We start from the raw sequence: 71,373 nt of genomic DNA, 5'->3' as shown, positions 1-71,373 counted from the left end.
CTAAGTCCCCGTTCGTGTCGCTCCGGAACCGAATGTCGACGGAACGAAATGACAACGGTAGATCCTTATTCCTGGTGCTCGTGGCTCTCTAAAACCATACACTTGTTCTCCTCTGTCTCTTACCTGTGTCGAGATAATCGAGAATCATGGAGCGTTCGTGTCGCTCCGGAACCGAAAGTCGTCGGTTCGAAACGAGAACGTTAGATCCATATTCCTGATCGTTGAGGCACTCTAAAACTATTAGGCTGTTTTGCTCTCTGATGCCCGTGGACCGAGAGAACGTAGAATAACGGAGCGATCGTGTCGCTCCGGAGCCCGAGCGAAAAAATTCTAAGTCCCCGTTCGTGTCGCTCCGGAGCCCGAGCGAAAAAATTCTAAGTCCCCGTTCGTGTCGCTCCGGAACCGAATGTCGACGGAACGAAATGACAACGGTAGATCCTTATTCCTGGTGCTCGTGGCTCTCTAAAACCATACACTTGTTCTCCTCTGTCTCTTACCTGTGTCGAGATAATCGAGAATCATGGAGCGTTCGTGTCGCTCCGGAACCGAAAGTCGTCGGTTCGAAACGAGAACGTTAGATCCATATTCCTGATCGTTGAGGCACTCTAAAACTATTAGGCTGTTTTGCTCTCTGATGCCCGTGGACCGAGAGAACGTAGAATAACGGAGCGATCGTGTCGCTCCGGAGCCCGAGCGAAAAAATTCTAAGTCCCCGTTCGTGTCGCTCCGGAGCCCGAGCGAAAAAATTCTAAGTCCCCGTTCGTGTCGCTCCGGAACCGAATGTCGACGGAACGAAATGACAACGGTAGATCCTTATTCCTGGTGCTCGTGGCTCTCTAAAACCATACACTTGTTCTCCTCTGTCTCTTACCTGTGTCGAGATAATCGAGAATCATGGAGCGTTCGTGTCGCTCCGGAACCGAAAGTCGTCGGTTCGAAACGAGAACGTTAGATCCATATTCCTGATCGTTGAGGCACTCTAAAACTATTAGGCTGTTTTGCTCTCTGATGCCCGTGGACCGAGAGAACGTAGAATAACGGAGCGATCGTGTCGCTCCGGAGCCCGAGCGAAAAAATTCTAAGTCCCCGTTCGTGTCGCTCCGGAGCCCGAGCGAAAAAATTCTAAGTCCCCGTTCGTGTCGCTCCGGAACCGAATGTCGACGGAACGAAATGACAACGGTAGATCCTTATTCCTGGTGCTCGTGGCTCTCTAAAACCATACACTTGTTCTCCTCTGTCTCTTACCTGTGTCGAGATAATCGAGAATCATGGAGCGTTCGTGTCGCTCCGGAACCGAAAGTCGTCGGTTCGAAACGAGAACGTTAGATCCATATTCCTGATCGTTGAGGCACTCTAAAACTATTAGGCTGTTTTGCTCTCTGATGCCCGTGGACCGAGAGAACGTAGAATAACGGAGCGATCGTGTCGCTCCGGAGCCCGAGCGAAAAAATTCTAAGTCCCCGTTCGTGTCGCTCCGGAGCCCGAGCGAAAAAATTCTAAGTCCCCGTTCGTGTCGCTCCGGAACCGAATGTCGACGGAACGAAATGACAACGGTAGATCCTTATTCCTGGTGCTCGTGGCTCTCTAAAACCATACACTTGTTCTCCTCTGTCTCTTACCTGTGTCGAGATAATCGAGAATCATGGAGCGTTCGTGTCGCTCCGGAACCGAAAGTCGTCGGTTCGAAACGAGAACGTTAGATCCATATTCCTGATCGTTGAGGCACTCTAAAACTATTAGGCTGTTTTGCTCTCTGATGCCCGTGGACCGAGAGAACGTAGAATAACGGAGCGATCGTGTCGCTCCGGAGCCCGAGCGAAAAAATTCTAAGTCCCCGTTCGTGTCGCTCCGGAGCCCGAGCGAAAAAATTCTAAGTCCCCGTTCGTGTCGCTCCGGAACCGAATGTCGACGGAACGAAATGACAACGGTAGATCCTTATTCCTGGTGCTCGTGGCTCTCTAAAACCATACACTTGTTCTCCTCTGTCTCTTACCTGTGTCGAGATAATCGAGAATCATGGAGCGTTCGTGTCGCTCCGGAACCGAAAGTCGTCGGTTCGAAACGAGAACGTTAGATCCATATTCCTGATCGTTGAGGCACTCTAAAACTATTAGGCTGTTTTGCTCTCTGATGCCCGTGGACCGAGAGAACGTAGAATAACGGAGCGATCGTGTCGCTCCGGAGCCCGAGCGAAAAAATTCTAAGTCCCCGTTCGTGTCGCTCCGGAGCCCGAGCGAAAAAATTCTAAGTCCCCGTTCGTGTCGCTCCGGAACCGAATGTCGACGGAACGAAATGACAACGGTAGATCCTTATTCCTGGTGCTCGTGGCTCTCTAAAACCATACACTTGTTCTCCTCTGTCTCTTACCTGTGTCGAGATAATCGAGAATCATGGAGCGTTCGTGTCGCTCCGGAACCGAAAGTCGTCGGTTCGAAACGAGAACGTTAGATCCATATTCCTGATCGTTGAGGCACTCTAAAACTATTAGGCTGTTTTGCTCTCTGATGCCCGTGGACCGAGAGAACGTAGAATAACGGAGCGATCGTGTCGCTCCGGAGCCCGAGCGAAAAAATTCTAAGTCCCCGTTCGTGTCGCTCCGGAGCCCGAGCGAAAAAATTCTAAGTCCCCGTTCGTGTCGCTCCGGAACCGAATGTCGACGGAACGAAATGACAACGGTAGATCCTTATTCCTGGTGCTCGTGGCTCTCTAAAACCATACACTTGTTCTCCTCTGTCTCTTACCTGTGTCGAGATAATCGAGAATCATGGAGCGTTCGTGTCGCTCCGGAACCGAAAGTCGTCGGTTCGAAACGAGAACGTTAGATCCATATTCCTGATCGTTGAGGCACTCTAAAACTATTAGGCTGTTTTGCTCTCTGATGCCCGTGGACCGAGAGAACGTAGAATAACGGAGCGATCGTGTCGCTCCGGAGCCCGAGCGAAAAAATTCTAAGTCCCCGTTCGTGTCGCTCCGGAGCCCGAGCGAAAAAATTCTAAGTCCCCGTTCGTGTCGCTCCGGAACCGAATGTCGACGGAACGAAATGACAACGGTAGATCCTTATTCCTGGTGCTCGTGGCTCTCTAAAACCATACACTTGTTCTCCTCTGTCTCTTACCTGTGTCGAGATAATCGAGAATCATGGAGCGTTCGTGTCGCTCCGGAACCGAAAGTCGTCGGTTCGAAACGAGAACGTTAGATCCATATTCCTGATCGTTGAGGCACTCTAAAACTATTAGGCTGTTTTGCTCTCTGATGCCCGTGGACCGAGAGAACGTAGAATAACGGAGCGATCGTGTCGCTCCGGAGCCCGAGCGAAAAAATTCTAAGTCCCCGTTCGTGTCGCTCCGGAGCCCGAGCGAAAAAATTCTAAGTCCCCGTTCGTGTCGCTCCGGAACCGAATGTCGACGGAACGAAATGACAACGGTAGATCCTTATTCCTGGTGCTCGTGGCTCTCTAAAACCATACACTTGTTCTCCTCTGTCTCTTACCTGTGTCGAGATAATCGAGAATCATGGAGCGTTCGTGTCGCTCCGGAACCGAAAGTCGTCGGTTCGAAACGAGAACGTTAGATCCATATTCCTGATCGTTGAGGCACTCTAAAACTATTAGGCTGTTTTGCTCTCTGATGCCCGTGGACCGAGAGAACGTAGAATAACGGAGCGATCGTGTCGCTCCGGAGCCCGAGCGAAAAAATTCTAAGTCCCCGTTCGTGTCGCTCCGGAGCCCGAGCGAAAAAATTCTAAGTCCCCGTTCGTGTCGCTCCGGAACCGAATGTCGACGGAACGAAATGACAACGGTAGATCCTTATTCCTGGTGCTCGTGGCTCTCTAAAACCATACACTTGTTCTCCTCTGTCTCTTACCTGTGTCGAGATAATCGAGAATCATGGAGCGTTCGTGTCGCTCCGGAACCGAAAGTCGTCGGTTCGAAACGAGAACGTTAGATCCATATTCCTGATCGTTGAGGCACTCTAAAACTATTAGGCTGTTTTGCTCTCTGATGCCCGTGGACCGAGAGAACGTAGAATAACGGAGCGATCGTGTCGCTCCGGAGCCCGAGCGAAAAAATTCTAAGTCCCCGTTCGTGTCGCTCCGGAGCCCGAGCGAAAAAATTCTAAGTCCCCGTTCGTGTCGCTCCGGAACCGAATGTCGACGGAACGAAATGACAACGGTAGATCCTTATTCCTGGTGCTCGTGGCTCTCTAAAACCATACACTTGTTCTCCTCTGTCTCTTACCTGTGTCGAGATAATCGAGAATCATGGAGCGTTCGTGTCGCTCCGGAACCGAAAGTCGTCGGTTCGAAACGAGAACGTTAGATCCATATTCCTGATCGTTGAGGCACTCTAAAACTATTAGGCTGTTTTGCTCTCTGATGCCCGTGGACCGAGAGAACGTAGAATAACGGAGCGATCGTGTCGCTCCGGAGCCCGAGCGAAAAAATTCTAAGTCCCCGTTCGTGTCGCTCCGGAGCCCGAGCGAAAAAATTCTAAGTCCCCGTTCGTGTCGCTCCGGAACCGAATGTCGACGGAACGAAATGACAACGGTAGATCCTTATTCCTGGTGCTCGTGGCTCTCTAAAACCATACACTTGTTCTCCTCTGTCTCTTACCTGTGTCGAGATAATCGAGAATCATGGAGCGTTCGTGTCGCTCCGGAACCGAAAGTCGTCGGTTCGAAACGAGAACGTTAGATCCATATTCCTGATCGTTGAGGCACTCTAAAACTATTAGGCTGTTTTGCTCTCTGATGCCCGTGGACCGAGAGAACGTAGAATAACGGAGCGATCGTGTCGCTCCGGAGCCCGAGCGAAAAAATTCTAAGTCCCCGTTCGTGTCGCTCCGGAGCCCGAGCGAAAAAATTCTAAGTCCCCGTTCGTGTCGCTCCGGAACCGAATGTCGACGGAACGAAATGACAACGGTAGATCCTTATTCCTGGTGCTCGTGGCTCTCTAAAACCATACACTTGTTCTCCTCTGTCTCTTACCTGTGTCGAGATAATCGAGAATCATGGAGCGTTCGTGTCGCTCCGGAACCGAAAGTCGTCGGTTCGAAACGAGAACGTTAGATCCATATTCCTGATCGTTGAGGCACTCTAAAACTATTAGGCTGTTTTGCTCTCTGATGCCCGTGGACCGAGAGAACGTAGAATAACGGAGCGATCGTGTCGCTCCGGAGCCCGAGCGAAAAAATTCTAAGTCCCCGTTCGTGTCGCTCCGGAGCCCGAGCGAAAAAATTCTAAGTCCCCGTTCGTGTCGCTCCGGAACCGAATGTCGACGGAACGAAATGACAACGGTAGATCCTTATTCCTGGTGCTCGTGGCTCTCTAAAACCATACACTTGTTCTCCTCTGTCTCTTACCTGTGTCGAGATAATCGAGAATCATGGAGCGTTCGTGTCGCTCCGGAACCGAAAGTCGTCGGTTCGAAACGAGAACGTTAGATCCATATTCCTGATCGTTGAGGCACTCTAAAACTATTAGGCTGTTTTGCTCTCTGATGCCCGTGGACCGAGAGAACGTAGAATAACGGAGCGATCGTGTCGCTCCGGAGCCCGAGCGAAAAAATTCTAAGTCCCCGTTCGTGTCGCTCCGGAGCCCGAGCGAAAAAATTCTAAGTCCCCGTTCGTGTCGCTCCGGAACCGAATGTCGACGGAACGAAATGACAACGGTAGATCCTTATTCCTGGTGCTCGTGGCTCTCTAAAACCATACACTTGTTCTCCTCTGTCTCTTACCTGTGTCGAGATAATCGAGAATCATGGAGCGTTCGTGTCGCTCCGGAACCGAAAGTCGTCGGTTCGAAACGAGAACGTTAGATCCATATTCCTGATCGTTGAGGCACTCTAAAACTATTAGGCTGTTTTGCTCTCTGATGCCCGTGGACCGAGAGAACGTAGAATAACGGAGCGATCGTGTCGCTCCGGAGCCCGAGCGAAAAAATTCTAAGTCCCCGTTCGTGTCGCTCCGGAGCCCGAGCGAAAAAATTCTAAGTCCCCGTTCGTGTCGCTCCGGAACCGAATGTCGACGGAACGAAATGACAACGGTAGATCCTTATTCCTGGTGCTCGTGGCTCTCTAAAACCATACACTTGTTCTCCTCTGTCTCTTACCTGTGTCGAGATAATCGAGAATCATGGAGCGTTCGTGTCGCTCCGGAACCGAAAGTCGTCGGTTCGAAACGAGAACGTTAGATCCATATTCCTGATCGTTGAGGCACTCTAAAACTATTAGGCTGTTTTGCTCTCTGATGCCCGTGGACCGAGAGAACGTAGAATAACGGAGCGATCGTGTCGCTCCGGAGCCCGAGCGAAAAAATTCTAAGTCCCCGTTCGGTGTCGCTCCGGAGCCCGAGCGAAAAAATTCTAAGTCCCCGTTCGTGTCGCTCCGGAACCGAATGTCGACGGAACGAAATGACAACGGTAGATCCTTATTCCTGGTGCTCGTGGCTCTCTAAAACCATACACTTGTTCTCCTCTGTCTCTTACCTGTGTCGAGATAATCGAGAATCATGGAGCGTTCGTGTCGCTCCGGAACCGAAAGTCGTCGGTTCGAAACGAGAACGTTAGATCCATATTCCTGATCGTTGAGGCACTCTAAAACTATTAGGCTGTTTTGCTCTCTGATGCCCGTGGACCGAGAGAACGTAGAATAACGGAGCGATCGTGTCGCTCCGGAGCCCGAGCGAAAAAATTCTAAGTCCCCGTTCGTGTCGCTCCGGAGCCCGAGCGAAAAAATTCTAAGTCCCCGTTCGTGTCGCTCCGGAACCGAATGTCGACGGAACGAAATGACAACGGTAGATCCTTATTCCTGGTGCTCGTGGCTCTCTAAAACCATACACTTGTTCTCCTCTGTCTCTTACCTGTGTCGAGATAATCGAGAATCATGGAGCGTTCGTGTCGCTCCGGAACCGAAAGTCGTCGGTTCGAAACGAGAACGTTAGATCCATATTCCTGATCGTTGAGGCACTCTAAAACTATTAGGCTGTTTTGCTCTCTGATGCCCGTGGACCGAGAGAACGTAGAATAACGGAGCGATCGTGTCGCTCCGGAGCCCGAGCGAAAAAATTCTAAGTCCCCGTTCGTGTCGCTCCGGAGCCCGAGCGAAAAAATTCTAAGTCCCCGTTCGTGTCGCTCCGGAACCGAATGTCGACGGAACGAAATGACAACGGTAGATCCTTATTCCTGGTGCTCGTGGCTCTCTAAAACCATACACTTGTTCTCCTCTGTCTCTTACCTGTGTCGAGATAATCGAGAATCATGGAGCGTTCGTGTCGCTCCGGAACCGAAAGTCGTCGGTTCGAAACGAGAACGTTAGATCCATATTCCTGATCGTTGAGGCACTCTAAAACTATTAGGCTGTTTTGCTCTCTGATGCCCGTGGACCGAGAGAACGTAGAATAACGGAGCGATCGTGTCGCTCCGGAGCCCGAGCGAAAAAATTCTAAGTCCCCGTTCGTGTCGCTCCGGAGCCCGAGCGAAAAAATTCTAAGTCCCCGTTCGTGTCGCTCCGGAACCGAATGTCGACGGAACGAAATGACAACGGTAGATCCTTATTCCTGGTGCTCGTGGCTCTCTAAAACCATACACTTGTTCTCCTCTGTCTCTTACCTGTGTCGAGATAATCGAGAATCATGGAGCGTTCGTGTCGCTCCGGAACCGAAAGTCGTCGGTTCGAAACGAGAACGTTAGATCCATATTCCTGATCGTTGAGGCACTCTAAAACTATTAGGCTGTTTTGCTCTCTGATGCCCGTGGACCGAGAGAACGTAGAATAACGGAGCGATCGTGTCGCTCCGGAGCCCGAGCGAAAAAATTCTAAGTCCCCGTTCGTGTCGCTCCGGAGCCCGAGCGAAAAAATTCTAAGTCCCCGTTCGTGTCGCTCCGGAACCGAATGTCGACGGAACGAAATGACAACGGTAGATCCTTATTCCTGGTGCTCGTGGCTCTCTAAAACCATACACTTGTTCTCCTCTGTCTCTTACCTGTGTCGAGATAATCGAGAATCATGGAGCGTTCGTGTCGCTCCGGAACCGAAAGTCGTCGGTTCGAAACGAGAACGTTAGATCCATATTCCTGATCGTTGAGGCACTCTAAAACTATTAGGCTGTTTTGCTCTCTGATGCCCGTGGACCGAGAGAACGTAGAATAACGGAGCGATCGTGTCGCTCCGGAGCCCGAGCGAAAAAATTCTAAGTCCCCGTTCGTGTCGCTCCGGAGCCCGAGCGAAAAAATTCTAAGTCCCCGTTCGTGTCGCTCCGGAACCGAATGTCGACGGAACGAAATGGCAACGGTAGATCCTTATTCCTGGTGCTCGTGGCTCTCTAAAACCATACACTTGTTCTCCTCTGTCTCTTACCTGTGTCGAGATAATCGAGAATCATGGAGCGTTCGTGTCGCTCCGGAACCGAAAGTCGTCGGTTCGAAACGAGAACGTTAGATCCATATTCCTGATCGTTGAGGCACTCTAAAACTATTAGGCTGTTTTGCTCTCTGATGCCCGTGGACCGAGAGAACGTAGAATAACGGAGCGATCGTGTCGCTCCGGAGCCCGAGCGAAAAAATTCTAAGTCCCCGTTCGTGTCGCTCCGGAGCCCGAGCGAAAAAATTCTAAGTCCCCGTTCGTGTCGCTCCGGAACCGAATGTCGACGGAACGAAATGACAACGGTAGATCCTTATTCCTGGTGCTCGTGGCTCTCTAAAACCATACACTTGTTCTCCTCTGTCTCTTACCTGTGTCGAGATAATCGAGAATCATGGAGCGTTCGTGTCGCTCCGGAACCGAAAGTCGTCGGTTCGAAACGAGAACGTTAGATCCATATTCCTGATCGTTGAGGCACTCTAAAACTATTAGGCTGTTTTGCTCTCTGATGCCCGTGGACCGAGAGAACGTAGAATAACGGAGCGATCGTGTCGCTCCGGAGCCCGAGCGAAAAAATTCTAAGTCCCCGTTCGTGTCGCTCCGGAGCCCGAGCGAAAAAATTCTAAGTCCCCGTTCGTGTCGCTCCGGAACCGAATGTCGACGGAACGAAATGACAACGGTAGATCCTTATTCCTGGTGCTCGTGGCTCTCTAAAACCATACACTTGTTCTCCTCTGTCTCTTACCTGTGTCGAGATAATCGAGAATCATGGAGCGTTCGTGTCGCTCCGGAACCGAAAGTCGTCGGTTCGAAACGAGAACGTTAGATCCATATTCCTGATCGTTGAGGCACTCTAAAACTATTAGGCTGTTTTGCTCTCTGATGCCCGTGGACCGAGAGAACGTAGAATAACGGAGCGATCGTGTCGCTCCGGAGCCCGAGCGAAAAAATTCTAAGTCCCCGTTCGTGTCGCTCCGGAGCCCGAGCGAAAAAATTCTAAGTCCCCGTTCGTGTCGCTCCGGAACCGAATGTCGACGGAACGAAATGACAACGGTAGATCCTTATTCCTGGTGCTCGTGGCTCTCTAAAACCATACACTTGTTCTCCTCTGTCTCTTACCTGTGTCGAGATAATCGAGAATCATGGAGCGTTCGTGTCGCTCCGGAACCGAAAGTCGTCGGTTCGAAACGAGAACGTTAGATCCATATTCCTGATCGTTGAGGCACTCTAAAACTATTAGGCTGTTTTGCTCTCTGATGCCCGTGGACCGAGAGAACGTAGAATAACGGAGCGATCGTGTCGCTCCGGAGCCCGAGCGAAAAAATTCTAAGTCCCCGTTCGTGTCGCTCCGGAGCCCGAGCGAAAAAATTCTAAGTCCCCGTTCGTGTCGCTCCGGAACCGAATGTCGACGGAACGAAATGACAACGGTAGATCCTTATTCCTGGTGCTCGTGGCTCTCTAAAACCATACACTTGTTCTCCTCTGTCTCTTACCTGTGTCGAGATAATCGAGAATCATGGAGCGTTCGTGTCGCTCCGGAACCGAAAGTCGTCGGTTCGAAACGAGAACGTTAGATCCATATTCCTGATCGTTGAGGCACTCTAAAACTATTAGGCTGTTTTGCTCTCTGATGCCCGTGGACCGAGAGAACGTAGAATAACGGAGCGATCGTGTCGCTCCGGAGCCCGAGCGAAAAAATTCTAAGTCCCCGTTCGTGTCGCTCCGGAGCCCGAGCGAAAAAATTCTAAGTCCCCGTTCGTGTCGCTCCGGAACCGAATGTCGACGGAACGAAATGACAACGGTAGATCCTTATTCCTGGTGCTCGTGGCTCTCTAAAACCATACACTTGTTCTCCTCTGTCTCTTACCTGTGTCGAGATAATCGAGAATCATGGAGCGTTCGTGTCGCTCCGGAACCGAAAGTCGTCGGTTCGAAACGAGAACGTTAGATCCATATTCCTGATCGTTGAGGCACTCTAAAACTATTAGGCTGTTTTGCTCTCTGATGCCCGTGGACCGAGAGAACGTAGAATAACGGAGCGATCGTGTCGCTCCGGAGCCCGAGCGAAAAAATTCTAAGTCCCCGTTCGTGTCGCTCCGGAGCCCGAGCGAAAAAATTCTAAGTCCCCGTTCGTGTCGCTCCGGAACCGAATGTCGACGGAACGAAATGGCAACGGTAGATCCTTATTCCTGGTGCTCGTGGCTCTCTAAAACCATACACTTGTTCTCCTCTGTCTCTTACCTGTGTCGAGATAATCGAGAATCATGGAGCGTTCGTGTCGCTCCGGAACCGAAAGTCGTCGGTTCGAAACGAGAACGTTAGATCCATATTCCTGATCGTTGAGGCACTCTAAAACTATTAGGCTGTTTTGCTCTCTGATGCCCGTGGACCGAGAGAACGTAGAATAACGGAGCGATCGTGTCGCTCCGGAGCCCGAGCGAAAAAATTCTAAGTCCCCGTTCGTGTCGCTCCGGAGCCCGAGCGAAAAAATTCTAAGTCCCCGTTCGTGTCGCTCCGGAACCGAATGTCGACGGAACGAAATGACAACGGTAGATCCTTATTCCTGGTGCTCGTGGCTCTCTAAAACCATACACTTGTTCTCCTCTGTCTCTTACCTGTGTCGAGATAATCGAGAATCATGGAGCGTTCGTGTCGCTCCGGAACCGAAAGTCGTCGGTTCGAAACGAGAACGTTAGATCCATATTCCTGATCGTTGAGGCACTCTAAAACTATTAGGCTGTTTTGCTCTCTGATGCCCGTGGACCGAGAGAACGTAGAATAACGGAGCGATCGTGTCGCTCCGGAGCCCGAGCGAAAAAATTCTAAGTCCCCGTTCGTGTCGCTCCGGAGCCCGAGCGAAAAAATTCTAAGTCCCCGTTCGTGTCGCTCCGGAACCGAATGTCGACGGAACGAAATGACAACGGTAGATCCTTATTCCTGGTGCTCGTGGCTCTCTAAAACCATACACTTGTTCTCCTCTGTCTCTTACCTGTGTCGAGATAATCGAGAATCATGGAGCGTTCGTGTCGCTCCGGAACCGAAAGTCGTCGGTTCGAAACGAGAACGTTAGATCCATATTCCTGATCGTTGAGGCACTCTAAAACTATTAGGCTGTTTTGCTCTCTGATGCCCGTGGACCGAGAGAACGTAGAATAACGGAGCGATCGTGTCGCTCCGGAGCCCGAGCGAAAAAATTCTAAGTCCCCGTTCGTGTCGCTCCGGAGCCCGAGCGAAAAAATTCTAAGTCCCCGTTCGTGTCGCTCCGGGACCGAATGTCGACGGAACGAAATGACAACGGTAGATCCTTATTCCTGGTGCTCGTGGCTCTCTAAAACCATACACTTGTTCTCCTCTGTCTCTTACCTGTGTCGAGATAATCGAGAATCATGGAGCGTTCGTGTCGCTCCGGAACCGAAAGTCGTCGGTTCGAAACGAGAACGTTAGATCCATATTCCTGATCGTTGAGGCACTCTAAAACTATTAGGCTGTTTTGCTCTCTGATGCCCGTGGACCGAGAGAACGTAGAATAACGGAGCGATCGTGTCGCTCCGGAGCCCGAGCGAAAAAATTCTAAGTCCCCGTTCGTGTCGCTCCGGAGCCCGAGCGAAAAAATTCTAAGTCCCCGTTCGTGTCGCTCCGGAACCGAATGTCGACGGAACGAAATGACAACGGTAGATCCTTATTCCTGGTGCTCGTGGCTCTCTAAAACCATACACTTGTTCTCCTCTGTCTCTTACCTGTGTCGAGATAATCGAGAATCATGGAGCGTTCGTGTCGCTCCGGAACCGAAAGTCGTCGGTTCGAAACGAGAACGTTAGATCCATATTCCTGATCGTTGAGGCACTCTAAAACTATTAGGCTGTTTTGCTCTCTGATGCCCGTGGACCGAGAGAACGTAGAATAACGGAGCGATCGTGTCGCTCCGGAGCCCGAGCGAAAAAATTCTAAGTCCCCGTTCGTGTCGCTCCGGAGCCCGAGCGAAAAAATTCTAAGTCCCCGTTCGTGTCGCTCCGGAACCGAATGTCGACGGAACGAAATGACAACGGTAGATCCTTATTCCTGGTGCTCGTGGCTCTCTAAAACCATACACTTGTTCTCCTCTGTCTCTTACCTGTGTCGAGATAATCGAGAATCATGGAGCGTTCGTGTCGCTCCGGAACCGAAAGTCGTCGGTTCGAAACGAGAACGTTAGATCCATATTCCTGATCGTTGAGGCACTCTAAAACTATTAGGCTGTTTTGCTCTCTGATGCCCGTGGACCGAGAGAACGTAGAATAACGGAGCGATCGTGTCGCTCCGGAGCCCGAGCGAAAAAATTCTAAGTCCCCGTTCGTGTCGCTCCGGAGCCCGAGCGAAAAAATTCTAAGTCCCCGTTCGTGTCGCTCCGGAACCGAATGTCGACGGAACGAAATGACAACGGTAGATCCTTATTCCTGGTGCTCGTGGCTCTCTAAAACCATACACTTGTTCTCCTCTGTCTCTTACCTGTGTCGAGATAATCGAGAATCATGGAGCGTTCGTGTCGCTCCGGAACCGAAAGTCGTCGGTTCGAAACGAGAACGTTAGATCCATATTCCTGATCGTTGAGGCACTCTAAAACTATTAGGCTGTTTTGCTCTCTGATGCCCGTGGACCGAGAGAACGTAGAATAACGGAGCGATCGTGTCGCTCCGGAACCCGAGCGAAAAAATTCTAAGTCCCCGTTCGTGTCGCTCCGGAGCCCGAGCGAAAAAATTCTAAGTCCCCGTTCGTGTCGCTCCGGAACCGAATGTTGACGGAACGAAAGGACAACGGTAGATCCTTATTCCTGGTGTTCGTGGCTCTCTAAAACCATACACTTGTTCTCCTCTGTCTCTTACCTGTGTCGAGATGATCGAGAATCATGGAGCGTTCGTGTCGCTCCGGAACCGAAAGTCGTCGGTTCGAAACGAGAACGTTAGATCCATATTCCTGATCGTTGAGGCACTCTAAAACTATTAGGCTGTTTTGCTCTCTGATGCCCGTGGACCGAGAGAACGTAGAATAACGGAGCGATCGTGTCGCTCCGGAGCCCGAGCGAAAAAATTCTAAGTCCCCGTTCGTGTCGCTCCGGAGCCCGAGCGAAAAAATTCTAAGTCCCCGTTCGTGTCGCTCCGGAACCGAATGTCGACGGAACGAAATGACAACGGTAGATCCTTATTCCTGGTGCTCGTGGCTCTCTAAAACCATACACTTGTTCTCCTCTGTCTCTTACCTGTGTCGAGATAATCGAGAATCATGGAGCGTTCGTGTCGCTCCGGAACCGAAAGTCGTCGGTTCGAAACGAGAACGTTAGATCCATATTCCTGATCGTTGAGGCACTCTAAAACTATTAGGCTGTTTTGCACTCTGATGCCCGTGGACCGAGAGAACGTAGAATAACGGAGCGATCGTGTCGCTCCGGAGCCCGAGCGAAAAAATTCTAAGTCCCCGTTCGTGTCGCTCCGGAGCCCGAGCGAAAAAATTCTAAGTCCCCGTTCGTGTCGCTCCGGAACCGAATGTTGACGGAACGAAAGGACAACGGTAGATCCTTATTCCTGGTGCTCGTGGCTCTCTAAAACCATACACTTGTTCTCCTCTGTCTCTTACCTGTGTCGAGATAATCGAGAATCATGGAGCGTTCGTGTCGCTCCGGAACCGAAAGTCGTCGGTTCGAAACGAGAACGTTAGATCCATATTCCTGATCGTTGAGGCACTCTAAAACTATTAGGCTGTTTTGCTCTCTGATGCCCGTGGACCGAGAGAACGTAGAATAACGGAGCGATCGTGTCGCTCCGGAGCCCGAGCGAAAAAATTCTAAGTCCCCGTTCGTGTCGCTCCGGAGCCCGAGCGAAAAAATTCTAAGTCCCCGTTCGTGTCGCTCCGGAACCGAATGTCGACGGAACGAAATGACAACGGTAGATCCTTATTCCTGGTGCTCGTGGCTCTCTAAAACCATACACTTGTTCTCCTCTGTCTCTTACCTGTGTCGAGATAATCGAGAATCATGGAGCGTTCGTGTCGCTCCGGAACCGAAAGTCGTCGGTTCGAAACGAGAACGTTAGATCCATATTCCTGATCGTTGAGGCACTCTAAAACTATTAGGCTGTTTTGCTCTCTGATGCCCGTGGACCGAGAGAACGTAGAATAACGGAGCGATCGTGTCGCTCCGGAGCCCGAGCGAAAAAATTCTAAGTCCCCGTTCGTGTCGCTCCGGAGCCCGAGCGAAAAAATTCTAAGTCCCCGTTCGTGTCGCTCCGGAACCGAATGTCGACGGAACGAAATGACAACGGTAGATCCTTATTCCTGGTGCTCGTGGCTCTCTAAAACCATACACTTGTTCTCCTCTGTCTCTTACCTGTGTCGAGATAATCGAGAATCATGGAGCGTTCGTGTCGCTCCGGAACCGAAAGTCGTCGGTTCGAAACGAGAACGTTAGATCCATATTCCTGATCGTTGAGGCACTCTAAAACTATTAGGCTGTTTTGCTCTCTGATGCCCGTGGACCGAGAGAACGTAGAATAACGGAGCGATCGTGTCGCTCCGGAGCCCGAGCGAAAAAATTCTAAGTCCCCGTTCGTGTCGCTCCGGAGCCCGAGCGAAAAAATTCTAAGTCCCCGTTCGTGTCGCTCCGGAACCGAATGTCGACGGAACGAAATGGCAACGGTAGATCCTTATTCCTGGTGCTCGTGGCTCTCTAAAACCATACACTTGTTCTCCTCTGTCTCTTACCTGTGTCGAGATAATCGAGAATCATGGAGCGTTCGTGTCGCTCCGGAACCGAAAGTCGTCGGTTCGAAACGAGAACGTTAGATCCATATTCCTGATCGTTGAGGCACTCTAAAACTATTAGGCTGTTTTGCTCTCTGATGCCCGTGGACCGAGAGAACGTAGAATAACGGAGCGATCGTGTCGCTCCGGAGCCCGAGCGAAAAAATTCTAAGTCCCCGTTCGTGTCGCTCCGGAACCGAATGTCGACGGAACGAAATGACAACGGTAGATCCTTATTCCTGGTGCTCGTGGCTCTCTAAAACCATACACTTGTTCTCCTCTGTCTCTTACCTGTGTCGAGATAATCGAGAATCATGGAGCGTTCGTGTCGCTCCGGAACCGAAAGTCGTCGGTTCGAAACGAGAACGTTAGATCCATATTCCTGATCGTTGAGGCACTCTAAAACTATTAGGCTGTTTTGCTCTCTGATGCCCGTGGACCGAGAGAACGTAGAATAACGGAGCGATCGTGTCGCTCCGGAGCCCGAGCGAAAAAATTCTAAGTCCCCGTTCGTGTCGCTCCGGAGCCCGAGCGAAAAAATTCTAAGTCCCCGTTCGTGTCGCTCCGGAACCGAATGTCGACGGAACGAAATGACAACGGTAGATCCTTATTCCTGGTGCTCGTGGCTCTCTAAAACCATACACTTGTTCTCCTCTGTCTCTTACCTGTGTCGAGATAATCGAGAATCATGGAGCGTTCGTGTCGCTCCGGAACCGAAAGTCGTCGGTTCGAAACGAGAACGTTAGATCCATATTCCTGATCGTTGAGGCACTCTAAAACTATTAGGCTGTTTTGCTCTCTGATGCCCGTGGACCGAGAGAACGTAGAATAACGAAGCGATCGTGTCGCTCCGGAGCCCGAGCGAAAAAATTCTAAGTCCCCGTTCGTGTCGCTCCGGAGCTCGAGCGAAAAAATTCTAAATCCCCGTTCGTGTCGCTCCGGAGCCCGAGCGAAAAAATTCTAAGTCCCCGTTCGTGTCGCTCCGGAGCCCGAGCGAAAAAATTCTAAATCCCCGTTCGTGTCGCTCCGGAACCGAATGTCGACGGAACGAAATGACAACGGTAGATCCTTATTCCTGGTGCTCGTGGCTCTCTAAAACCATACACTTGTTCTCCTCTGTCTCTTACCTGTGTCGAGATAATCGAGAATCATGGAGCGTTCGTGTCGCTCCGGAACCGAAAGTCGTCGGTTCGCAACGAGAACGTTAGATCCATATTCCTGATCGTTGAGACACTCTAAAACTATTAGGCTGTTTTGCTCTCTGATGCCCGTGGACAGAGAGAACGTAGAATAACGGAGCGATCGTGTCGCTCCGGAGCCCGAGCGAAAAAATTCTAAGTCCCCGTTCGTGTCGCTCCGGAGCCCGAGCGAAAAAATTCTAAGTCCCCGTTCGTGTCGCTCCGGAACCGAATGTCGACGGAACGAAATGACAACGGTAGATCCTTATTCCTGGTGCTCGTGGCTCTCTAAAACCATACACTTGTTCTCCTCTGTCTCTTACCTGTGTCGAGATAATCGAGAATCATGGAGCGTTCGTGTCGCTCCGGAACCGAAAGTCGTCGGTTCGAAACGAGAACGTTAGATCCATATTCCTGATCGTTGAGGCACTCTAAAACTATTAGGCTGTTTTGCTCTCTGATGCCCGTGGACCGAGAGAACGTAGAATAACGGAGCGATCGTGTCGCTCCGGAGCCCGAGCGAAAAAATTCTAAGTCCCCATTCGTGTCGCTCCGGAGCCCGAGCGAAAAAATTCTAAGTCCCCGTTCGTGTCGCTCCGGAACCGAATGTCGACGGAACGAAATGACAACGGTAGATCCTTATTCCTGGTGCTCGTGGCTCTCTAAAACCATACACTTGTTCTCCTCTGTCTCTTACCTGTGTCGAGATAATCGAGAATCATGGAGCGTTCGTGTCGCTCCGGAACCGAAAGTCGTCGGTTCGAAACGAGAACGTTAGATCCATATTCCTGATCGTTGAGGCACTCTAAAACTATTAGGCTGTTTTGCTCTCTGATGCCCGTGGACCGAGAGAACGTAGAATAACGGAGCGATCGTGTCGCTCCGGAGCCCGAGCGAAAAAATTCTAAGTCCCCGTTCGTGTCGCTCCGGAGCCCGAGCGAAAAAATTCTAAGTCCCCGTTCGTGTCGCTCCGGAACCGAATGTCGACGGAACGAAATGACAACGGTAGATCCTTATTCCTGGTGCTCGTGGCTCTCTAAAACCATACACTTGTTCTCCTCTGTCTCTTACCTGTGTCGAGATAATCGAGAATCATGGAGCGTTCGTGTCGCTCCGGAACCGAAAGTCGTCGGTTCGAAACGAGAACGTTAGATTCATATTCCTGATCGTTGAGGCACTCTAAAACTATTAGGCTGTTTTGCTCTCTGATGCCCGTGGACCGAGAGAACGTAGAATAACGGAGCGATCGTGTCGCTCCGGAGCCCGAGCGAAAAAATTCTAAGTCCCCGTTCGTGTCGCTCCGGAGCCCGAGCGAAAAAATTCTAAGTCCCCGTTCGTGTCGCTCCGGAACCGAATGTCGACGGAACGAAATGACAACGGTAGATCTTTATTCCTGGTGCTCGTGGCTCTCTAAAACCATACACTTGTTCTCCTCTGTCTCTTACCTGTGTCGAGATAATCGAGAATCATGGAGCGTTCGTGTCGCTCCGGAACCGAAAGTCGTCGGTTCGAAACGAGAACGTTAGATTCATATTCCTGATCGTTGAGGCACTCTAAAACTATTAGGCTGTTTTGCTCTCTGATGCCCGTGGACCGAGAGAACGTAGAATAACGGAGCGATCGTGTCGCTCCGGAGCCCGAGCGAAAAAATTCTAAGTCCCCGTTCGTGTCGCTCCGGAGCCCGAGCGAAAAAATTCTAAGTCCCCGTTCGTGTCGCTCCGGAACCGAATGTCGACGGAACGAAATGACAACGGTAGATCTTTATTCCTGGTGCTCGTGGCTCTCTAAAACCATACACTTGTTCTCCTCTGTCTCTTACCTGTGTCGAGATAATCGAGAATCATGGAGCGTTCGTGTCGCTCCGGAACCGAAAGTCGTCGGTTCGAAACGAGAACGTTAGATCCATATTCCTGATCGTTGAGGCACTCTAAAACTATTAGGCTGTTTTGCACTCTGATGCCCGTGGACAGAGAGAACGTAGAATAACGGAGCGATCGTGTCGCTCCGGAGCCCGAGCGAAAAAATTCTAAGTCCCCGTTCGTGTCGCTCCGGAGCCCGAGCGAAAAAATTCTAAGTCCCCGTTCGTGTCGCTCCGGAACCGAATGTCGACGGAACGTAATGACAACGGTAGATCCTTATTCCTGGTGCTCGTGGCTCTCTAAAACCATACACTTGTTCTCCTCTGTCTCTTACCTGTGTCGAGATAATCGAGAATCATGGAGCGTTCGTGTCGCTCCGGAACCGAAAGTCGTCGGTTCGAAACGAGAACGTTAGATTCATATTCCTGATCGTTGAGGCACTCTAAAACTATTAGGCTGTTTTGCTCTCTGATGCCCGTGGACCGAGAGAACGTAGAATAACGGAGCGATCGTGTCGCTCCGGAGCCCGAGCGAAAAAATTCTAAGTCCCCGTTCGTGTCGCTCCGGAGCCCGAGCGAAAAAATTCTAAGTCCCCGTTCGTGTCGCTCCGGAGCCCGAGCGAAAAAATTCTAAGTCCCCGTTCGTGTCGCTCCGGAACCGAATGTCGACGGAACGAAATGACAACGGTAGATCCTTATTCCTGGTGCTCGTGGCTCTCTAAAACCATACACTTGTTCTCCTCTGTCTCTTACCTGTGTCGAGATAATCGAGAATCATGGAGCGTTCGTGTCGCTCCGGAACCGAAAGTCGTCGGTTCGAAACGAGAACGTTAGATCCATATTCCTGATCGTTGAGGCACTCTAAAACTATTAGGCTGTTTTGCTCTCTGATGCCCGTGAACCGAGAGAACGTAGAATAACGGAGCGATCGTGTCGCTCCGGAGCCCGAGCGAAAAAATTCTAAGTCCCCGTTCGTGTCGCTCCGGAGCCCGAGCGAAAAAATTCTAAGTCCCCGTTCGTGTCGCTCCGGAACCGAATGTCGACGGAACGAAATGACAACGGTAGATCCTTATTCCTGGTGCTCGTGGCTCTCTAAAACCATACACTTGTTCTCCTCTGTCTCTTACCTGTGTCGAGATAATCGAGAATCATGGAGCGTTCGTGTCGCTCCGGAACCGAAAGTCGTCGGTTCGAAACGAGAACGTTAGATCCATATTCCTGATCGTTGAGGCACTCTAAAACTATTAGGCTGTTTTGCTCTCTGATGCCCGTGGACCGAGAGAACGTAGAATAACGGAGCGATCGTGTCGCTCCGGAGCCCGAGCGAAAAAATTCTAAGTCCCCGTTCGTGTCGCTCCGGAGCCCGAGCGAAAAAAATTCTAAGTCCCCGTTCGTGTCGCTCCGGAACCGAATGTTGACGGAACGAAAGGACAACGGTAGATCCTTATTCCTGGTGCTCGTGGCTCTCTAAAACCATACACTTGTTCTCCTCTGTCTCTTACCTGTGTCGAGATAATCGAGAATCATGGAGCGTTCGTGTCGCTCCGGAACCGAAAGTCGTCGGTTCGAAACGAGAACGTTAGATCCATATTCCTGATCGTTGAGGCACTCTAAAACTATTAGGCTGTTTTGCTCTCTGATGCCCGTGGACCGAGAGAACGTAGAATAACGGAGCGATCGTGTCGCTCCGGAGCCCGAGCGAAAAAATTCTAAGTCCCCGTTCGTGTCGCTCCGGAGCCCGAGCGAAAAAATTCTAAGTCCCCGTTCGTGTCGCTCCGGAACCGAATGTCGACGGAACGAAATGACAACGGTAGATCCTTATTCCTGGTGCTCGTGGCTCTCTAAAACCATACACTTGTTCTCCTCTGTCTCTTACCTGTGTCGAGATAATCGAGAATCATGGAGCGTTCGTGTCGCTCCGGAACCGAAAGTCGTCGGTTCGAAACGAGAACGTTAGATCCATATTCCTGATCGTTGAGGCACTCTAAAACTATTAGGCTGTTTTGCACTCTGATGCCCGTGGACCGAGAGAACGTAGAATAACGGAGCGATCGTGTCGCTCCGGAGCCCGAGCGAAAAAATTCTAAGTCCCCGTTCGTGTCGCTCCGGAGCCCGAGCGAAAAAATTCCAAGTCCCCGTTCGTGTCGCTCCGGAACCGAATGTTGACGGAACGAAAGGACAACGGTAGATCCTTATTCCTGGTGCTCGTGGCTCTCTAAAACCATACACTTGTTCTCCTCTGTCTCTTACCTGTGTCGAGATAATCGAGAATCATGGAGCGTTCGTGTCGCTCCGGAACCGAAAGTCGTCGGTTCGCAACGAGAACGTTAGATCCATATTCCTGATCGTTGAGACACTCTAAAACTATTAGGCTGTTTTGCTCTCTGATGCCCGTGGACAGAGAGAACGTAGAATAACGGTTCGATCGTGTCGCTCCGGAGCCCGAGCGAAAAAATTCTAAGTCCCCGTTCGTGTCGCTCCGGAGCCCGAGCGAAAAAATTCTAAGTCCCCGTTCGTGTCGCTCCGGAACCGAATGTCGACGGAACGAAATGACAACGGTAGATCCTTATTCCTGGTGCTCGTGGCTCTCTAAAACCATACACTTGTTCTCCTCTGTCTCTTACCTGTGTCGAGATAATCGAGAATCATGGAGCGTTCGTGTCGCTCCGGAACCGAAAGTCGTCGGTTCGAAACGAGAACGTTAGATCCATATTCCTGATCGTTGAGGCACTCTAAAACTATTAGGCTGTTTTGCTCTCTGATGCCCGTGGACCGAGAGAACGTAGAATAACGGAGCGATCGTGTCGCTCCGGAGCCCGAGCGAAAAAATTCTAAGTCCCCGTTCGTGTCGCTCCGGAGCCCGAGCGAAAAAATTCTAAGTCCCCGTTCGTGTCGCTCCGGAACCGAATGTCGACGGAACGAAATGACAACGGTAGATCCTTATTCCTGGTGCTCGTGGCTCTCTAAAACCATACACTTGTTCTCCTCTGTCTCTTACCTGTGTCGAGATAATCGAGAATCATGGAGCGTTCGTGTCGCTCCGGAACCGAAAGTCGTCGGTTCGAAACGAGAACGTTAGATCCATATTCCTGATCGTTGAGGCACTCTAAAACTATTAGGCTGTTTTGCTCTCTGATGCCCGTGGACCGAGAGAACGTAGAATAACGGAGCGATCGTGTCGCTCCGGAGCCCGAGCGAAAAAATTCTAAGTCCCCGTTCGTGTCGCTCCGGAGCCCGAGCGAAAAAATTCTAAGTCCCCGTTCGTGTCGCTCGGGAACCGAATGTCGACGGAACGAAATGACAACGGTAGATCCTTATTCCTGGTGCTCGTGGCTCTCTAAAACCATACACTTGTTCTCCTCTGTCTCTTACCTGTGTCGAGATAATCGAGAATCATGGAGCGTTCGTGTCGCTCCGGAACCGAAAGTCGTCGGTTCGAAACGAGAACGTTAGATCCATATTCCTGATCGTTGAGGCACTCTAAAACTATTAGGCTGTTTTGCACTCTGATGCCCGTGGACCGAGAGAACGTAGAATAACGGAGCGATCGTGTCGCTCCGGAGCCCGAGCGAAAAAATTCTAAGTCCCCGTTCGTGTCGCTCCGGAGCCCGAGCGAAAAAATTCTAAGTCCCCGTTCGTGTCGCTCCGGAACCGAATGTTGACGGAACGAAAGGACAACGGTAGATCCTTATTCCTGGTGCTCGTGGCTCTCTAAAACCATACACTTGTTCTCCTCTGTCTCTTACCTGTGTCGAGATAATCGAGAATCATGGAGCGTTCGTGTCGCTCCGGAACCGAAAGTCGTCGGTTCGCAACGAGAACGTTAGATCCATATTCCTGATCGTTGAGACACTCTAAAACTATTAGGCTGTTTTGCTCTCTGATGCCCGTGGACAGAGAGAACGTAGAATAACGGTTCGATCGTGTCGCTCCGGAGCCCGAGCGAAAAAATTCTAAGTCCCCGTTCGTGTCGCTCCGGAGCCCGAGCGAAAAAATTCTAAGTCCCCGTTCGTGTCGCTCCGGAACCGAATGTCGACGGAACGAAATGACAACGGTAGATCCTTATTCCTGGTGCTCGTGGCTCTCTAAAACCATACACTTGTTCTCCTCTGTCTCTTACCTGTGTCGAGATAATCGAGAATCATGGAGCGTTCGTGTCGCTCCGGAACCGAAAGTCGTCGGTTCGAAACGAGAACGTTAGATCCATATTCCTGATCGTTGAGGCACTCTAAAACTATTAGGCTGTTTTGCTCTCTGATGCCCGTGGACCGAGAGAACGTAGAATAACGGAGCGATCGTGTCGCTCCGGAGCCCGAGCGAAAAAATTCTAAGTCCCCGTTCGTGTCGCTCCGGAACCGAATGTCGACGGAACGAAATGACAACGGTAGATCCTTATTCCTGGTACTCGTGGCTCTCTAAAACCATACACTTGTTCTCCTCTGTCTCTTACCTGTGTCGAGATAATCGAGAATCATGGAGCGTTCGTGTCGCTCCGGAACCGAAAGTCGTCGGTTCGAAACGAGAACGTTAGATCCATATTCCTGATCGTTAAGGCACTCTAAAACTATTAGGCTGTTTTGCTCTCTGATGCCCGTGGACCGAGAGAACGTAGAATAACGGAGCGATCGTGTCGCTCCGGAGCCCGAGCGAAAAAATTCTAAGTCCCCGTTCGTGTCGCTCCGGAGCCCGAGCGAAAAAATTCTAAGTCCCCGTTCGTGTCGCTCCGGAGCCCGAGCGAAAAAATTCTAAGTCCCCGTTCGTGTCGCTCCGGAACCGAATGTCGACGGAACGAAATGACAACGGTAGATCCTTATTCCTGGTGCTCGTGGCTCTCTAAAACCATACACTTGTTCTCCTCTGTTTCTTACCTGTGTCGAGATAATCGAGAATCATGGAGCGTTCGTGTCGCTCCGGAACCGAAAGTCGTCGGTTCGAAACGAGAACGTTAGATCCATATTCCTGATCGTTGAGGCACTCTAAAACTATTAGGCTGTTTTGCTCTCTGATGCCCGTGGACCGAGAGAACGTAGAATAACGGAGCGATCGTGTCGCTCCGGAGCCCGAGCGAAAAAATTCTAAGTCCCCGTTCGTGTCGCTCCGGAGCCCGAGCGAAAAAATTCTAAGTCCCCGTTCGTGTCGCTCCGGAACCGAATGTCGACGGAACGAAATGACAACGGTAGATCCTTATTCCTGGTGCTCGTGGCTCTCTAAAACCATACAGTTGTTCTCCTCTGTCTCTTACCTGTGTCGAGATAATCGAGAATCATGGAGCGTTCGTGTCGCTCCGGAACCGAAAGTCGTCGGTTCGAAACGAGAACGTTAGATCCATATTCCTGATCGTTGAGGCACTCTAAAACTATTAGGCTGTTTTGCTCTCTGATGCCCGTGGACCGAGAGAACGTAGAATAACGGAGCGATCGTGTCGCTCCGGAGCCCGAGCGAAAAAATTCTAAGTCCCCGTTCGTGTCGCTCCGGAGCCCGAGCGAAAAAATTCTAAGTCCCCGTTCGTGTCGCTCCGGAACCGAATGTCGACGGAACGAAATGACAACGGTAGATCCTTATTCCTGGTGCTCGTGGCTCTCTAAAACCATACAGTTGTTCTCCTCTGTCTCTTACCTGTGTCGAGATAATCGAGAATCATGGAGCGTTCGTGTCGCTCCGGAACCGAAAGTCGTCGGTTCGAAACGAGAACGTTAGATCCATATTCCTGATCGTTGAGGCACTCTAAAACTATTAGGCTGTTTTGCTCTCTGATGCCCGTGGACCGAGAGAACGTAGAATAACGGAGCGATCGTGTCGCTCCGGAGCCCGAGCGAAAAAATTCTAAGTCACCGTTCGTGTCGCTCCGGAACCGAATGTCGACGGAACGAAATGACAACGGTAGATCCTTATTCCTGGTGCTCGTGGCTCTCTAAAACCATACACTTGTTCTCCTCTGTCTCTTACCTGTGTCGAGATAATCGAGAATCATGGAGCGTTCGTGTCGCTCCGGAACCGAAAGTCGTCGGTTCGAAACGAGAACGTTAGATCCATATTCCTGATCGTTGAGGCACTCTAAAACTATTAGGCTGTTTTGCTCTCTGATGCCCGTGGACCGAGAGAACGTAGAATAACGGAGCGATCGTGTCGCTCCGGAACCCGAGCGAAAAAATTCTAAGTCCCCGTTCGTGTCGCTCCGGAGCCCGAGCGAAAAAATTCTAAGTCCCCGTTCGTGTCGCTCCGGAACCGAATGTTGACGGAACGAAAGGACAACGGTAGATCCTTATTCCTGGTGTTCGTGGCTCTCTAAAACCATACACTTGTTCTCCTCTGTCTCTTACCTGTGTCGAGATAATCGAGAATCATGGAGCGTTCGTGTCGCTCCGGAACCGAAAGTCGTCGGTTCGCAACGAGAACGTTAGATCCATATTCCTGATCGTTGAGACACTCTAAAACTATTAGGCTGTTTTGCTCTCTGATGCCCGTGGACAGAGAGAACGTAGAATAACGGTTCGATCGTGTCGCTCCGGAGCCCGAGCGAAAAAATTCTAAGTCCCCGTTCGTGTCGCTCCGGAGCCCGAGCGAAAAAATTCTAAGTCCCCGTTCGTGTCGCTCCGGAACCGAATGTCGACGGAACGAAATGACAACGGTAGATCCTTATTCCTGGTGCTCGTGGCTCTCTAAAACCATACACTTGTTCTCCTCTGTCTCTTACCTGTGTCGAGATAATCGAGAATCATGGAGCGTTCGTGTCGCTCCGGAACCGAAAGTCGTCGGTTCGAAACGAGAACGTTAGATCCATATTCCTGATCGTTGAGGCACTCTAAAACTATTAGGCTGTTTTGCTCTCTGATGCCCGTGGACCGAGAGAACGTAGAATAACGGAGCGATCGTGTCGCTCCGGAGCCCGAGCGAAAAAATTCTAAGTCACCGTTCGTGTCGCTCCGGAACCGAATGTCGACGGAACGAAATGACAACGGTAGATCCTTATTCCTGGTGCTCGTGGCTCTCTAAAACCATACACTTGTTCTCCTCTGTCTCTTACCTGTGTCGAGATAATCGAGAATCATGGAGCGTTCGTGTCGCTCCGGAACCGAAAGTCGTCGGTTCGAAACGAGAACGTTAGATCCATATTCCTGATCGTTAAGGCACTCTAAAACTATTAGGCTGTTTTGCTCTCTGATGCCCGTGGACCGAGAGAACGTAGAATAACGGAGCGATCGTGTCGCTCCGGAGCCCGAGCGAAAAAATTCCAAGTCCCCGTTCGTGTCGCTCCGGAGCCCGAGCGAAAAAATTCTAAGTCCCCGTTCGTGTCGCTCCGGAACCGAATGTCGACGGAACGAAATGACAACGGTAGATCCTTATTCCTGGTGCTCGTGGCTCTCTAAAACCATACACTTGTTCTCCTCTGTCTCTTACCTGTGTCGAGATAATCGAGAATCATGGAGCGTTCGTGTCGCTCCGGAACCGAAAGTCGTCGGTTCGAAACGAGAACGTTAGATCCATATTCCTGATCGTTGAGGCACTCTAAAACTATTAGGCTGTTTTGCTCTCTGATGCCCGTGGACCGAGAGAACGTAGAATAACGGAGCGATCGTGTCGCTCCGGAGCCCGAGCGAAAAAATTCTAAGTCCCCGTTCGTGTCGCTCCGGAGCCCGAGCGAAAAAATTCTAAGTCCCCGTTCGTGTCGCTCCGGAACCGAATGTCGACGGAACGAAATGACAACGGTAGATCCTTATTCTTGGTGCTCGTGGCTCTCTAAAACCATACACTTGTTCTCCTCTGTCTCTTACCTGTGTCGAGATAATCGAGAATCATGGAGCGTTCGTGTCGCTCCGGAACCGAAAGTCGTCGGTTCGAAACGAGAACGTTAGATCCATATTCCTGATCGTTGAGGCACTCTAAAACTATTAGGCTGTTTTGCTCTCTGATGCCCGTGGACAGAGAGAACGTAGAATAACGGTTCGATCGTGTCGCTCCGGAGCCCGAGCGAAAAAATTCTAAGTCCCCGTTCGTGTCGCTCCGGAGCCCGAGCGAAAAAATTCTAAGTCCCCGTTCGTGTCGCTCCGGAACCGAATGTCGACGGAACGAAATGACAACGGTAGATCCTTATTCCTGGTGCTCGTGGCTCTCTAAAACCATACACTTGTTCTCCTCTGTCTCTTACCTGTGTCGAGATAATCGAGAATCATGGAGCGTTCGTGTCGCTCCGGAACCGAAAGTCGTCGGTTCGAAACGAGAACGTTAGATCCATATTCCTGATCGTTGAGGCACTCTAAAACTATTAGGCTGTTTTGCTCTCTGATGCCCGTGGACCGAGAGAACGTAGAATAACGGAGCGATCGTGTCGCTCCGGAGCCCGAGCGAAAAAATTCTAAGTCCCCGTTCGTGTCGCTCCGGAACCGAATGTCGACGGAACGAAATGACAACGGTAGATCCTTATTCCTGGTACTCGTGGCTCTCTAAAACCATACACTTGTTCTCCTCTGTCTCTTACCTGTGTCGAGATAATCGAGAATCATGGAGCGTTCGTGTCGCTCCGGAACCGAAAGTCGTCGGTTCGAAACGAGAACGTTAGATCCATATTCCTGATCGTTAAGGCACTCTAAAACTATTAGGCTGTTTTGCTCTCTGATGCCCGTGGACCGAGAGAACGTAGAATAACGGAGCGATCGTGTCGCTCCGGAGCCCGAGCGAAAAAATTCTAAGTCCCCGTTCGTGTCGCTCCGGAGCCCGAGCGAAAAAATTCTAAGTCCCCGTTCGTGTCGCTCCGGAGCCCGAGCGAAAAAATTCTAAGTCCCCGTTCGTGTCGCTCCGGAACCGAATGTCGACGGAACGAAATGACAACGGTAGATCCTTATTCCTGGTGCTCGTGGCTCTCTAAAACCATACACTTGTTCTCCTCTGTTTCTTACCTGTGTCGAGATAATCGAGAATCATGGAGCGTTCGTGTCGCTCCGGAACCGAAAGTCGTCGGTTCGAAACGAGAACGTTAGATCCATATTCCTGATCGTTGAGGCACTCTAAAACTATTAGGCTGTTTTGCTCTCTGATGCCCGTGGACCGAGAGAACGTAGAATAACGGAGCGATCGTGTCGCTCCGGAGCCCGAGCGAAAAAATTCTAAGTCCCCGTTCGTGTCGCTCCGGAGCCCGAGCGAAAAAATTCTAAGTCACCGTTCGTGTCGCTCCGGAACCGAATGTCGACGGAACGAAATGACAACGGTAGATCCTTATTCCTGGTGCTCGTGGCTCTCTAAAACCATACAGTTGTTCTCCTCTGTCTCTTACCTGTGTCGAGATAATCGAGAATCATGGAGCGTTCGTGTCGCTCCGGAACCGAAAGTCGTCGGTTCGAAACGAGAACGTTAGATCCATATTCCTGATCGTTGAGGCACTCTAAAACTATTAGGCTGTTTTGCTCTCTGATGCCCGTGGACCGAGAGAACGTAGAATAACGGAGCGATCGTGTCGCTCCGGAGCCCGAGCGAAAAAATTCTAAGTCACCGTTCGTGTCGCTCCGGAACCGAATGTCGACGGAACGAAATGACAACGGTAGATCCTTATTCCTGGTGCTCGTGGCTCTCTAAAACCATACACTTGTTCTCCTCTGTCTCTTACCTGTGTCGAGATAATCGAGAATCATGGAGCGTTCGTGTCGCTCCGGAACCGAAAGTCGTCGGTTCGAAACGAGAACGTTAGATCCATATTCCTGATCGTTGAGGCACTCTAAAACTATTAGGCTGTTTTGCTCTCTGATGCCCGTGGACCGAGAGAACGTAGAATAACGGAGCGATCGTGTCGCTCCGGAACCCGAGCGAAAAAATTCTAAGTCCCCGTTCGTGTCGCTCCGGAGCCCGAGCGAAAAAATTCTAAGTCCCCGTTCGTGTCGCTCCGGAACCGAATGTTGACGGAACGAAAGGACAACGGTAGATCCTTATTCCTGGTGTTCGTGGCTCTCTAAAACCATACACTTGTTCTCCTCTGTCTCTTACCTGTGTCGAGATAATCGAGAATCATGGAGCGTTCGTGTCGCTCCGGAACCGAAAGTCGTCGGTTCGCAACGAGAACGTTAGATCCATATTCCTGATCGTTGAGACACTCTAAAACTATTAGGCTGTTTTGCTCTCTGATGCCCGTGGACAGAGAGAACGTAGAATAACGGTTCGATCGTGTCGCTCCGGAGCCCGAGCGAAAAAATTCTAAGTCCCCGTTCGTGTCGCTCCGGAGCCCGAGCGAAAAAATTCTAAGTCCCCGTTCGTGTCGCTCCGGAACCGAATGTCGACGGAACGAAATGACAACGGTAGATCCTTATTCCTGGTGCTCGTGGCTCTCTAAAACCATACACTTGTTCTCCTCTGTCTCTTACCTGTGTCGAGATAATCGAGAATCATGGAGCGTTCGTGTCGCTCCGGAACCGAAAGTCGTCGGTTCGAAACGAGAACGTTAGATCCATATTCCTGATCGTTGAGGCACTCTAAAACTATTAGGCTGTTTTGCTCTCTGATGCCCGTGGACCGAGAGAACGTAGAATAACGGAGCGATCGTGTCGCTCCGGAGCCCGAGCGAAAAAATTCTAAGTCACCGTTCGTGTCGCTCCGGAACCGAATGTCGACGGAACGAAATGACAACGGTAGATCCTTATTCCTGGTGCTCGTGGCTCTCTAAAACCATACACTTGTTCTCCTCTGTCTCTTACCTGTGTCGAGATAATCGAGAATCATGGAGCGTTCGTGTCGCTCCGGAACCGAAAGTCGTCGGTTCGAAACGAGAACGTTAGATCCATATTCCTGATCGTTAAGGCACTCTAAAACTATTAGGCTGTTTTGCTCTCTGATGCCCGTGGACCGAGAGAACGTAGAATAACGGAGCGATCGTGTCGCTCCGGAGCCCGAGCGAAAAAATTCCAAGTCCCCGTTCGTGTCGCTCCGGAGCCCGAGCGAAAAAATTCTAAGTCCCCGTTCGTGTCGCTCCGGAACCGAATGTCGACGGAACGAAATGACAACGGTAGATCCTTATTCCTGGTGCTCGTGGCTCTCTAAAACCATACACTTGTTCTCCTCTGTCTCTTACCTGTGTCGAGATAATCGAGAATCATGGAGCGTTCGTGTCGCTCCGGAACCGAAAGTCGTCGGTTCGAAACGAGAACGTTAGATCCATATTCCTGATCGTTGAGGCACTCTAAAACTATTAGGCTGTTTTGCTCTCTGATGCCCGTGGACCGAGAGAACGTAGAATAACGGAGCGATCGTGTCGCTCCGGAGCCCGAGCGAAAAAATTCTAAGTCCCCGTTCGTGTCGCTCCGGAGCCCGAGCGAAAAAATTCTAAGTCCCCGTTCGTGTCGCTCCGGAACCGAATGTCGACGGAACGAAATGACAACGGTAGATCCTTATTCTTGGTGCTCGTGGCTCTCTAAAACCATACACTTGTTCTCCTCTGTCTCTTACCTGTGTCGAGATAATCGAGAATCATGGAGCGTTCGTGTCGCTCCGGAACCGAAAGTCGTCGGTTCGAAACGAGAACGTTAGATCCATATTCCTGATCGTTGAGGCACTCTAAAACTATTAGGCTGTTTTGCTCTCTGATGCCCGTGGACCGAGAGAACGTAGAATAACGGAGCGATCGTGTCGCTCCGGAGCCCGAGCGAAAAAATTCTAAGTCCCCGTTCGTGTCGCTCCGGAGCCCGAGCGAAAAAATTCTAAGTCCCCGTTCGTGTCGCTCCGGAACCGAATGTCGACGGAACGAAATGACAACGGTAGATCCTTATTCCTGGTGCTCGTGGCTCTCTAAAACCATACACTTGTTCTCCTCTGTCTCTTACCTGTGTCGAGATAATCGAGAATCATGGAGCGTTCGTGTCGCTCCGGAACCGAAAGTCGTCGGTTCGAAACGAGAACGTTAGATCCATATTCCTGATCGTTGAGGCACTCTAAAACTATTAGGCTGTTTTGCTCTCTGATGCCCGTGGACCGAGAGAACGTAGAATAACGGAGCGATCGTGTCGCTCCGGAACCCGAGCGAAAAAATTCTAAGTCCCCGTTCGTGTCGCTCCGGAGCCCGAGCGAAAAAATTCTAAGTCCCCGTTCGTGTCGCTCCGGAACCGAATGTTGACGGAACGAAAGGACAACGGTAGATCCTTATTCCTGGTGTTCGTGGCTCTCTAAAACCATACACTTGTTCTCCTCTGTCTCTTACCTGTGTCGAGATGATCGAGAATCATGGAGCGTTCGTGTCGCTCCGGAACCGAAAGTCGTCGGTTCGAAACGAGAACGTTAGATCCATATTCCTGATCGTTGAGGCACTCTAAAACTATTAGGCTGTTTTGCTCTCTGATGCCCGTGGACCGAGAGAACGTAGAATAACGGAGCGATCGTGTCGCTCCGGAGCCCGAGCGAAAAAATTCTAAGTCCCCGTTCGTGTCGCTCCGGAGCCCGAGCGAAAAAATTCTAAGTCCCCGTTCGTGTCGCTCCGGAACCGAATGTTGACGGAACGAAAGGACAACGGTAGATCCTTATTCCTGGTGCTCGTGGCTCTCTAAAACCATACACTTGTTCTCCTCTGTCTCTTACCTGTGTCGAGATAATCGAGAATCATGGAGCGTTCGTGTCGCTCCGGAACCGAAAGTCGTCGGTTCGAAACGAGAACGTTAGATCCATATTCCTGATCGTTGAGGCACTCTAAAACTATTAGGCTGTTTTGCTCTCTGATGCCCGTGGACCGAGAGAACATAGAATAACGGAGCGATCGTGTCGCTCCGGAGCCCGAGCGAAAAAATTCTAAGTCCCCGTTCGTGTCGCTCCGGAGCCCGAGCGAAAAAATTCTAAATCCCCGTTCGTGTCGCTCCGGAACCGAATGTCGACGGAACGAAATGACAACGGTAGATCCTTATTCCTGGTGCTCGTGGCTCTCTAAAACCATACACTTGTTCTCCTCTGTCTCTTACCTGTGTCGAGATAATCGAGAATCATGGAGCGTTCGTGTCGCTCCGGAACCGAAAGTCGTCGGTTCGAAACGAGAACGTTAGATCCATATTCCTGATCGTTGAGGCACTCTAAAACTATTAGGCTGTTTTGCTCTCTGATGCCCGTGGACCGAGAGAACGTAGAATAACGGAGCGATCGTGTCGCTCCGGAGCCCGAGCGAAAAAATTCTAAGTCCCCGTTCGTGTCGCTCCGGAACCGAATGTCGACGGAACGAAATGACAACGGTAGATCCTTATTCCTGGTGCTCGTGGCTCTCTAAAACCATACACTTGTTCTCCTCTGTCTCTTACCTGTGTCGAGATAATCGAGAATCATGGAGCGTTCGTGTCGCTCCGGAACCGAAAGTCGTCGGTTCGAAACGAGAACGTTAGATCCATATTCCTGATCGTTGAGGCACTCTAAAACTATTAGGCTGTTTTGCTCTCTGATGCCCGTGGACCGAGAGAACGTAGAATAACGGAGCGATCGTGTCGCTCCGGAGCCCGAGCGAAAAAATTCTAAGTCCCCGTTCGTGTCGCTCCGGAGCCCGAGCGAAAAAATTCTAAGTCCCCGTTCGTGTCGCTCCGGAACCGAATGTTGACGGAACGAAAGGACAACGGTAGATCCTTATTCCTGGTGCTCGTGGCTCTCTAAAACCATACACTTGTTCTCCTCTGTCTCTTACCTGTGTCGAGATAATCGAGAATCATGGAGCGTTCGTGTCGCTCCGGAACCGAAAGTCGTCGGTTCGAAACGAGAACGTTAGATCCATATTCCTGATCGTTGAGGCACTCTAAAACTATTAGGCTGTTTTGCTCTCTGATGCCCGTGGACCGAGAGAACGTAGAATAACGGAGCGATCGTGTCGCTCCGGAGCCCGAGCGAAAAAATTCTAAGTCCCCGTTCGTGTCGCTCCGGAGCCCGAGCGAAAAAATTCTAAGTCCCCGTTCGTGTCGCTCCGGAACCGAATGTTGACGGAACGAAAGGACAACGGTAGATCCTTATTCCTGGTGCTCGTGGCTCTCTAAAACCATACACTTGTTCTCCTCTGTCTCTTACCTGTGTCGAGATAATCGAGAATCATGGAGCGTTCGTGTCGCTCCGGAACCGAAAGTCGTCGGTTCGAAACGAGAACGTTAGATCCATATTCCTGATCGTTGAGGCACTCTAAAACTATTAGGCTGTTTTGCACTCTGATGCCCGTGGACCGAGAGAACGTAGAATAACGGAGCGATCGTGTCGCTCCGGAGCCCGAGCGAAAAAATTCTAAGTCCCCGTTCGTGTCGCTCCGGAGCCCGAGCGAAAAAATTCTAAGTCCCCGTTCGTGTCGCTCCGGAACCGAATGTCGACGGAACGAAAGGACAACGGTAGATCCTTATTCCTGGTGCTCGTGGCTCTCTAAAACCATACACTTGTTCTCCTCTGTCTCTTACCTGTGTCGAGATAATCGAGAATCATGGAGCGTTCGTGTCGCTCCGGAACCGAAAGTCGTCGGTTCGAAACGAGAACGTTAGATCCATATTCCTGATCGTTGAGGCACTCTAAAACTATTAGGCTGTTTTGCTCTCTGATGCCCGTGGACCGAGAGAACGTAGAATAACGGAGCGATCGTGTCGCTCCGGAGCCCGAGCGAAAAAATTCTAAGTCCCCGTTCGTGTCGCTCCGGAGCCCGAGCGAAAAAATTCTAAGTCCCCGTTCGTGTCGCTCCGGAACCGAATGTCGACGGAACGAAATGACAACGGTAGATCCTTATTCCTGGTGCTCGTGGCTCTCTAAAACCATACACTTGTTCTCCTCTGTCTCTTACCTGTGTCGAGATAATCGAGAATCATGGAGCGTTCGTGTCGCTCCGGAACCGAAAGTCGTCGGTTCGAAACGAGAACGTTAGATCCATATTCCTGATCGTTGAGGCACTCTAAAACTATTAGGCTGTTTTGCTCTCTGATGCCCGTGGACCGAGAGAACGTAGAATAACGGAGCGATCGTGTCGCTCCGGAGCCCGAGCGAAAAAATTCTAAGTCCCCGTTCGTGTCGCTCCGGAGCCCGAGCGAAAAAATTCTAAGTCCCCGTTCGTGTCGCTCCGGAACCGAATGTCGACGGAACGAAATGACAACGGTAGATCCTTATTCCTGGTGCTCGTGGCTCTCTAAAACCATACACTTGTTCTCCTCTGTCTCTTACCTGTGTCGAGATAATCGAGAATCATGGAGCGTTCGTGTCGCTCCGGAACCGAAAGTCGTCGGTTCGAAACGAGAACGTTAGATCCATATTCCTGATCGTTGAGGCACTCTAAAACTATTAGGCTGTTTTGCTCTCTGATGCCCGTGGACCGAGAGAACGTAGAATAACGGAGCGATCGTGTCGCTCCGGAGCCCGAGCGAAAAAATTCTAAGTCACCGTTCGTGTCGCTCCGGAACCGAATGTCGACGGAACGAAATGACAACGGTAGATCCTTATTCCTGGTGCTCGTGGCTCTCTAAAACCATACACTTGTTCTCCTCTGTCTCTTACCTGTGTCGAGATAATCGAGAATCATGGAGCGTTCGTGTCGCTCCGGAACCGAAAGTCGTCGGTTCGAAACGAGAACGTTAGATCCATATTCCTGATCGTTAAGGCACTCTAAAACTATTAGGCTGTTTTGCTCTCTGATGCCCGTGGACCGAGAGAACGTAGAATAACGGAGCGATCGTGTCGCTCCGGAGCCCGAGCGAAAAAATTCCAAGTCCCCGTTCGTGTCGCTCCGGAGCCCGAGCGAAAAAATTCTAAGTCCCCGTTCGTGTCGCTCCGGAACCGAATGTCGACGGAACGAAATGACAACGGTAGATCCTTATTCCTGGTGCTCGTGGCTCTCTAAAACCATACACTTGTTCTCCTCTGTCTCTTACCTGTGTCGAGATAATCGAGAATCATGGAGCGTTCGTGTCGCTCCGGAACCGAAAGTCGTCGGTTCGAAACGAGAACGTTAGATCCATATTCCTGATCGTTGAGGCACTCTAAAACTATTAGGCTGTTTTGCTCTCTGATGCCCGTGGACCGAGAGAACGTAGAATAACGGAGCGATCGTGTCGCTCCGGAGCCCGAGCGAAAAAATTCTAAGTCCCCGTTCGTGTCGCTCCGGAGCCCGAGCGAAAAAATTCTAAGTCCCCGTTCGTGTCGCTCCGGAACCGAATGTCGACGGAACGAAATGACAACGGTAGATCCTTATTCTTGGTGCTCGTGGCTCTCTAAAACCATACACTTGTTCTCCTCTGTCTCTTACCTGTGTCGAGATAATCGAGAATCATGGAGCGTTCGTGTCGCTCCGGAACCGAAAGTCGTCGGTTCGAAACGAGAACGTTAGATCCATATTCCTGATCGTTGAGGCACTCTAAAACTATTAGGCTGTTTTGCTCTCTGATGCCCGTGGACCGAGAGAACGTAGAATAACGGAGCGATCGTGTCGCTCCGGAGCCCGAGCGAAAAAATTCTAAGTCCCCGTTCGTGTCGCTCCGGAGCCCGAGCGAAAAAATTCTAAGTCCCCGTTCGTGTCGCTCCGGAACCGAATGTTGACGGAACGAAAGGACAACGGTAGATCCTTATTCCTGGTGCTCGTGGCTCTCTAAAACCATACACTTGTTCTCCTCTGTCTCTTACCTGTGTCGAGATAATCGAGAATCATGGAGCGTTCGTGTCGCTCCGGAACCGAAAGTCGTCGGTTCGAAACGAGAACGTTAGATCCATATTCCTGATCGTTGAGGCACTCTAAAACTATTAGGCTGTTTTGCTCTCTGATGCCCGTGGACCGAGAGAACATAGAATAACGGAGCGATCGTGTCGCTCCGGAGCCCGAGCGAAAAAATTCTAAGTCCCCGTTCGTGTCGCTCCGGAGCCCGAGCGAAAAAATTCTAAATCCCCGTTCGTGTCGCTCCGGAACCGAATGTCGACGGAACGAAATGACAACGGTAGATCCTTATTCCTGGTGCTCGTGGCTCTCTAAAACCATACACTTGTTCTCCTCTGTCTCTTACCTGTGTCGAGATAATCGAGAATCATGGAGCGTTCGTGTCGCTCCGGAACCGAAAGTCGTCGGTTCGAAACGAGAACGTTAGATCCATATTCCTGATCGTTGAGGCACTCTAAAACTATTAGGCTGTTTTGCTCTCTGATGCCCGTGGACCGAGAGAACGTAGAATAACGGAGCGATCGTGTCGCTCCGGAGCCCGAGCGAAAAAATTCTAAGTCCCCGTTCGTGTCGCTCCGGAACCGAATGTCGACGGAACGAAATGACAACGGTAGATCCTTATTCCTGGTGCTCGTGGCTCTCTAAAACCATACACTTGTTCTCCTCTGTCTCTTACCTGTGTCGAGATAATCGAGAATCATGGAGCGTTCGTGTCGCTCCGGAACCGAAAGTCGTCGGTTCGAAGCGAGAACGTTAGATCCATATTCCTGATCGTTGAGGCACTCTAAAACTATTAGGCTGTTTTGCTCTCTGATGCCCGTGGACCGAGAGAACGTAGAATAACGGAGCGATCGTGTCGCTCCGGAGCCCGAGCGAAAAAATTCTAAGTCCCCGTTCGTGTCGCTCCGGAGCCCGAGCGAAAAAATTCTAAGTCCCCCGTTCGTGTCGCTCCGGAACCGAATGTTGACGGAACGAAAGGACAACGGTAGATCCTTATTCCTGGTGCTCGTGGCTCTCTAAAACCATACACTTGTTCTCCTCTGTCTCTTACCTGTGTCGAGATAATCGAGAATCATGGAGCGTTCGTGTCGCTCCGCAACCGAAAGTCGTCGGTTCGAAACGAGAACGTTAGATCCATATTCCTGATCGTTGAGGCACTCTAAAACTATTAGGCTGTTTTGCTCTCTGATGCCCGTGGACCGAGAGAACGTAGAATAACGGAGCGATCGTGTCGCTCCGGAGCCCGAGCGAAAAAATTCTAAGTCCCCGTTCGTGTCGCTCCGGAGCCCGAGCGAAAAAATTCTAAGTCCCCCGTTCGTGTCGCTCCGGAACCGAATGTTGACGGAACGAAAGGACAACGGTAGATCCTTATTCCTGGTGCTCGTGGCTCTCTAAAACCATACACTTGTTCTCCTCTGTCTCTTACCTGTGTCGAGATAATCGAGAATCATGGAGCGTTCGTGTCGCTCCGGAACCGAAAGTCGTCGGTTCGAAACGAGAACGTTAGATCCATATTCCTGATCGTTGAGGCACTCTAAAACTATTAGGCTGTTTTGCACTCTGATGCCCGTGGACCGAGAGAACGTAGAATAACGGAGCGATCGTGTCGCTCCGGAGCCCGAGCGAAAAATTCTAAGTCCCCGTTCGTGTCGCTCCGGAGCCCGAGCGAAAAAATTCTAAGTCCCCGTTCGTGTCGCTCCGGAACCGAATGTCGACGGAACGAAAGGACAACGGTAGATCCTTATTCCTGGTGCTCGTGGCTCTCTAAAACCATACACTTGTTCTCCTCTGTCTCTTACCTGTGTCGAGATAATCGAGAATCATGGAGCGTTCGTGTCGCTCCGGAACCGAAAGTCGTCGGTTCGAAACGAGAACGTTAGATCCATATTCCTGATCGTTGAGGCACTCTAAAACTATTAGGCTGTTTTGCTCTCTGATGCCCGTGGACCGAGAGAACATAGAATAACGGAGCGATCGTGTCGCTCCGGAGCCCGAGCGAAAAAATTCTAAGTCCCCGTTCGTGTCGCTCCGGAGCCCGAGCGAAAAAATTCTAAATCCCCGTTCGTGTCGCTCCGGAACCGAATGTCGACGGAACGAAATGACAACGGTAGATCCTTATCCCTGGTGCTCGTGGCTCTCTAAAACCATACACTTGTTCTCCTCTGTCTCTTACCTGTGTCGAGATAATCGAGAATCATGGAGCGTTCGTGTCGCTCCGGAACCGAAAGTCGTCGGTTCGAAACGAGAACGTTAGATCCATATTCCTGATCGTTGAGGCACTCTAAAACTATTAGGCTGTTTTGCTCTCTGATGCCCGTGGACCGAGAGAACGTAGAATAACGGAGCGATCGTGTCGCTCCGGAGCCCGAGCGAAAAAATTCTAAGTCCCCGTTCGTGTCGCTCCGGAGCCCGAGCGAAAAAATTCTAAGTCCCCGTTCGTGTCGCTCCGGAACCGAATGTCGACGGAACGAAATGACAACGGTAGATCCTTATTCCTGGTGCTCGTGGCTCTCTAAAACCATACACTTGTTCTCTTCTGTCTCTTACCTGTGTCGAGATAATCGAGAATCATGGAGCGTTCGTGTCGCTCCGGAACCGAAAGTCGTCGGTTCGAAACGAGAACGTTAGATCCATATTCCTGATCGTTGAGGCACTCTAAAACTATTAGGCTGTTTTGCTCTCTGATGCCCGTGGACCGAGAGAACGTAGAATAACGGTGCGATCGTGTCGCTCCGGAGCCCGAGCGAAAAAATTCTAAGTCCCCGTTCGTGTCGCTCCGGAGCCCGAGCGAAAAAATTCTAAGTCCCCGTTCGTGTCGCTCCGGAACCGAATGTTGACGGAACGAAAGGACAACGGTAGATCCTTATTCCTGGTGCTCGTGGCTCTCTAAAACCATACACTTGTTCTCCTCTGTCTCTTACCTGTGTCGAGATAATCGAGAATCATGGAGCGTTCGTGTCGCTCCGGAACCGAAAGTCGTCGGTTCGAAACGAGAACGTTAGATCCATATTCCTGATCGTTGAGGCACTCTAAAACTATTAGGCTGTTTTGCACTCTGATGCCCGTGGACCGAGAGAACGTAGAATAACGGAGCGATCGTGTCGCTCCGGAGCCCGAGCGAAAAAATTCTAAGTCCCCGTTCGTGGCGCTCCGGAGCCCGAGCGAAAAAATTCTAAGTCCCCGTTCGTGGCGCTCCGGAACCGAATGTTGACGGAACGAAAGGACAACGGTAGATCCTTATTCCTGGTGCTCGTGGCTCTCTAAAACCATACACTTGTTCTCCTCTGTCTCTTACCCGTGTCGAGATAATCGAGAATCATGGAGCGTTCGTGTCGCTCCGGAACCGAAAGTCGTCGGTTCGCAACGAGAACGTTAGATCCATATTCCTGATCGTTGAGACACTCTAAAACTATTAGGCTGTTTTGCTCTCTGATGCCCGTGGACAGAGAGAACGTAGAATAACGGAGCGATCGTGTCGCTCCGGAGCCCGAGCGAAAAAATTCTAAGTCCTCGTTCGTGTCGCTCCGGAGCCCGAGCGAAAAAATTCTAAGTCCCCGTTCGTGTCATTCCGGAACCGAATGTCGACGGAACGAAATGACAACGGTAGATCCTTATTCCTGGTGCTCGTGGCTCTCTAAAACCATACACTTGTTCTCCTCTGTCTCTTACCTGTGTCGAGATAATCGAGAATCATGGAGCGTTCGTGTCGCTCCGGAACCGAAAGTCGTCGGTTCGAAACGAGAACGTTAGATCCATATTCCTGATCGTTGAGGCACTCTAAAACTATTAGGCTGTTTTGCTCTCTGATGCCCGTGGACCGAGAGAACGTAGAATAACGGAGCGATCGTGTCGCTCCGGAGCCCGAGCGAAAAAATTCTAAGTCCCCGTTCGTGTCGCTCCGGAGCCCGAGCGAAAAAATTCTAAGTCCCCGTTCGTGTCGCTCCGGAACCGAATGTCGACGGAACGAAATGACAACGGTAGATCCTTATTCCTGGTGCTCGTGGCTCTCTAAAACCATACACTTGTTCTCCTCTGTCTCTTACCTGTGTCGAGATAATCGAGAATCATGGAGCGTTCGTGTCGCTCCGGAACCGAAAGTCGTCGGTTCGAAACGAGAACGTTAGATCCATATTCCTGATCGTTGAAGCACTCTAAAACTATTAGGCTGTTTTGCTCTCTGATGCCCGTGGACCGAGAGAACGTAGAATAACGGAGCGATCGTGTCGCTCCGGAGCCCGAGCGAAAAAATTCTAAGTCCCCGTTCGTGTCGCTCCGGAGCCCGAGCGAAAAAATTCTAAGTCCCCCGTTCGTGTCGCTCCGGAACCGAATGTTGACGGAACGAAAGGACAACGGTAGATCCTTATTCCTGGTGCTCGTGGCTCTCTAAAACCATACACTTGTTCTCCTCTGTCTCTTACCTGTGTCGAGATAATCGAGAATCATGGAGCGTTCGTGTCGCTCCGGAACCGAAAGTCGTCGGTTCGAAACGAGAACGTTAGATCCATATTCCTGATCGTTGAGGCACTCTAAAACTATTAGGCTGTTTTGCTCTCTGATGCCCGTGGACCGAGAGAACGTAGAATAACGGAGCGATCGTGTCGCTCCGGAGCCCGAGCGAAAAAATTCTAAGTCCCCGTTCGTGTCGCTCCGGAGCCCGAGCGAAAAAATTCTAAGTCCCCGTTCGTGTCGCTCCGGAACCGAATGTTGACGGAACGAAAGGACAACGGTAGATCCTTATTCCTGGTGCTCGTGGCTCTCTAAAACCATACACTTGTTCTCCTCTGTCTCTTACCTGTGTCGAGATAATCGAGAATCATGGAGCGTTCGTGTCGCTCCGGAACCGAAAGTCGTCGGTTCGAAACGAGAACGTTAGATCCATATTCCTGATCGTTGAGGCACTCTAAAACTATTAGGCTGTTTTGCACTCTGATGCCCGTGGACCGAGAGAACGTAGAATAACGGAGCGATCGTGTCGCTCCGGAGCCCGAGCGAAAAAATTCTAAGTCCCCGTTCGTGTCGCTCCGGAGCCCGAGCGAAAAAATTCTAAGTCCCCGTTCGTGTCGCTCCGGAACCGAATGTCGACGGAACGAAAGGACAACGGTAGATCCTTATTCCTGGTGCTCGTGGCTCTCTAAAACCATACACTTGTTCTCCTCTGTCTCTTACCTGTGTCGAGATAATCGAGAATCATGGAGCGTTCGTGTCGCTCCGGAACCGAAAGTCGTCGGTTCGAAACGAGAACGTTAGATCCATATTCCTGATCGTTGAGGCACTCTAAAACTATTAGGCTGTTTTGCTCTCTGATGCCCGTGGACCGAGAGAACATAGAATAACGGAGCGATCGTGTCGCTCCGGAGCCCGAGCGAAAAAATTCTAAGTCCCCGTTCGTGTCGCTCCGGAGCCCGAGCGAAAAAATTCTAAATCCCCGTTCGTGTCGCTCCGGAACCGAATGTCGACGGAACGAAATGACAACGGTAGATCCTTATTCCTGGTGCTCGTGGCTCTCTAAAACCATACACTTGTTCTCCTCTGTCTCTTACCTGTGTCGAGATAATCGAGAATCATGGAGCGTTCGTGTCGCTCCGGAACCGAAAGTCGTCGGTTCGAAACGAGAACGTTAGATCCATATTCCTGATCGTTGAGGCACTCTAAAACTATTAGGCTGTTTTGCTCTCTGATGCCCGTGGACCGAGAGAACGTAGAATAACGGAGCGATCGTGTCGCTCCGGAGCCCGAGCGAAAAAATTCTAAGTCCCCGTTCGTGTCGCTCCGGAGCCCGAGCGAAAAAATTCTAAGTCCCCGTTCGTGTCGCTCCGGAACCGAATGTCGACGGAACGAAATGACAACGGTAGATCCTTATTCCTGGTGCTCGTGGCTCTCTAAAACCATACACTTGTTCTCTTCTGTCTCTTACCTGTGTCGAGATAATCGAGAATCATGGAGCGTTCGTGTCGCTCCGGAACCGAAAGTCGTCGGTTCGAAACGAGAACGTTAGATCCATATTCCTGATCGTTGAGGCACTCTAAAACTATTAGGCTGTTTTGCTCTCTGATGCCCGTGGACCGAGAGAACGTAGAATAACGGAGCGATCGTGTCGCTCCGGAGCCCGAGCGAAAAAATTCTAAGTCCCCGTTCGTGTCGCTCCGGAGCCCGAGCGAAAAAATTCTAAGTCCCCGTTCGTGTCGCTCCGGAACCGAATGTTGACGGAACGAAAGGACAACGGTAGATCCTTATTCCTGGTGCTCGTGGCTCTCTAAAACCATACACTTGTTCTCCTCTGTCTCTTACCTGTGTCGAGATAATCGAGAATCATGGAGCGTTCGTGTCGCTCCGGAACCGAAAGTCGTCGGTTCGAAACGAGAACGTTAGATCCATATTCCTGATCGTTGAGGCACTCTAAAACTATTAGGCTGTTTTGCACTCTGATGCCCGTGGACCGAGAGAACGTAGAATAACGGAGCGATCGTGTCGCTCCGGAGCCCGAGCGAAAAAATTCTAAGTCCCCGTTCGTGGCGCTCCGGAGCCCGAGCGAAAAAATTCTAAGTCCCCGTTCGTGGCGCTCCGGAACCGAATGTTGACGGAACGAAAGGACAACGGTAGATCCTTATTCCTGGTGCTCGTGGCTCTCTAAAACCATACACTTGTTCTCCTCTGTCTCTTACCCGTGTCGAGATAATCGAGAATCATGGAGCGTTCGTGTCGCTCCGGAACCGAAAGTCGTCGGTTCGCAACGAGAACGTTAGATCCATATTCCTGATCGTTGAGACACTCTAAAACTATTAGGCTGTTTTGCTCTCTGATGCCCGTGGACAGAGAGAACGTAGAATAACGGAGCGATCGTGTCGCTCCGGAGCCCGAGCGAAAAAATTCTAAGTCCTCGTTCGTGTCGCTCCGGAGCCCGAGCGAAAAAATTCTAAGTCCCCGTTCGTGTCATTCCGGAACCGAATGTCGACGGAACGAAATGACAACGGTAGATCCTTATTCCTGGTGCTCGTGGCTCTCTAAAACCATACACTTGTTCTCCTCTGTCTCTTACCTGTGTCGAGATAATCGAGAATCATGGAGCGTTCGTGTCGCTCCGGAACCGAAAGTCGTCGGTTCGAAACGAGAACGTTAGATCCATATTCCTGATCGTTGAGGCACTCTAAAACTATTAGGCTGTTTTGCTCTCTGATGCCCGTGGACCGAGAGAACGTAGAATAACGGAGCGATCGTGTCGCTCCGGAGCCCGAGCGAAAAAATTCTAAGTCCCCGTTCGTGTCGCTCCGGAGCCCGAGCGAAAAAATTCTAAGTCCCCGTTCGTGTCGCTCCGGAACCGAATGTCGACGGAACGAAATGACAACGGTAGATCCTTATTCCTGGTGCTCGTGGCTCTCTAAAACCATACACTTGTTCTCCTCTGTCTCTTACCTGTGTCGAGATAATCGAGAATCATGGAGCGTTCGTGTCGCTCCGGAACCGAAAGTCGTCGGTTCGAAACGAGAACGTTAGATCCATATTCCTGATCGTTGAAGCACTCTAAAACTATTAGGCTGTTTTGCTCTCTGATGCCCGTGGACCGAGAGAACGTAGAATAACGGAGCGATCGTGTCGCTCCGGAGCCCGAGCGAAAAAATTCTAAGTCCCCGTTCGTGTCGCTCCGGAGCCCGAGCGAAAAAATTCTAAGTCCCCGTTCGTGTCGCTCCGGAACCGAATGTCGACGGAACGAAATGACAACGGTAGATCCTTATTCCTGGTGCTCGTGGCTCTCTAAAACCATACACTTGTTCTCCTCTGTCTCTTACCTGTGTCGAGATAATCGAGAATCATGGAGCGTTCGTGTCGCTCCGGAACCGAAAGTCGTCGGTTCGAAACGAGAACGTTAGATCCATATTCCTGATCGTTGAGGCACTCTAAAACTATTAGGCTGTTTTGCTCTCTGATGCCCGTGGACCGAGAGAACGTAGAATAACGGAGCGATCGTGTCGCTCCGGAGCCCGAGCGAAAAAATTCTAAGTCCCCGTTCGTGTCGCTCCGGAGCCCGAGCGAAAAAATTCTAAGTCCCCGTTCGTGTCGCTCCGGAACCGAATGTTGACGGAACGAAAGGACAACGGTAGATCCTTATTCCTGGTGCTCGTGGCTCTCTAAAACCATACACTTGTTCTCCTCTGTCTCTTACCTGTGTCGAGATAATCGAGAATCATGGAGCATTCGTGTCGCTCCGGAACCGAAAGTCGTCGGTTCGAAACGAGAACGTTAGATCCATATTCCTGATCGTTGAGGCACTCTAAAACTATTAGGCTGTTTTGCTCTCTGATGCCCGTGGACCGAGAGAACATAGAATAACGGAGCGATCGTGTCGCTCCGGAGCCCGAGCGAAAAAATTCTAAGTCCCCGTTCGTGTCGCTCCGGAGCCCGAGCGAAAAAATTCTAAATCCCCGTTCGTGTCGCTCCGGAACCGAATGTCGACGGAACGAAATGACAACGGTAGATCCTTATTCCTGGTGCTCGTGGCTCTCTAAAACCATACACTTGTTCTCCTCTGTCTCTTACCTGTGTCGAGATAATCGAGAATCATGGAGCGTTCGTGTCGCTCCGGAACCGAAAGTCGTCGGTTCGAAACGAGAACGTTAGATCCATATTCCTGATCGTTGAGGCACTCTAAAACTATTAGGCTGTTTTGCTCTCTGATGCCCGTGGACCGAGAGAACGTAGAATAACGGAGCGATCGTGTCGCTCCGGAGCCCGAGCGAAAAAATTCTAAGTCCCCGTTCGTGTCGCTCCGGAGCCCGAGCGAAAAAATTCTAAGTCCCCGTTCGTGTCGCTCCGGAACCGAATGTCGACGGAACGAAATGACAACGGTAGATCCTTATTCCTGGTGCTCGTGGCTCTCTAAAACCATACACTTGTTCTCCTCTGTCTCTTACCTGTGTCGAGATAATCGAGAATCATGGAGCGTTCGTGTCGCTCCGGAACCGAAAGTCGTCGGTTCGAAACGAGAACGTTAGATCCATATTCCTGATCGTTGAGGCACTCTAAAACTATTAGGCTGTTTTGCTCTCTGATGCCCGTGGACCGAGAGAACGTAGAATAACGGAGCGATCGTGTCGCTCCGGAGCCCGAGCGAAAAAATTCTAAGTCCCCGTTCGTGTCGCTCCGGAACCGAATGTCGACGGAACGAAATGACAACGGTAGATCCTTATTCCTGGTGCTCGTGGCTCTCTAAAACCATACACTTGTTCTCCTCTGTCTCTTACCTGTGTCGAGATAATCGAGAATCATGGGGCGTTCGTGTCGCTCCGGAACCGAAAGTCGTCGGTTCGAAACGAGAACGTTAGATCCATATTCCTGATCGTTGAGGCACTCTAAAACTATTAGGCTGTTTTGCTCTCTGATGCCCGTGGACCGAGAGAACGTAGAATAACGGAGCGATCGTGTCGCTCCGGAGCCCGAGCGAAAAAATTCTAAGTCCCCGTTCGTGTCGCTCCGGAGCCCGAGCGAAAAAATTCTAAGTCCCCGTTCGTGTCGCTCCGGAACCGAATGTCGACGGAACGAAATGACAACGGTAGATCCTTATTCCTGGTGCTCGTGGCTCTCTAAAACCATACACTTGTTCTCCTCTGTCTCTTACCTGTGTCGAGATAATCGAGAATCATGGAGCGTTCGTGTCGCTCCGGAACCGAAAGTCGTCGGTTCGAAACGAGAACGTTAGATCCATATTCCTGATCGTTGAGGCACTCTAAAACTATTAGGCTGTTTTGCTCTCTGATGCCCGTAGACCGAGAGAACGTAGAATAACGGAGCGATCGTGTCGCTCCGGAGCCCGAGCGAAAAAATTCTAAGTCCCCGTTCGTGTCGCTCCGGAGCCCGAGCGAAAAAATTCTAAGTCCCCGTTCGTGTCGCTCCGGAACCGAATGTTGACGGAACGAAAGGACAACGGTAGATCCTTATTCCTGGTGCTCGTGGCTCTCTAAAACCATACACTTGTTCTCCTCTGTCTCTTACCTGTGTCGAGATAATCGAGAATCATGGAGCGTTCGTGTCGCTCCGGAACCGAAAGTCGTCGGTTCGAAACGAGAACGTTAGATCCATATTCCTGATCGTTGAGGCACTCTAAAACTATTAGGCTGTTTTGCTCTCTGATGCCCGTGGACCGAGAGAACATAGAATAACGGAGCGATCGTGTCGCTCCGGAGCCCGAGCGAAAAAATTCTAAGTCCCCGTTCGTGTCGCTCCGGAGCCCGAGCGAAAAAATTCTAAGTCCCCGTTCGTGTCGCTCCGGAACCGAATGTTGACGGAACGAAAGGACAACGGTAGATCCTTATTCCTGGTGCTCGTGGCTCTCTAAAACCATACACTTGTTCTCCTCTGTCTCTTACCTGTGTCGAGATAATCGAGAATCATGGAGCGTTCGTGTCGCTCCGGAACCGAAAGTCGTCGGTTCGAAACGAGAACGTTAGATCCATATTCCTGATCGTTGAGGCACTCTAAAACTATTAGGCTGTTTTGCACTCTGATGCCCGTGGACCGAGAGAACGTAGAATAACGGAGCGATCGTGTCGCTCCGGAGCCCGAGCGAAAAAATTCTAAGTCCCCGTTCGTGTCGCTCCGGAGCCCGAGCGAAAAAATTCTAAGTCCCCGTTCGTGTCGCTCCGGAACCGAATGTCGACGGAACGAAAGGACAACGGTAGATCCTTATTCCTGGTGCTCGTGGCTCTCTAAAACCATACACTTGTTCTCCTCTGTCTCTTACCTGTGTCGAGATAATCGAGAATCATGGAGCGTTCGTGTCGCTCCGGAACCGAAAGTCGTCGGTTCGAAACGAGAACGTTAGATCCATATTCCTGATCGTTGAGGCACTCTAAAACTATTAGGCTGTTTTGCTCTCTGATGCCCGTGGACCGAGAGAACATAGAATAACGGAGCGATCGTGTCGCTCCGGAGCCCGAGCGAAAAAATTCTAAGTCCCCGTTCGTGTCGCTCCGGAGCCCGAGCGAAAAAATTCTAAATCCCCGTTCGTGTCGCTCCGGAACCGAATGTCGACGGAACGAAATGACAACGGTAGATCCTTATTCCTGGTGCTCGTGGCTCTCTAAAACCATACACTTGTTCTCCTCTGTCTCTTACCTGTGTCGAGATAATCGAGAATCATGGAGCGTTCGTGTCGCTCCGGAACCGAAAGTCGTCGGTTCGAAACGAGAACGTTAGATCCATATTCCTGATCGTTGAGGCACTCTAAAACTATTAGGCTGTTTTGCTCTCTGATGCCCGTGGACCGAGAGAACGTAGAATAACGGAGCGATCGTGTCGCTCCGGAGCCCGAGCGAAAAAATTCTAAGTCCCCGTTCGTGTCGCTCCGGAGCCCGAGCGAAAAAATTCTAAGTCCCCGTTCGTGTCGCTCCGGAACCGAATGTCGACGGAACGAAATGACAACGGTAGATCCTTATTCCTGGTGCTCGTGGCTCTCTAAAACCATACACTTGTTCTCCTCTGTCTCTTACCTGTGTCGAGATAATCGAGAATCATGGAGCGTTCGTGTCGCTCCGGAACCGAAAGTCGTCGGTTCGAAACGAGAACGTTAGATCCATATTCCTGATCGTTGAGGCACTCTAAAACTATTAGGCTGTTTTGCTCTCTGATGCCCGTGGACCGAGAGAACGTAGAATAACGGAGCGATCGTGTCGCTCCGGAGCCCGAGCGAAAAAATTCTAAGTCCCCGTTCGTGTCGCTCCGGAGCCCGAGCGAAAAAATTCTAAGTCCCCGTTCGTGTCGCTCCGGAACCGAATGTTGACGGAACGAAAGGACAACGGTAGATCCTTATTCCTGGTGCTCGTGGCTCTCTAAAACCATACACTTGTTCTCCTCTGTCTCTTACCTGTGTCGAGATAATCGAGAATCATGGAGCGTTCGTGTCGCTCCGGAACCGAAAGTCGTCGGTTCGAAACGAGAACGTTAGATCCATATTCCTGATCGTTGAGGCACTCTAAAACTATTAGGCTGTTTTGCACTCTGATGCCCGTGGACCGAGAGAACGTAGAATAACGGAGCGATCGTGTCGCTCCGGAGCCCGAGCGAAAAAATTCTAAGTCCCCGTTCGTGTCGCTCCGGAGCCCGAGCGAAAAAATTCTAAGTCCCCGTTCGTGGCGCTCCGGAACCGAATGTTGACGGAACGAAAGGACAACGGTAGATCCTTATTCCTGGTGCTCGTGGCTCTCTAAAACCATACACTTGTTCTCCTCTGTCTCTTACCTGTGTCGAGATAATCGAGAATCATGGAGCGTTCGTGTCGCTCCGGAACCGAAAGTCGTCGGTTCGCAACGAGAACGTTAGATCCATATTCCTGATCGTTGAGACACTCTAAAACTATTAGGCTGTTTTGCTCTCTGATGCCCGTGGACAGAGAGAACGTAGAATAACGGAGCGATCGTGTCGCTCCGGAGCCCGAGCGAAAAAATTCTAAGTCCTCGTTCGTGTCGCTCCGGAGCCCGAGCGAAAAAATTCTAAGTCCCCGTTCGTGTCGCTCCGGAACCGAATGTCGACGGAACGAAATGACAACGGTAGATCCTTATTCCTGGTGCTCGTGGCTCTCTAAAACCATACACTTGTTCTCCTCTGTCTCTTACCTGTGTCGAGATAATCGAGAATCATGGAGCGTTCGTGTCGCTCCGGAACCGAAAGTCGTCGGTTCGAAACGAGAACGTTAGATCCATATTCCTGATCGTTGAGGCACTCTAAAACTATTAGGCTGTTTTGCTCTCTGATGCCCGTGGACCGAGAGAACATAGAATAACGGAGCGATCGTGTCGCTCCGGAGCCCGAGCGAAAAAATTCCAAGTCCCCGTTCGTGTCGCTCCGGAACCGAATGTCGACGGAACGAAATGACAACGGTAGATCCTTATTCCTGGTGCTCGTGGCTCTCTAAAACCATACACTTGTTCTCCTCTGTCTCTTACCTGTGTCGAGATAATCGAGAATCATGGAGCGTTCGTGTCGCTCCGGAACCGAAAGTCGTCGGTTCGAAACGAGAACGTTAGATCCATATTCCTGATCGTTGAGGCACTCTAAAACTATTAGGCTGTTTTGCTCTCTGATGCCCGTGGACCGAGAGAACGTAGAATAACGGAGCGATCGTGTCGCTCCGGAGCCCGAGCGAAAAAATTCTAAGTCCCCGTTCGTGTCGCTCCGGAACCGAATGTCGACGGAACGAAATGACAACGGTAGATCCTTATTCCTGGTGCTCGTGGCTCTCTAAAACCATACACTTGTTCTCCTCTGTCTCTTACCTGTGTCGAGATAATCGAGAATCATGGGGCGTTCGTGTCGCTCCGGAACCGAAAGTCGTCGGTTCGAAACGAGAACGTTAGATCCATATTCCTGATCGTTGAGGCACTCTAAAACTATTAGGCTGTTTTGCTCTCTGATGCCCGTGGACCGAGAGAACGTAGAATAACGGAGCGATCGTGTCGCTCCGGAGCCCGAGCGAAAAAATTCTAAGTCCCCGTTCGTGTCGCTCCGGAGCCCGAGCGAAAAAATTCTAAGTCCCCGTTCGTGTCGCTCCGGAACCGAATGTCGACGGAACGAAATGACAACGGTAGATCCTTATTCCTGGTGCTCGTGGCTCTCTAAAACCATACACTTGTTCTCCTCTGTCTCTTACCTGTGTCGAGATAATCGAGAATCATGGAGCGTTCGTGTCGCTCCGGAACCGAAAGTCGTCGGTTCGAAACGAGAACGTTAGATCCATATTCCTGATCGTTGAGGCACTCTAAAACTATTAGGCTGTTTTGCTCTCTGATGCCCGTAGACCGAGAGAACGTAGAATAACGGAGCGATCGTGTCGCTCCGGAGCCCGAGCGAAAAAATTCTAAGTCCCCGTTCGTGTCGCTCCGGAGCCCGAGCGAAAAAATTCTAAGTCCCCGTTCGTGTCGCTCCGGAACCGAATGTTGACGGAACGAAAGGACAACGGTAGATCCTTATTCCTGGTGCTCGTGGCTCTCTAAAACCATACACTTGTTCTCCTCTGTCTCTTACCTGTGTCGAGATAATCGAGAATCATGGAGCGTTCGTGTCGCTCCGGAACCGAAAGTCGTCGGTTCGAAACGAGAACGTTAGATCCATATTCCTGATCGTTGAGGCACTCTAAAACTATTAGGCTGTTTTGCTCTCTGATGCCCGTGGACCGAGAGAACATAGAATAACGGAGCGATCGTGTCGCTCCGGAGCCCGAGCGAAAAAATTCTAAGTCCCCGTTCGTGTCGCTCCGGAGCCCGAGCGAAAAAATTCTAAGTCCCCGTTCGTGTCGCTCCGGAACCGAATGTTGACGGAACGAAAGGACAACGGTAGATCCTTATTCCTGGTGCTCGTGGCTCTCTAAAACCATACACTTGTTCTCCTCTGTCTGATAATCGAGAATCATGGAGCGTTCGTGTCGCTCCGGAACCGAAAGTCGTCGGTTCGAAACGAGAACGTTAGATCCATATTCCTGATCGTTGAGGCACTCTAAAACTATTAGGCTGTTTTGCACTCTGATGCCCGTGGACCGAGAGAACGTAGAATAACGGAGCGATCGTGTCGCTCCGGAGCCCGAGCGAAAAAATTCTAAGTCCCCGTTCGTGTCGCTCCGGAGCCCGAGCGAAAAAATTCTAAGTCCCCGTTCGTGTCGCTCCGGAACCGAATGTCGACGGAACGAAAGGACAACGGTAGATCCTTATTCCTGGTGCTCGTGGCTCTCTAAAACCATACACTTGTTCTCCTCTGTCTCTTACCTGTGTCGAGATAATCGAGAATCATGGAGCGTTCGTGTCGCTCCGGAACCGAAAGTCGTCGGTTCGAAACGAGAACGTTAGATCCATATTCCTGATCGTTGAGGCACTCTAAAACTATTAGGCTGTTTTGCTCTCTGATGCCCGTGGACCGAGAGAACATAGAATAACGGAGCGATCGTGTCGCTCCGGAGCCCGAGCGAAAAAATTCTAAGTCCCCGTTCGTGTCGCTCCGGAGCCCGAGCGAAAAAATTCTAAATCCCCGTTCGTGTCGCTCCGGAACCGAATGTCGACGGAACGAAATGACAACGGTAGATCCTTATTCCTGGTGCTCGTGGCTCTCTAAAACCATACACTTGTTCTCCTCTGTCTCTTACCTGTGTCGAGATAATCGAGAATCATGGAGCGTTCGTGTCGCTCCGGAACCGAAAGTCGTCGGTTCGAAACGAGAACGTTAGATCCATATTCCTGATCGTTGAGGCACTCTAAAACTATTAGGCTGTTTTGCTCTCTGATGCCCGTGGACCGAGAGAACGTAGAATAACGGAGCGATCGTGTCGCTCCGGAGCCCGAGCGAAAAAATTCTAAGTCCCCGTTCGTGTCGCTCCGGAGCCCGAGCGAAAAAATTCTAAGTCCCCGTTCGTGTCGCTCCGGAACCGAATGTCGACGGAACGAAATGACAACGGTAGATCCTTATTCCTGGTGCTCGTGGCTCTCTAAAACCATACACTTGTTCTCCTCTGTCTCTTACCTGTGTCGAGATAATCGAGAATCATGGAGCGTTCGTGTCGCTCCGGAACCGAAAGTCGTCGGTTCGAAACGAGAACGTTAGATCCATATTCCTGATCGTTGAGGCACTCTAAAACTATTAGGCTGTTTTGCTCTCTGATGCCCGTGGACCGAGAGAACGTAGAATAACGGAGCGATCGTGTCGCTCCGGAGCCCGAGCGAAAAAATTCTAAGTCCCCGTTCGTGTCGCTCCGGAGCCCGAGCGAAAAAATTCTAAGTCCCCGTTCGTGTCGCTCCGGAACCGAATGTTGACGGAACGAAAGGACAACGGTAGATCCTTATTCCTGGTGCTCGTGGCTCTCTAAAACCATACACTTGTTCTCCTCTGTCTCTTACCTGTGTCGAGATAATCGAGAATCATGGAGCGTTCGTGTCGCTCCGGAACCGAAAGTCGTCGGTTCGAAACGAGAACGTTAGATCCATATTCCTGATCGTTGAGGCACTCTAAAACTATTAGGCTGTTTTGCACTCTGATGCCCGTGGACCGAGAGAACGTAGAATAACGGAGCGATCGTGTCGCTCCGGAGCCCGAGCGAAAAAATTCTAAGTCCCCGTTCGTGTCGCTCCGGAGCCCGAGCGAAAAAATTCTAAGTCCCCGTTCGTGGCGCTCCGGAACCGAATGTTGACGGAACGAAAGGACAACGGTAGATCCTTATTCCTGGTGCTCGTGGCTCTCTAAAACCATACACTTGTTCTCCTCTGTCTCTTACCTGTGTCGAGATAATCGAGAATCATGGAGCGTTCGTGTCGCTCCGGAACCGAAAGTCGTCGGTTCGCAACGAGAACGTTAGATCCATATTCCTGATCGTTGAGACACTCTAAAACTATTAGGCTGTTTTGCTCTCTGATGCCCGTGGACAGAGAGAACGTAGAATAACGGAGCGATCGTGTCGCTCCGGAGCCCGAGCGAAAAAATTCTAAGTCCTCGTTCGTGTCGCTCCGGAGCCCGAGCGAAAAAATTCTAAGTCCCCGTTCGTGTCGCTCCGGAACCGAATGTCGACGGAACGAAATGACAACGGTAGATCCTTATTCCTGGTGCTCGTGGCTCTCTAAAACCATACACTTGTTCTCCTCTGTCTCTTACCTGTGTCGAGATAATCGAGAATCATGGAGCGTTCGTGTCGCTCCGGAACCGAAAGTCGTCGGTTCGAAACGAGAACGTTAGATCCATATTCCTGATCGTTGAGGCACTCTAAAACTATTAGGCTGTTTTGCTCTCTGATGCCCGTGGACCGAGAGAACGTAGAATAACGGAGCGATCGTGTCGCTCCGGAGCCCGAGCGAAAAAATTCTAAGTCCCCGTTCGTGTCGCTCCGGAACCGAATGTCGACGGAACGAAATGACAACGGTAGATCCTTATTCCTGGTGCTCGTGGCTCTCTAAAACCATACACTTGTTCTCCTCTGTCTCTTACCTGTGTCGAGATAATCGAGAATCATGGAGCGTTCGTGTCGCTCCGGAACCGAAAGTCGTCGGTTCGAAACGAGAACGTTAGATCCATATTCCTGATCGTTGAGGCACTCTAAAACTATTAGGCTGTTTTGCTCTCTGATGCCCGTGGACCGAGAGAACGTAGAATAACGGAGCGATCGTGTCGCTCCGGAGCCCGAGCGAAAAAATTCTAAGTCCCCGTTCGTGTCGCTCCGGAGCCCGAGCGAAAAAATTCTAAGTCCCCGTTCGTGTCGCTCCGGAACCGAATGTTGACGGAACGAAACGAGAACGTTAGATCCATATTCCTGATCGTTGAGGCACTCTAAAACTATTAGGCTGTTTTGCACTCTGATGCCCGTGGACCGAGAGAACGTAGAATAACGGAGCGATCGTGTCGCTCCGGAGCCCGAGCGAAAAAATTCTAAGTCCCCGTTCGTGTCGCTCCGGAGCCCGAGCGAAAAAATTCTAAGTCCCCGTTCGTGGCGCTCCGGAACCGAATGTTGACGGAACGAAAGGACAACGGTAGATCCTTATTCCTGGTGCTCGTGGCTCTCTAAAACCATACACTTGTTCTCCTCTGTCTCTTACCTGTGTCGAGATAATCGAGAATCATGGAGCGTTCGTGTCGCTCCGGAACCGAAAGTCGTCGGTTCGCAACGAGAACGTTAGATCCATATTCCTGATCGTTGAGACACTCTAAAACTATTAGGCTGTTTTGCTCTCTGATGCCCGTGGACAGAGAGAACGTAGAATAACGGAGCGATCGTGTCGCTCCGGAGCCCGAGCGAAAAAATTCTAAGTCCTCGTTCGTGTCGCTCCGGAGCCCGAGCGAAAAAATTCTAAGTCCCCGTTCGTGTCGCTCCGGAACCGAATGTCGACGGAACGAAATGACAACGGTAGATCCTTATTCCTGGTGCTCGTGGCTCTCTAAAACCATACACTTGTTCTCCTCTGTCTCTTACCTGTGTCGAGATAATCGAGAATCATGGAGCGTTCGTGTCGCTCCGGAACCGAAAGTCGTCGGTTCGAAACGAGAACGTTAGATCCATATTCCTGATCGTTGAGGCACTCTAAAACTATTAGGCTGTTTTGCTCTCTGATGCCCGTGGACCGAGAGAACGTAGAATAACGGAGCGATCGTGTCGCTCCGGAGCCCGAGCGAAAAAATTCTAAGTCCCCGTTCGTGTCGCTCCGGAACCGAATGTCGACGGAACGAAATGACAACGGTAGATCCTTATTCCTGGTGCTCGTGGCTCTCTAAAACCATACACTTGTTCTCCTCTGTCTCTTACCTGTGTCGAGATAATCGAGAATCATGGAGCGTTCGTGTCGCTCCGGAACCGAAAGTCGTCGGTTCGAAACGAGAACGTTAGATCCATATTCCTGATCGTTGAGGCACTCTAAAAGTATTAGGCTGTTTTGCTCTCTGATGCCCGTGGACCGAGAGAACGTAGAATAACGGAGCGATCGTGTCGCTCCGGAGCCCGAGCGAAAAAATTCTAAGTCCCCGTTCGTGTCGCTCCGGAGCCCGAGCGAAAAAATTCTAAGTCCCCGTTCGTGTCGCTCCGGAACCGAATGTTGACGGAACGAAAGGACAACGGTAGATCCTTATTCCTGGTGCTCGTGGCTCTCTAAAACCATACACTTGTTCTCCTCTGTCTCTTACCTGTGTCGAGATAATCGAGAATCATGGAGCGTTCGTGTCGCTCCGGAACCGAAAGTCGTCGGTTCGAAACGAGAACGTTAGATCCATATTCCTGATCGTTGAGGCACTCTAAAACTATTAGGCTGTTTTGCACTCTGATGCCCGTGGACCGAGAGAACGTAGAATAACGGAGCGATCGTGTCGCTCCGGAGCCCGAGCGAAAAAATTCTAAGTCCCCGTTCGTGTCGGTCCGGAGCCCGAGCGAAAAAATTCTAAGTCCCCGTTCGTGTCGCTCCGGAACCGAATGTCGACGGAACGAAAGGACAACGGTAGATCCTTATTCCTGGTGCTCGTGGCTCTCTAAAACCATACACTTGTTCTCCTCTGTCTCTTACCTGTGTCGAGATAATCGAGAATCATGGAGCGTTCGTGTCGCTCCGGAACCGAAAGTCGTCGGTTCGAAACGAGAACGTTAGATCCATATTCCTGATCGTTGAGGCACTCTAAAACTATTAGGCTGTTTTGCTCTCTGATGCCCGTGGACCGAGAGAACATAGAATAACGGAGCGATCGTGTCGCTCCGGAGCCCGAGCGAAAAAATTCTAAGTCCCCGTTCGTGTCGCTCCGGAGCCCGAGCGAAAAAATTCTAAATCCCCGTTCGTGTCGCTCCGGAACCGAATGTCGACGGAACGAAATGACAACGGTAGATCCTTATTCCTGGTGCTCGTGGCTCTCTAAAACCATACACTTGTTCTCCTCTGTCTCTTACCTGTGTCGAGATAATCGAGAATCATGGAGCGTTCGTGTCGCTCCGGAACCGAAAGTCGTCGGTTCGAAACGAGAACGTTAGATCCATATTCCTGATCGTTGAGGCACTCTAAAACTATTAGGCTGTTTTGCTCTCTGATGCCCGTGGACCGAGAGAACGTAGAATAACGGAGCGATCGTGTCGCTCCGGAGCCCGAGCGAAAAAATTCTAAGTCCCCGTTCGTGTCGCTCCGGAGCCCGAGCGAAAAAATTCTAAGTCCCCGTTCGTGTCGCTCCGGAACCGAATGTCGACGGAACGAAATGACAACGGTAGATCCTTATTCCTGGTGCTCGTGGCTCTCTAAAACCATACACTTGTTCTCCTCTGTCTCTTACCTGTGTCGAGATAATCGAGAATCATGGAGCGTTCGTGTCGCTCCGGAACCGAAAGTCGTCGGTTCGAAACGAGAACGTTAGATCCATATTCCTGATCGTTGAGGCACTCTAAAACTATTAGGCTGTTTTGCTCTCTGATGCCCGTGGACCGAGAGAACGTAGAATAACGGAGCGATCGTGTCGCTCCGGAGCCCGAGCGAAAAAATTCTAAGTCCCCGTTCGTGTCGCTCCGGAGCCCGAGCGAAAAAATTCTAAGTCCCCGTTCGTGTCGCTCCGGAACCGAATGTTGACGGAACGAAAGGACAACGGTAGATCCTTATTCCTGGTGCTCGTGGCTCTCTAAAACCATACACTTGTTCTCCTCTGTCTCTTACCTGTGTCGAGATAATCGAGAATCATGGAGCGTTCGTGTCGCTCCGGAACCGAAAGTCGTCGGTTCGAAACGAGAACGTTAGATCCATATTCCTGATCGTTGAGGCACTCTAAAACTATTAGGCTGTTTTGCACTCTGATGCCCGTGGACCGAGAGAACGTAGAATAACGGAGCGATCGTGTCGCTCCGGAGCCCGAGCGAAAAAATTCTAAGTCCCCGTTCGTGTCGCTCCGGAGCCCGAGCGAAAAAATTCTAAATCCCCGTTCGTGTCGCTCCGGAACCGAATGTCGACGGAACGAAATGACAACGGTAGATCCTTATTCCTGGTGCTCGTGGCTCTCTAAAACCATACACTTGTTCTCCTCTGTCTCTTACCTGTGTCGAGATAATCGAGAATCATGGAGCGTTCGTGTCGCTCCGGAACCGAAAGTCGTCGGTTCGAAACGAGAACGTTAGATCCATATTCCTGATCGTTGAGGCACTCTAAAACTATTAGGCTGTTTTGCTCTCTGATGCCCGTGGACCGAGAGAACGTAGAATAACGGAGCGATCGTGTCGCTCCGGAGCCCGAGCGAAAAAATTCTAAGTCCCCGTTCGTGTCGCTCCGGAGCCCGAGCGAAAAAATTCTAAGTCCCCGTTCGTGTCGCTCCGGAACCGAATGTCGACGGAACGAAATGACAACGGTAGATCCTTATTCCTGGTGCTCGTGGCTCTCTAAAACCATACACTTGTTCTCCTCTGTCTCTTACCTGTGTCGAGATAATCGAGAATCATGGAGCGTTCGTGTCGCTCCGGAACCGAAAGTCGTCGGTTCGAAACGAGAACGTTAGATCCATATTCCTGATCGTTGAGGCACTCTAAAACTATTAGGCTGTTTTGCTCTCTGATGCCCGTGGACCGAGAGAACGTAGAATAACGGAGCGATCGTGTCGCTCCGGAGCCCGAGCGAAAAAATTCTAAGTCCCCGTTCGTGTCGCTCCGGAGCCCGAGCGAAAAAATTCTAAGTCCCCGTTCGTGTCGCTCCGGAACCGAATGTTGACGGAACGAAAGGACAACGGTAGATCCTTATTCCTGGTGCTCGTGGCTCTCTAAAACCATACACTTGTTCTCCTCTGTCTCTTACCTGTGTCGAGATAATCGAGAATCATGGAGCGTTCGTGTCGCTCCGGAACCGAAAGTCGTCGGTTCGAAACGAGAACGTTAGATCCATATTCCTGATCGTTGAGGCACTCTAAAACTATTAGGCTGTTTTGCACTCTGATGCCCGTGGACCGAGAGAACGTAGAATAACGGAGCGATCGTGTCGCTCCGGAGCCCGAGCGAAAAAATTCTAAGTCCCCGTTCGTGTCGCTCCGGAGCCCGAGCGAAAAAATTCTAAGTCCCCGTTCGTGGCGCTCCGGAACCGAATGTTGACGGAACGAAAGGACAACGGTAGATCCTTATTCCTGGTGCTCGTGGCTCTCTAAAACCATACACTTGTTCTCCTCTGTCTCTTACCTGTGTCGAGATAATCGAGAATCATGGAGCGTTCGTGTCGCTCCGGAACCGAAAGTCGTCGGTTCGCAACGAGAACGTTAGATCCATATTCCTGATCGTTGAGACACTCTAAAACTATTAGGCTGTTTTGCTCTCTGATGCCCGTGGACAGAGAGAACGTAGAATAACGGAGCGATCGTGTCGCTCCGGAGCCCGAGCGAAAAAATTCTAAGTCCTCGTTCGTGTCGCTCCGGAGCCCGAGCGAAAAAATTCTAAGTCCCCGTTCGTGTCGCTCCGGAACCGAATGTCGACGGAACGAAATGACAACGGTAGATCCTTATTCCTGGTGCTCGTGGCTCTCTAAAACCATACACTTGTTCTCCTCTGTCTCTTACCTGTGTCGAGATAATCGAGAATCATGGAGCGTTCGTGTCGCTCCGGAACCGAAAGTCGTCGGTTCGAAACGAGAACGTTAGATCCATATTCCTGATCGTTGAGGCACTCTAAAACTATTAGGCTGTTTTGCTCTCTGATGCCCGTGGACCGAGAGAACGTAGAATAACGGAGCGATCGTGTCGCTCCGGAGCCCGAGCGAAAAAATTCTAAGTCCCCGTTCGTGTCGCTCCGGAGCCCGAGCGAAAAAATTCTAAGTCCCCGTTCGTGTCGCTCCGGAACCGAATGTCGACGGAACGAAATGACAACGGTAGATCCTTATTCCTGGTGCTCGTGGCTCTCTAAAACCATACACTTGTTCTCCTCTGTCTCTTACCTGTGTCGAGATAATCGAGAATCATGGAGCGTTCGTGTCGCTCCGGAACCGAAAGTCGTCGGTTCGAAACGAGAACGTTAGATCCATATTCCTGATCGTTGAAGCACTCTAAAACTATTAGGCTGTTTTGCTCTCTGATGCCCGTGGACCGAGAGAACGTAGAATAACGGAGCGATCGTGTCGCTCCGGAGCCCGAGCGAAAAAATTCTAAGTCCCCGTTCGTGTCGCTCCGGAGCCCGAGCGAAAAAATTCTAAGTCCCCGTTCGTGTCGCTCCGGAACCGAATGTCGACGGAACGAAATGACAACGGTAGATCCTTATTCCTGGTGCTCGTGGCTCTCTAAAACCATACACTTGTTCTCCTCTGTCTCTTACCTGTGTCGAGATAATCGAGAATCATGGAGCGTTCGTGTCGCTCCGGAACCGAAAGTCGTCGGTTCGCAACGAGAACGTTAGATCCATATTCCTGATCGTTGAGACACTCTAAAACTATTAGGCTGTTTTGCTCTCTGATGCCCGTGGACAGAGAGAACGTAGAATAACGGAGCGATCGTGTCGCTCCGGAGCCCGAGCGAAAAAATTCTAAGTCCTCGTTCGTGTCGCTCCGGAGCCCGAGCGAAAAAATTCTAAGTCCCCGTTCGTGTCGCTCCGGAACCGAATGTCGACGGAACGAAATGACAACGGTAGATCCTTATTCCTGGTGCTCGTGGCTCTCTAAAACCATACACTTGTTCTCCTCTGTCTCTTACCTGTGTCGAGATAATCGAGAATCATGGAGCGTTCGTGTCGCTCCGGAACCGAAAGTCGTCGGTTCGAAACGAGAACGTTAGATCCATATTCCTGATCGTTGAAGCACTCTAAAACTATTAGGCTGTTTTGCTCTCTGATGCCCGTGGACCGAGAGAACGTAGAATAACGGAGCGATCGTGTCGCTCCGGAGCCCGAGCGAAAAAATTCTAAGTCCCCGTTCGTGTCGCTCCGGAGCCCGAGCGAAAAAATTCTAAGTCCCCGTTCGTGTCGCTCCGGAACCGAATGTCGACGGAACGAAATGACAACGGTAGATCCTTATTCCTGGTGCTCGTGGCTCTCTAAAACCATACACTTGTTCTCCTCTGTCTCTTACCTGTGTCGAGATAATCGAGAATCATGGAGCGTTCGTGTCGCTCCGGAACCGAAAGTCGTCGGTTCGAAACGAGAACGTTAGATCCATATTCCTGATCGTCGAGGCACTCTAAAACTATTAGGCTGTTTTGCTCTCTGATGCCCGTGGACCGAGAGAACGTAGAATAACGGAGCGATCGTGTCGCTCCGGAGCCCGAGCGAAAAAATTCTAAGTCCCCGTTCGTGTCGCTCCGGAGCCCGAGCGAAAAAATTCTAAGTCCCCGTTCGTGTCGCTCCGGAACCGAATGTTGACGGAACGAAAGGACAACGGTAGATCCTTATTCCTGGTGCTCGTGGCTCTCTAAAACCATACACTTGTTCTCCTCTGTCTCTTACCTGTGTCGAGATAATCGAGAATCATGGAGCATTCGTGTCGCTCCGGAAACGAAAGTCGTCGGTTCGAAACGAGAACGTTAGATCCATATTCCTGATCGTTGAGGCACTCTAAAACTATTAGGCTGTTTTGCACTCTGATGCCCGTGGACCGAGAGAACGTAGAATAACGGAGCGATCGTGTCGCTCCGGAGCCCGAGCGAAAAAATTCTAAGTCCCCGTTCGTGTCGCTCCGGAGCCCGAGCGAAAAAATTCTAAGTCCCCGTTCGTGTCGCTCCGGAACCGAATGTTGACGGAACGAAAGGACAACGGTAGATCCTTATTCCTGGTGCTCGTGGCTCTCTAAAACCATACACTTGTTCTCCTCTGTCTCTTACCTGTGTCGAGATAATCGAGAATCATGGAGCGTTCGTGTCGCTCCGGAACCGAAAGTCGTCGGTTCGAAACGAGAACGTTAGATCCATATTCCTGATCGTTGAGGCACTCTAAAACTATTAGGCTGTTTTGCTCTCTGATGCCCGTGGACCGAGAGAACGTAGAATAACGGAGCGATCGTGTCGCTCCGGAGCCCGAGCGAAAAAATTCTAAGTCCCCGTTCGTGTCGCTCCGGAGCCCGAGCGAAAAAATTCTAAGTCCCCGTTCGTGTCGCTCCGGAACCGAATGTCGACGGAACGAAATGACAACGGTAGATCCTTATTCCTGGTGCTCGTGGCTCTCTAAAACCATACACTTGTTCTCCTCTGTCTCTTACCTGTGTCGAGATAATCGAGAATCATGGAGCGTTCGTGTCGCTCCGGAACCGAAAGTCGTCGGTTCGAAACGAGAACGTTAGATCCATATTCCTGATCGTTGAGGCACTCTAAAACTATTAGGCTGTTTTGCTCTCTGATGCCCGTGGACCGAGAGAACGTAGAATAACGGAGCGATCGTGTCGCTCCGGAGCCCGAGCGAAAAAATTCTAAGTCCCCGTTCGTGTCGCTCCGGAGCCCGAGCGAAAAAATTCTAAGTCCCCGTTCGTGTCGCTCCGGAACCGAATGTTGACGGAACGAAAGGACAACGGTAGATCCTTATTCCTGGTGCTCGTTGCTCTCTAAAACCATACACTTGTTCTCCTCTGTCTCTTACCTGTGTCGAGATAATCGAGAATCATGGAGCGTTCGTGTCGCTCCGGAACCGAAAGTCGTCGGTTCGAAAGGAGAACGTTAGATCCATATTCCTGATCGTTGAGGCACTCTAAAACTATTAGGCTGTTTTGCACTCTGATGCCCGTGGACCGAGAGAACGTAGAATAACGGAGCGATCGTGTCGCTCCGGAGCCCGAGCGAAAAAATTCTAAGTCCCCGTTCGTGTCGCTCCGGAACCGAATGTTGACGGAACGAAAGGACAACGGTAGATCCTTATTCCTGGTGCTCGTGGCTCTCTAAAACCATACACTTGTTCTCCTCTGTCTCTTACCTGTGTCGAGATAATCGAGAATCATGGAGCGTTCGTGTCGCTCCGGAACCGAAAGTCGTCGGTTCGCAACGAGAACGTTAGATCCATATTCCTGATCGTTGAGACACTCTAAAACTATTAGGCTGTTTTGCTCTCTGATGCCCGTGGACAGAGAGAACGTAGAATAACGGAGCGATCGTGTCGCTCCGGAGCCCGAGCGAAAAAATTCTAAGTCCCCGTTCGTGTCGCTCCGGAGCCCGAGCGAAAAAATTCTAAGTCCCCGTTCGTGTCGCTCCGGAACCGAATGTCGACGGAACGAAATGACAACGGTAGATCCTTATTCCTGGTGCTCGTGGCTCTCTAAAACCATACACTTGTTCTCCTCTGTCTCTTACCTGTGTCGAGATAATCGAGAATCATGGAGCGTTCGTGTCGCTCCGGAACCGAAAGTCGTCGGTTCGAAACGAGAACGTTAGATCCATATTCCTGATCGTTGAGGCACTCTAAAACTATTAGGCTGTTTTGCTCTCTGATGCCCGTGGACCGAGAGAACGTAGAATAACGGAGCGATCGTGTCGCTCCGGAGCCAGAGCGAAAAAATTCTAAGTCCCCGTTCGTGTCGCTCCGGAGCCCGAGCGAAAAAATTCTAAGTCCCCGTTCGTGTCGCTCCGGAACCGAATGTCGACGGAACGAAAGGACAACGGTAGATCCTTATTCCTGGTGCTCGTGGCTCTCTAAAACCATACACTTGTTCTCCTCTGTCTCTTACCTGTGTCGAGATAATCGAGAATCATGGAGCGTTCCTGTCGCTCCGGAACCGAAAGTCGTCGGTTCGAAACGAGAACGTTAGATCCATATTCCTGATCGTTGAGGCACTCTAAAACTATTAGGCTGTTTTGCACTCTGATGCCCGTGGACCGAGAGAACGTAGAATAACGGAGCGATCGTGTCGCTCCGGAGCCCGAGCGAAAAAATTCTAAGTCCCCGTTCGTGTCGCTCCGGAGCCCGAGCGAAAAAATTCTAAGTCCCCGTTCGTGTCGTTCCGGAACCGAATGTTGACGGAACGAAAGGACAACGGTAGATCCTTATTCCTGGTGCTCGTGGCTCTCTAAAACCATACACTTGTTCTCCTCTGTCTCTTACCTGTGTCGAGATGATCGAGAATCATGGAGCGTTCGTGTCGCTCCGGAACCGAAAGTCGTCGGTTCGAAACGAGAACGTTAGATCCATATTCCTGATCGTTGAGGCACTCTAAAACTATTAGGCTGTTTTGCTCTCTGATGCCCGTGGACCGAGAGAACGTAGAATAACGGAGCGATCGTGTCGCTCCGGAGCCCGAGCGAAAAAATTCTAAGTCCCCGTTCGTGTCGCTCCGGAACCGAATGTCGACGGAACGAAATGACAACGGTAGATCCTTATTCCTGGTGCTCGTGGCTCTCTAAAACCATACACTTGTTCTCCTCTGTCTCCTACCTGTGTCGAGATAATCGAGAATCATGGAGCGTTCGTGTCGCTCCGGAACCGAAAGTCGTCGGTTCGAAACGAGAACGTTAGATCCATATTCCTGATCGTTGAGGCACTCTAAAACTATTAGGCTGTTTTGCTCTCTGATGCCCGTGGACCGAGAGAACGTAGAATAACGGAGCGATCGTGTCGCTCCGGAGCCCGAGCGAAAAAATTCTAAGTCCCCGTTCGTGTCGCTCCGGAGCCCGAGCGAAAAAATTCTAAGTCCCCGTTCGTGTCGCTCCGGAGCCCGAGCGAAAAAATTCTAAGTCCCCGTTCGTGTCGCTCCGGAACCGAATGTCGACGGAACGAAATGACAACGGTAGATCCTTATTCCTGGTGCTCGTGGCTCTCTAAAACCATACACTTGTTCTCCTCTGTCTCTTACCTGTGTCGATATAATCGAGAATCATGGAGCGTTCGTGTCGCTCCGGAACCGAAAGTCGTCGGTTCGAAACGAGAACGTTAGATCCATATTCCTGATCGTTGAGGCACTCTAAAACTATTAGGCTGTTTTGCTCTCTGATGCCCGTGGACCGAGAGAACGTAGAATAACGGAGCGATCGTGTCGCTCCGGAGCCCGAGCGAAAAAATTCTAAGTCCCAGTTCGTGTCGCTCCGGAGCCCGAGCGAAAAAATTCTAAGTCCCCGTTCGTGTCGCTCCGGAACCGAATGTTGACGGAACGAAAGGACAACGGTAGATCCTTATTCCTGGTGCTCGTGGCTCTCTAAAACCATACACTTGTTCTCCTCTGTCTCTTACCTGTGTCGAGATAATCGAGAATCATGGAGCGTTCGTGTCGCTCCGGAACCGAAAGTCGTCGGTTCGAAACGAGAACGTTAGATCCATATTCCTGATCGTTGAGGCACTCTAAAACTATTAGGCTGTTTTGCTCTCTGATGCCCGTGGACCGAGAGAACGTAGAATAACGGAGCGATCGTGTCGCTCCGGAGCCCGAGCGAAAAAATTCTAAGTCCCCGTTCGTGTCGCTCCGGAGCCCGAGCGAAAAAATTCTAAGTCCCCGTTCGTGTCGCTCCGGAACCGAATGTCGACGGAACGAAATGACAACGGTAGATCCTTATTCCTGGTGCTCGTGGCTCTCTAAAACCATACACTTGTTCTCCTCTGTCTCTTACCTGTGTCGAGATAATCGAGAATCATGGAGCGTTCGTGTCGCTCCGGAACCGAAAGTCGTCGGTTCGAAACGAGAACGTTAGATCCATATTCCTGATCGTTGAGGCACTCTAAAACTATTAGGCTGTTTTGCTCTCTGATGCCCGTGGACCGAGAGAACGTAGAATAACGGAGCGATCGTGTCGCTCCGGAGCCCGAGCGAAAAAATTCTAAGTCCCCGTTCGTGTCGCTCCGGAGCCCGAGCGAAAAAATTCTAAGTCCCCGTTCGTGTCGCTCCGGAACCGAATGTTGACGGAACGAAAGGACAACGGTAGATCCTTATTCCTGGTGCTCGTGGCTCTCTAAAACCATACACTTGTTCTCCTCTGTCTCTTACCTGTGTCGAGATAATCGAGAATCATGGAGCGTTCGTGTCGCTCCGGAACCGAAAGTCGTCGGTTCGCAACGAGAACGTTAGATCCATATTCCTGATCGTTGAGACACTCTAAAACTATTAGGCTGTTTTGCTCTCTGATGCCCGTGGACAGAGAGAACGTAGAATAACGGAGCGATCGTGTCGCTCCGGAGCCCGAGCGAAAAAATTCTAAGTCCCCGTTCGTGTCGCTCCGGAGCCCGAGCGAAAAAATTCTAAGTCCCCGTTCGTGTCGCTCCGGAACCGAATGTCGACGGAACGAAATGACAACGGTAGATCCTTATTCCTGGTGCTCGTGGCTCTCTAAAACCATACACTTGTTCTCCTCTGTCTCTTACCTGTGTCGAGATAATCGAGAATCATGGAGCGTTCGTGTCGCTCCGGAACCGAAAGTCGTCGGTTCGAAACGAGAACGTTAGATCCATATTCCTGATCGTTGAGGCACTCTAAAACTATTAGGCTGTTTTGCTCTCTGATGCCCGTGGACCGAGAGAACGTAGAATAACGGAGCGATCGTGTCGCTCCGGAGCCCGAGCGAAAAAATTCTAAGTCCCCGTTCGTGTCGCTCCGGAGCCCGAGCGAAAAAATTCTAAGTCCCCGTTCGTGTCGCTCCGGAACCGAATGTCGACGGAACGAAAGGACAACGGTAGATCCTTATTCCTGGTGCTCGTGGCTCTCTAAAACCATACACTTGTTCTCCTCTGTCTCTTACCTGTGTCGAGATAATCGAGAATCATGGAGCGTTCCTGTCGCTCCGGAACCGAAAGTCGTCGGTTCGAAACGAGAACGTTAGATCCATATTCCTGATCGTTGAGGCACTCTAAAACTATTAGGCTGTTTTGCACTCTGATGCCCGTGGACCGAGAGAACGTAGAATAACGGAGCGATCGTGTCGCTCCGGAGCCCGAGCGAAAAAATTCTAAGTCCCCGTTCGTGTCGCTCCGGAGCCCGAGCGAAAAAATTCTAAGTCCCCGTTCGTGTCGTTCCGGAACCGAATGTTGACGGAACGAAAGGACAACGGTAGATCCTTATTCCTGGTGCTCGTGGCTCTCTAAAACCATACACTTGTTCTCCTCTGTCTCTTACCTGTGTCGAGATGATCGAGAATCATGGAGCGTTCGTGTCGCTCCGGAACCGAAAGTCGTCGGTTCGAAACGAGAACGTTAGATCCATATTCCTGATCGTTGAGGCACTCTAAAACTATTAGGCTGTTTTGCTCTCTGATGCCCGTGGACCGAGAGAACGTAGAATAACGGAGCGATCGTGTCGCTCCGGAGCCCGAGCGAAAAAATTCTAAGTCCCTGTTCGTGTCGCTCCGGAGCCCGAGCGAAAAAATTCTAAGTCCCCGTTCGTGTCGCTCCGGAGCCCGAGCGAAAAAATTCTAAGTCCCCGTTCGTGTCGCTCCGGAACCGAATGTCGACGGAACGAAATGACAACGGTAGATCCTTATTCCTGGTGCTCGTGGCTCTCTAAAACCATACACTTGTTCTCCTCTGTCTCTTACCTGTGTCGAGATAATCGAGAATCATGGAGCGTTCGTGTCGCTCCGGAACCGAAAGTCGTCGGTTCGAAACGAGAACGTTAGATCCATATTCCTGATCGTTGAGGCACTCTAAAACTATTAGGCTGTTTTGCTCTCTGATGCCCGTGGACCGAGAGAACGTAGAATAACGGAGCGATCGTGTCGCTCCGGAGCCCGAGCGAAAAAATTCTAAGTCCCCGTTCGTGTCGCTCCGGAACCGAATGTTGACGGAACGAAAGGACAACGGTAGATCCTTATTCCTGGTGCTCGTGGCTCTCTAAAACCATACACTTGTTCTCCTCTGTCTCTTACCTGTGTCGAGATAATCGAGAATCATGGAGCGTTCGTGTCGCTCCGGAACCGAAAGTCGTCGGTTCGAAACGAGAACGTTAGATCCATATTCCTGATCGTTGAGGCACTCTAAAACTATTAGGCTGTTTTGCTCTCTGATGCCCGTGGACCGAGAGAACGTAGAATAACGGAGCGATCGTGTCGCTCCGGAGCCCGAGCGAAAAAATTCTAAGTCCCCGTTCGTGTCGCTCCGGAGCCCGAGCGAAAAAATTCTAAGTCCCCGTTCGTGTCGCTCCGGAACCGAATGTCGACGGAACGAAATGACAACGGTAGATCCTTATTCCTGGTGCTCGTGGCTCTCTAAAACCATACACTTGTTCTCCTCTGTCTCTTACCTGTGTCGAGATAATCGAGAATCATGGAGCGTTCGTGTCGCTCCGGAACCGAAAGTCGTCGGTTCGAAACGAGAACGTTAGATCCATATTCCTGATCGTTGAGGCACTCTAAAACTATTAGGCTGTTTTGCTCTCTGATGCCCGTGGACCGAGAGAACGTAGAATAACGGAGCGATCGTGTCGCTCCGGAGCCCGAGCGAAAAAATTCTAAGTCCCCGTTCGTGTCGCTCCGGAGCCCGAGCGAAAAAATTCTAAGTCCCCGTTCGTGTCGCTCCGGAACCGAATGTTGACGGAACGAAAGGACAACGGTAGATCCTTATTCCTGGTGCTCGTGGCTCTCTAAAACCATACACTTGTTCTCCTCTGTCTCTTACCTGTGTCGAGATAATCGAGAATCATGGAGCGTTCGTGTCGCTCCGGAACCGAAAGTCGTCGGTTCGCAACGAGAACGTTAGATCCATATTCCTGATCGTTGAGACACTCTAAAACTATTAGGCTGTTTTGCTCTCTGATGCCCGTGGACAGAGAGAACGTAGAATAACGGAGCGATCGTGTCGCTCCGGAGCCCGAGCGAAAAAATTCTAAGTCCTCGTTCGTGTCGCTCCGGAGCCCGAGCGAAAAAATTCTAAGTCCCCGTTCGTGTCGCTCCGGAACCGAATATCGACGGAACGAAATGACAACGGTAGATCCTTATTCCTGGTGCTCGTGGCTCTCTAAAACCATACACTTGTTCTCCTCTGTCTCTTACCTGTGTCGAGATAATCGAGAATCATGGAGCGTTCGTGTCGCTCCGGAACCGAAAGTCGTCGGTTCGAAACGAGAACGTTAGATCCATATTCCTGATCGTTGAGGCACTCTAAAACTATTAGGCTGTTTTGCTCTCTGATGCCCGTGGACCGAGAGAACGTAGAATAACGGAGCGATCGTGTCGCTCCGGAGCCCGAGCGAAAAAATTCTAAGTCCCCGTTCGTGTCGCTCCGGAGCCCGAGCGAAAAAATTCTAAGTCCCCGTTCGTGTCGCTCCGGAACCGAATGTCGACGGAACGAAATGACAACGGTAGATCCTTATTCCTGGTGCTCGTGGCTCTCTAAAACCATACACTTGTTCTCCTCTGTCTCTTACCTGTGTCGAGATAATCGAGAATCATGGAGCGTTCGTGTCGCTCCGGAACCGAAAGTCGTCGGTTCGAAACGAGAACGTTAGATCCATATTCCTGATCGTTGAAGCACTCTAAAACTATTAGGCTGTTTTGCTCTCTGATGCCCGTGGACCGAGAGAACGTAGAATAACGGAGCGATCGTGTCGCTCCGGAGCCCGAGCGAAAAAATTCTAAGTCCCCGTTCGTGTCGCTCCGGAGCCCGAGCGAAAAAATTCTAAGTCCCCGTTCGTGTCGCTCCGGAACCGAATGTCGACGGAACGAAATGACAACGGTAGATCCTTATTCCTGGTGCTCGTGGCTCTCTAAAACCATACACTTGTTCTCCTCTGTCTCTTACCTGTGTCGAGATAATCGAGAATCATGGAGCGTTCGTGTCGCTCCGGAACCGAAAGTCGTCGGTTCGCAACGAGAACGTTAGATCCATATTCCTGATCGTTGAGACACTCTAAAACTATTAGGCTGTTTTGCTCTCTGATGCCCGTGGACAGAGAGAACGTAGAATAACGGAGCGATCGTGTCGCTCCGGAGCCCGAGCGAAAAAATTCTAAGTCCTCGTTCGTGTCGCTCCGGAGCCCGAGCGAAAAAATTCTAAGTCCCCGTTCGTGTCGCTCCGGAACCGAATGTCGACGGAACGAAATGACAACGGTAGATCCTTATTCCTGGTGCTCGTGGCTCTCTAAAACCATACACTTGTTCTCCTCTGTCTCTTACCTGTGTCGAGATAATCGAGAATCATGGAGCGTTCGTGTCGCTCCGGAACCGAAAGTCGTCGGTTCGAAACGAGAACGTTAGATCCATATTCCTGATCGTTGAGGCACTCTAAAACTATTAGGCTGTTTTGCTCTCTGATGCCCGTGGACCGAGAGAACGTAGAATAACGGAGCGATCGTGTCGCTCCGGAGCCCGAGCGAAAAAATTCTAAGTCCCCGTTCGTGTCGCTCCGGAGCCCGAGCGAAAAAATTCTAAGTCCCCGTTCGTGTCGCTCCGGAACCGAATGTCGACGGAACGAAATGACAACGGTAGATCCTTATTCCTGGTGCTCGTGGCTCTCTAAAACCATACACTTGTTCTCCTCTGTCTCTTACCTGTGTCGAGATAATCGAGAATCATGGAGCGTTCGTGTCGCTCCGGAACCGAAAGTCGTCGGTTCGAAACGAGAACGTTAGATCCATATTCCTGATCGTTGAAGCACTCTAAAACTATTAGGCTGTTTTGCTCTCTGATGCCCGTGGACCGAGAGAACGTAGAATAACGGAGCGATCGTGTCGCTCCGGAGCCCGAGCGAAAAAATTCTAAGTCCCCGTTCGTGTCGCTCCGGAGCCCGAGCGAAAAAATTCTAAGTCCCCGTTCGTGTCGCTCCGGAACCGAATGTCGACGGAACGAAATGACAACGGTAGATCCTTATTCCTGGTGCTCGTGGCTCTCTAAAACCATACACTTGTTCTCCTCTGTCTCTTACCTGTGTCGAGATAATCGAGAATCATGGAGCGTTCGTGTCGCTCCGGAACCGAAAGTCGTCGGTTCGAAACGAGAACGTTAGATCCATATTCCTGATCGTTGAGGCACTCTAAAACTATTAGGCTGTTTTGCTCTCTGATGCCCGTGGACCGAGAGAACGTAGAATAACGGAGCGATCGTGTCGCTCCGGAGCCCGAGCGAAAAAATTCTAAGTCCCCGTTCGTGTCGCTCCGGAGCCCGAGCGAAAAAATTCTAAGTCCCCGTTCGTGTCGCTCCGGAACCGAATGTCGACGGAACGAAATGACAACGGTAGATCCTTATTCCTGGTGCTCGTGGCTCTCTAAAACCATACACTTGTTCTCCTCTGTCTCTTACCTGTGTCGAGATAATCGAGAATCATGGAGCGTTCGTGTCGCTCCGGAACCGAAAGTCGTCGGTTCGAAACGAGAACGTTAGATCCATATTCCTGATCGTTGAGGCACTCTAAAACTATTAGGCTGTTTTGCTCTCTGATGCCCGTGGACCGAGAGAACGTAGAATAACGGAGCGATCGTGTCGCTCCGGAGCCCGAGCGAAAAAATTCTAAGTCCCCGTTCGTGTCGCTCCGGAGCCCGAGCGAAAAAATTCTAAGTCCCCGTTCGTGTCGCTCCGGAACCGAATGTTGACGGAACGAAAGGACAACGGTAGATCCTTATTCCTGGTGCTCGTTGCTCTCTAAAACCATACACTTGTTCTCCTCTGTCTCTTACCTGTGTCGAGATAATCGAGAATCATGGAGCGTTCGTGTCGCTCCGGAACCGAAAGTCGTCGGTTCGAAAGGAGAACGTTAGATCCATATTCCTGATCGTTGAGGCACTCTAAAACTATTAGGCTGTTTTGCACTCTGATGCCCGTGGACCGAGAGAACGTAGAATAACGGAGCGATCGTGTCGCTCCGGAGCCCGAGCGAAAAAATTCTAAGTCCCCGTTCGTGTCGCTCCGGAGCCCGAGCGAAAAAATTCTAAGTCCCCGTTCGTGTCGCTCCGGAGCCCGAGCGAAAAAATTCTAAGTCCCCGTTCGTGTCGCTCCGGAACCGAATGTTGACGGAACGAAAGGACAACGGTAGATCCTTATTCCTGGTGCTCGTGGCTCTCTAAAACCATACACTTGTTCTCCTCTGTCTCTTACCTGTGTCGAGATAATCGAGAATCATGGAGCGTTCGTGTCGCTCCGGAACCGAAAGTCGTCGGTTCGCAACGAGAACGTTAGATCCATATTCCTGATCGTTGAGACACTCTAAAACTATTAGGCTGTTTTGCTCTCTGATGCCCGTGGACAGAGAGAACGTAGAATAACGGAGCGATCGTGTCGCTCCGGAGCCCGAGCGAAAAAATTCTAAGTCCCCGTTCGTGTCGCTCCGGAGCCCGAGCGAAAAAATTCTAAGTCCCCGTTCGTGTCGCTCCGGAACCGAATGTCGACGGAACGAAATGACAACGGTAGATCCTTATTCCTGGTGCTCGTGGCTCTCTAAAACCATACACTTGTTCTCCTCTGTCTCTTACCTGTGTCGAGATAATCGAGAATCATGGAGCGTTCGTGTCGCTCCGGAACCGAAAGTCGTCGGTTCGAAACGAGAACGTTAGATCCATATTCCTGATCGTTGAGGCACTCTAAAACTATTAGGCTGTTTTGCTCTCTGATGCCCGTGGACCGAGAGAACGTAGAATAACGGAGCGATCGTGTCGCTCCGGAGCCCGAGCGAAAAAATTCTAAGTCCCCGTTCGTGTCGCTCCGGAGCCCGAGCGAAAAAATTCTAAGTCCCCGTTCGTGTCGCTCCGGAACCGAATGTCGACGGAACGAAAGGACAACGGTAGATCCTTATTCCTGGTGCTCGTGGCTCTCTAAAACCATACACTTGTTCTCCTCTGTCTCTTACCTGTGTCGAGATAATCGAGAATCATGGAGCGTTCCTGTCGCTCCGGAACCGAAAGTCGTCGGTTCGAAACGAGAACGTTAGATCCATATTCCTGATCGTTGAGGCACTCTAAAACTATTAGGCTGTTTTGCACTCTGATGCCCGTGGACCGAGAGAACGTAGAATAACGGAGCGATCGTGTCGCTCCGGAGCCCGAGCGAAAAAATTCTAAGTCCCCGTTCGTGTCGCTCCGGAGCCCGAGCGAAAAAATTCTAAGTCCCCGTTCGTGTCGCTCCGGAACCGAATGTTGACGGAACGAAAGGACAACGGTAGATCCTTATTCCTGGTGCTCGTGGCTCTCTAAAACCATACACTTGTTCTCCTCTGTCTCTTACCTGTGTCGAGATGATCGAGAATCATGGAGCGTTCGTGTCGCTCCGGAACCGAAAGTCGTCGGTTCGAAACGAGAACGTTAGATCCATATTCCTGATCGTTGAGGCACTCTAAAACTATTAGGCTGTTTTGCTCTCTGATGCCCGTGGACCGAGAGAACGTAGAATAACGGAGCGATCGTGTCGCTCCGGAGCCCGAGCGAAAAAATTCTAAGTCCCCGTTCGTGTCGCTCCGGAACCGAATGTCGACGGAACGAAATGACAACGGTAGATCCTTATTCCTGGTGCTCGTGGCTCTCTAAAACCATACACTTGTTCTCCTCTGTCTCTTACCTGTGTCGAGATAATCGAGAATCATGGAGCGTTCGTGTCGCTCCGGAACCGAAAGTCGTCGGTTCGAAACGAGAACGTTAGATCCATATTCCTGATCGTTGAGGCACTCTAAAACTATTAGGCTGTTTTGCTCTCTGATGCCCGTGGACCGAGAGAACGTAGAATAACGGAGCGATCGTGTCGCTCCGGAGCCCGAGCGAAAAAATTCTAAGTCCCCGTTCGTGTCGCTCCGGAGCCCGAGCGAAAAAATTCTAAGTCCCCGTTCGTGTCGCTCCGGAACCGAATGTTGACGGAACGAAAGGACAACGGTAGATCCTTATTCCTGGTGCTCGTGGCTCTCTAAAACCATACACTTGTTCTCCTCTGTCTCTTACCTGTGTCGAGATAATCGAGAATCATGGAGCGTTCGTGTCGCTCCGGAACCGAAAGTCGTCGGTTCGAAACGAGAACGTTAGATCCATATTCCTGATCGTTGAGGCACTCTAAAACTATTAGGCTGTTTTGCTCTCTGATGCCCGTGGACCGAGAGAACGTAGAATAACGGAGCGATCGTGTCGCTCCGGAGCCCGAGCGAAAAAATTCTAAGTCCCCGTTCGTGTCGCTCCGGAGCCCGAGCGAAAAAATTCTAAATCCCCGTTCGTGTCGCTCCGGAACCGAATGTCGACGGAACGAAATGACAACGGTAGATCCTTATTCCTGGTGCTCGTGGCTCTCTAAAACCATACACTTGTTCTCCTCTGTCTCTTACCTGTGTCGAGATAATCGAGAATCATGGAGCGTTCGTGTCGCTCCGGAACCGAAAGTCGTCGGTTCGAAACGAGAACGTT

Source organism: Calliopsis andreniformis, unplaced genomic scaffold (assembly GCF_051401765.1).
Source record: "Calliopsis andreniformis isolate RMS-2024a unplaced genomic scaffold, iyCalAndr_principal scaffold0393, whole genome shotgun sequence".
Classification (NCBI taxonomy): Eukaryota; Metazoa; Arthropoda; class Insecta; order Hymenoptera; family Andrenidae; genus Calliopsis; species Calliopsis andreniformis.
Note: the sequence above shows the minus strand (reverse complement) of the source record.